This window comes from Jaculus jaculus, chromosome 2 (assembly GCF_020740685.1).
Source record: "Jaculus jaculus isolate mJacJac1 chromosome 2, mJacJac1.mat.Y.cur, whole genome shotgun sequence".
NCBI lineage: Eukaryota > Metazoa > Chordata > Mammalia > Rodentia > Dipodidae > Jaculus > Jaculus jaculus.
In genome coordinates, this window is record NC_059103.1 from 165,827,556 (window position 1) to 165,899,644 (window position 72,089).

The 72,089-nt window shown below is 40.8% G+C and overlaps 1 protein-coding gene and 1 non-coding gene across 2 annotated transcripts; both read right to left on the reverse strand.

Moving 5' to 3' along the window:
- Nucleotides 1–4,672: 4,672 nt before the first annotated feature.
- Nucleotides 4,673–28,442, reverse strand: Cfap418 (cilia and flagella associated protein 418). Its single transcript, XM_004656944.2, has 6 exons — nucleotides 28,243–28,442; nucleotides 22,945–23,032; nucleotides 18,667–18,734; nucleotides 18,101–18,166; nucleotides 10,985–11,080; nucleotides 4,673–5,666 (listed from the first exon to the last, which is right to left on the reverse strand). The coding sequence occupies exons 1-6, from the start codon at nucleotides 28,410–28,412 to the stop codon at nucleotides 5,513–5,515; spliced, it is 642 nt and encodes a 213-aa protein (XP_004657001.2). The 5' UTR covers nucleotides 28,413–28,442; the 3' UTR covers nucleotides 4,673–5,512.
- A 449-nt stretch (nucleotides 28,443–28,891) lies between these two features.
- Trnas-aga lies at nucleotides 28,892–28,973 on the reverse strand. Its single transcript has one exon. It is a non-coding gene; the product is annotated as a tRNA-Ser (tRNA).
- Nucleotides 28,974–72,089: the final 43,116 nt, after the last annotated feature.

A 72,089-nucleotide genomic window follows, 5' to 3' on the forward strand; every position in this document is an offset into this window, starting at 1 on the left:
CCTTAATCCACAGATGGCAGTGTTCTTCTGAAGGGTCATAACCTGAAGGAGGTGGAGTCTTGCTGTAGGAAGTGTGTTATTTGGGTCAGGCCCTGAGGTTTCATAGTCCAGCCATGTTTGCTGTTCTGCTTTCCCCTGCTGAGGTGACGCTGGCTTTCTGTTCCTGCCATGTGTTCTCCTCCCTGACAGACTCTGCCCTCTGGAAGTGTAAGCTGAATAAACTCTTTCTTTCCCTGAGTTGCTTCTGGTCAAGTATTATGTCCCAGTGATAACAAGATAACTGATAAGTATGTATTTATTGAGACAGAGTCTCATGTAGCCCAGGCTGGCCTGGAACAAGCCATGTAATGGAGAATGACCTTGAATTTCTCCCATTCAAGTACTAACCAGGCCCAACCCTGCTTAGCTTCCAAGGTCAGGGTACTATGGCTATACACTGACCTTGAATTTGTAATCCTTCTGCCACCACTTCTTTGGTACTGGGATTACACATTACACCTGGTCTGTTTATGTGGTGCTGGGAATTCAAGCTAGGGCTTTGTGCATAAATGGCAGGGCAGGGCTACACACCCAGCCTGGTAAGGCACTTTATTTTCATAATTACAAGGATACAAAAGCAATGCACAAAAATCGGTAGCATTTCTGTATGCAAATGACAAAGACACAGAAAAAGAAATAAAGGACATAGTCCCATTTTCAATAGCAACAAAAAAAAAAATAAAATACCTTGGAATAACATTAACCAAGGAAGTAAAAGATCTATACCATGAAAATATAAAAACTCTCAAAAAAGAAATTGAGGAGGACTTGTAAAGATAGAAAGACCTCCCATGCTCCTGGATAGGCAGAATTAACATTGTGAAGATGACAATCCTACCAAAGGCAATATATAGATTTAACGTAATTCCAATTAAAATCCCTACAGTGTTCTTCACAGAGATAGAAAAAATGATCTCAAATTTCATATGGAAAGGCAGAAGGCCTCGCATATCCAAACATATCCTCAGCAAAAGAAATACCTCTGGTGGCATCACCATACCTGATCTAAAGCTATATTACAAAGCCATAGTAATAAAAACAGCATGGTACTGGCATAAAAACAGGAGTATAGACCAATGGAATAGACTTGAGGACCCAGATTTTGGGTCAAGCAACTACAGCTACTTGATATTCGACAAAGGCCCAAACAATATAGACTGGAAAAAAGATAGCATCTTCAACAAATGGTGCTGGACAAACTGGATAACCACATGCAGGAAACTAAAACTTGATCCACACATTTCACCATGCACTACACTCAAATCCAAATGGATCAAAGACCTCAACATAAGACCAGAAACTCAAAAACTACTGGAAGAAAATTTAGGAAGTACTTTCCATGATATAGGAATGGAAAAAGACTTCCTGAACAAAACCCCAGTGGCTCAAGTTCTTAAACAGTCACTCAACCATTGGGATCACATGAAGCTGAAGAGTTTCTTTACAGACAAGCATATAATAAGCAAAGCCAGTAGAATACCCACAGAATGGGAGAAAATATTTGCAGGTTATCCAACTGATAGAGGCCTTATCTCTAGAATTTACAAAGAACTCAAAAGTCTAAACAATAAGAAGACAAATACCCCACTCACAAAATGGGGCACAGAGTTAAACAGGCAATTCACAGAGGAAGAGATACAAATGGCAAACACACACTTAAGAAAATGTTCATCATCCCTAATCATCAGAGAAATGCAAATTAAAACAACTATGAGATTCCACCTTACCCCAATGTTTTTTTTTTTTTTTTTTAAAAAAAAAACATTTATTTATGAGAGAGAGAGAGAGAAAGAGGGAGAGGGAGAGGGAGAGGGAGAGGGAGGACACATCAGGGCCTCCAGCCACTGCAAACGAACTCCAGATGCATTCATTACCTTGTGCATATGGCTTATGTGGATCCTGGGGAATTGAACTGTGGTCCTTTGACTGTGCAGGAAAGAATCTTAACCACTAAGCAATGTCTCTAGCCCTGGTCTGTTGTTCTTGAACCTGGATGTTACTTTACATATGCTTGCACATAAACTTGCTCTCAAACTTGTGGCATGTTTATTCTTAACATAAATAAAATTCTCTGTTCAAAGTGAATACTTGGAAACTTGTGTTGATATTAAAAACAGTATCAAAATTATTTCAAATTTCTATAAAATGCAAAAATAATAAATATAGAGTAAACTACTTATTATTTGCTCATTTCCAGGAAGGGTAAGGATCTTAGAGTACAATACAGTTCAAATGAACTAGATGTCTGACTTGACAATCAGTACTTGCTAAAGGTCAGGAATTATAATGATTGAAAACAGGACAAACATACTGAAAGCTTTAAAGACTGCATTTTAAAACTACAGTTGACTAGAAACTGTGCCTTACTAGTTACATTTTGGCTTATATTACAACAGGCAATTTATCTATTTATAAATGAAAATTTTCCTTCCATATTTTAGATCAAAAATAGTATAACACTCATCAAACTATAAGCTTATAAGGTACATTGGAAAAAATTAAAACTTTTTTATTAAGTTTATTACTATTTATTTATTTGAGTTGGTAGGGGAAGAGGCAGAAAGAAAGAAAATGGGTACACTAGTGCCTCCAGCCACTGCAAACTCCAGATGCATGTACCATCATGTGCATCTGGATTATGTGGGTTCTGGGGAATTGAACCTGGTTCTTTAGACTTCACTATGTAGTCTCAGGGTGGCCTTGAATTCATGGTGATCCTCCTACCTCTGCCTCCCTAGTGCTGGGATTAAAGGCATGCACCACAATTAAAAGTTTTAAAAGCCAGGCGTGGTGGAGCATGCCTTTATCCCAGCACTTCGGAGGCAGAGGTAGGAAGGTAGCCATGAGTTCAAGGCTACCCTGAGACTACATAGTGAATGAGACTACATAGTGAAATCCAGGTCAGCCTGGGCTAGAGTGAGACACTACCTCCAAAAGCCAAAAGAAAAAAAAAAAGTGTGTAAATGCATTGTGTCATGGCTTGCTTTCTTTTCCTTTCCTCTGCAGTACTGGGGAATGGTCCACCTAGGACCTTGCACAGCACATGTTATGCCAGTGCTCTAGAGTGGAGCTATAACCCTGGTCCCAAGAAAATGCTATTAATGACAAGGTATTATTATTTTAATATTTTTATTTATTTGCAAGCAGGGGAAGGAGAGGGAGAGAATGGGGTGTGTGTGTGTGTGGGGGGGGGAGAAATGGGTACACCAGAGCCTCTTAGCACTGAAAAAAAACTCCATATGCGTGTGCCACTTTGTGCATCTGGATTTACCTGGGTACTGGGGACTTGAACCCAGGTTGTCAAGACTTGGAAGTAACAATCTTTAACCACTGAACCATCTTTCTAGCACCAAGCATTATTATTAATGGCAAAATGGAATTATCATAAAACCAAGCAATCATATTAGTGCTAAAAATGACTCCTTTTCAGAGTGCCCTAGGTCAACCATTTAAACCAAATCACAGACACATGCAATGGCATTTTGACAGGTTGGAAAGTCCCTGGAATCTCTCAGTGGGGCTGGGAGTTGAAACTCCAAGCTAATTTCTTTTTAAAAATTTTTATTTATGACAGAGAGAGAGAATAAGAATGGGAGCTCTAAGGCCTCCAGCTTCTCCAAACAAATTCCAGACACATGCATCACCTTGGGCATCTGGTTTATGTGGATCCTGGGGAATTGAGCTTGGGTCCTTTGGCTTTGCAGGCAAATGCCTTAACTGCTAAGCCATCTCTCCAACCCCGAGTTAATTTCTTAAATGTATTATTATAGTGTTCCTCCAGTTTTAGTGGCACCAAGAAGGAGCCCATCAGGTTACCAGTTGATTACTCTGCCTTAGTTTTTTCTTTCTCTAATATTTTATTTATTTGAGAGAGAGAAAGGGGGGGGGGGAGAGATAGAGAGGGAAAGAAACGGGCACACCAGGGCCTCCAGCCACTGCAAACAAACTCCAGATGCATGTGCCTCCTTGAGCATATGGCTTATGTGGGTCCTGGGGAATCGAACTGGGTTCTTTGGCTTTGTAGGCGAGCACCTTAACTGCTAAGCCATCATCTCTGCCCACCCCCCTGCTCTTTTTTTGTTTGTTTTCGAGGTAGGGTCTCACTCTAGCCCAGGCTGACCTGGGATTCACTATGTACACTATGTGGTCTCAGACTGGCCTTGAACTCATGGCAATCTTCCTACCTCCACCTTCTTTTCAAAAATATTTTATTTATTTATTCATTTAGAGTCAGAAAAAGGCAGACAGAGAAAGAGTATGGGTGTACCAGGATCTCCAGCCACTACAGAGGAACTCCAGGTACATGTGTCATCTGGAAAATCTCGCAAGCAAGCGCCTTTAACCACTGAACCATCTGTCTAGCACTTTAGTTTTCTTTTTATGTAGTCATCTAGTAATGTACCAACTTGACCCTGCCTGAAAGATCCACAGGCTACCTGAAAAACTATCTTACCATTGTTTACTTGATGGAGTTAACAAATGGAACATATCTGAAAAATCAGCAATGACCTATTTGTCACAACTATTCTGCAATTTTAGGTGTATCAAAAAACCGTATAAATGGGTATTTGCTATGTTAGAAAATTAAACAACTTTTGATATCTTAATGAAAAGTAAGAGAAATAAACTAAAATTGGAAGCATATATTTATTATTATTGTACATAACACTGCTTTGAGTTGATGAGGCAAGATATAAGACAGTTTTATTATTTTTTTTCTTTAAAAATATTTTTATTTGAGAGAGTGAGAGAGACATAGATGGAAAGAGGGTTAAACAGAAAGAGTGAGTATGGGGGTGCCAGGCCCTCCTGCCGTTATAAATGAAATCAAGGTGAATGTGCTGCTCTGTGTATTTGGCTCTATGTGGGTCCTGGGGAATTGAGTCCAGACCATCAGGCATTATAAGCAATTGCCTTTAACTGCTGAGCCATCTCTCCAGCCTCATAAGGCAGTTTTGTAGTATACCTATACTTCTGAGGCCGTTACTTATCTCTTTATCCCAGGTCTAAATTATGGTCTATGGCAATAATAGACCAGCATGGAGCAAATGCCCTGAATCTTCCTATACAGTGACCTCTCAAATTCTACCAGCTTCATGACCTTTAACGGCAATGCATGAGGAATAATTCCTAGTGTATTAGCAGTCAATATTGTAATTGCTAATGAAAGGCTGTAGATGTGTATACATGAAATATCACAATTAAACTTATATTTAATAGGAGATAAGCTAAGTAAAGAATTTAGTTGTTATCCTACTAAGTGAAATGCCCACATATCAATATAAAATAATTTCCAAATATTATAATACATTTGTCTTCCCAAGTTCATTTGGCCTTCAAAAACTTGTTGACTTAAATAAAGGTTAGTGCCTTTTTTCCAGGGAACACAATACTGCCACACACCATTGCCTAAATATGAAGAGAACTGGAGACTGCTCTCATGGCTGTGTTTGAATGTGGAAAACCTGCATCCTTAATGTTTACCGCAAACCCAACGAAGCTGATGATCTGTCTGTAGGTCAGTCAGTTCTTCAACAGTTCTCCAGCTACACTGGCAGGCATATGCCCGGGCTCCTTTCTTCTTCGTCAGCTTTGCTTTTAGCCTGTGAAATTCTGGCATGTTGTTCCTATTGGCAAAACAGGGATGGTTCAGCATAGTGTCTTCCTTCAGTGCTTAAAGATGCAAAAGAAAAACTTGCTTTAACTGCTTGAGTTTCCTATTTTTTCCTGAATGAACACTAAATGACCTTGGTCCCTTTACTCTTTTCTTTTGGGTTTTCGAGGTAGAGTCTCACTCTAGCCCAGGCTGACCTGGAATTCACTATGTAGTCTCACGGTGGCTTTGAATTCATGGCGATCCTCCTACCTCTGCCTCCCAAATGCTGGGATTAAAGGCATCAACCACCACACCTGGCCCCTTTATTCTTAAAGGTGGAAACAATGCTTAGGTGTTCTCTTTCTGACAGCCTTTCTTGGACATTCAGTATATTCAGTATGTTTTTTATTTATTTTTTTTTTTGAGGTAGGGTCTCATGTTAGCCCAGGCTGACCTGGAATTCACTCTGTAGTCTCATGGTGGCCTCAAACTCATGGTGATCCTCCTACCTCGGCCTCCCAAGTGCTGGGATTAAAGGTGTGTGCCACCATGGCTGGCCTACATTTTTTAAAAACTGGAGTACTCACATATTTTACATAAATACCATTAGGAATAAGTATATTAAAAATGAGCTGGATATCTCTCTCCCTCAAATAAATAAATAAACAAACAAATAAATAAATAAATAAAAATAAAATAAGAAAAAGCTGGGTGTGATGGTGTAAGCCTTTGGTCTCAGCACTTGGGATGCTGAGGTAGGAGGGATCACCATGAGTTTAAGGCCAGCCTGAGACCACATAGTGAACTCTAGGTCAGCCTGGACTAGAATAAGTCCCTACCTTGAGAAACAAACAAAACAGAATAAAAATGAAAATTATTGGATTTGATATGGTTTTATAAAAAATAAGTTACTGTAAGTTTAATTACTAAAGAAAATCAATTGTAATTTTTATGCTAATTGATATACTAATTTATGAATGTATATTGTGGCAAGGAAAACTGGACATATAAAATGTTGAAAAACACGGAGGGGGGTGGTGGTGGCGGAGAGAGGGAGGGAGAGGGAAAGAGAGACTGTGTGAGAGAAAGAGGCGCACGCTATTTAGGAGTATCACTACAAGAGAAGCAGTTTACAAAGTGCCCTCTGGTGGCCAATGAGCACCATAGACAGTCCTGCGATGTACTCAATTCAGGCACAGTTCCAAGGTTAGAACTGAACCCAACTATCTGAGTTTAGGAGAGTAATAGGTTCAGTGACTTAGCTAATATCAGGTAAGCTAGGGAAGGTGTGAATACTTTGTTTTATTAGAAAGAAGAACCACCACATGAGTTGACTAAATTAGGGAACACATCCTTTATCGAGTCTGCAATATATTTTGCTAAACTTAGCATTTGATATTTGATCAAATAATTAGATTTCAGGATGAGAAATTATGAAGAGCCAGGGAACTCATTAGTGTTTTTCAAGTAATTTTTTTAAAAATGTATTTTAAAAGTTTAGAAATTGTTCCATTATTTTCCCTTAAAGAGAATATGTGGTTTCATAGAAAAATAAAAGCATTTTATTTAGCCATAATGGTGGGATGTTCAATAGACACAGGTTATGTTTTTTTTAGTAAGCTCTACAGCTGCGAAAACTAGGGCACACGTATTTTCCTTATCTGCAAAATAAGGGCAATAAAACAACAGCACAGCATTTCTGTAACCAACGTAGGCTTGACGCCAACACCAACAAAAGCACATGGCTCGCTGTGTGTTATGGGCACTCAGTGGCTCTCTGAGCCTGTTTAACTCACTGCTGGCTTCTGCTTTCCCAGAAGGACTAGTTCCTGTCTACCTCGCCTTTCATCTACTACAATGACTTTTGGCTGATCTCATCCTCATTCTTAATACCAGATCAGCAGGCATGAAGTGTTCAATTTCCCAGCGAGTACTTCCTGAACATACCAGCACCTTACCAACTTCCCTCCAGACAGAGGAGGTGGTCTTCCCCTTTCTAACCAAACCCCCTTTCTCCCAGCATTCAGGATACTACACTCATATCCATTCCTGCCATGTCCATCCTTCCCTCACAACATAAACTTCAAAGCACCTCCTTCCTAATAACTGCATTCAATGAGTCTCCCAAGATGCCAACCTGGGTAACGCTATCCAATCCCGTGGCTTCAACTACAATTTCCTCCCTGAGTATCAGAGACAGTTTCAATAGCTCCTGGAAGTAAACAGATATATAGCTTCTTCCTTTAAGTTTGTACTTAAATGACCTCATCAATGGACAGTATCATAGTCCCCTATGTAAACCAAAACAGAAGCTAAGGTTCACCCATGAAGATGTTTTTCTCTCATATTCCATAGCCAGGAGGATTACCTCTAAAGTATCTCTCAGTACATCTGCTGCTTTCTACCTTTCTCACTGCAGTAATTCAGATCATTTCTTTACAAAATTTTATTAAAATTTCCATAAATATAAACAATATATCATGATCAGAATCCCCTTCTACCACTTTCCCTTTACCCCCTCCAAAACCCTTCCTTCACAGAATGTCTTCTAACTAGTCTCTCTTCCATTTTGATGTCATCATCTTTTCAGATAATTTCTTTTTTTTTTTTTTTTGGTCATTTTTTATTTATTTATTTGAGAGCGACAGACAGAGAGAAAGACAGAGGAAGAGGGAGAGAATGGGCGTGCCAGGGCTTCCAGCCCCTGCAAACGAACTCCAGACACATGCGCCCCCTTGTGCATCTGGCTAACGTGGGACCTGGGGAACCGAGCCTCGAACCGGGGTCCTTAGGCTTCACAGGCAAGCGCTTAACCGCTAAGCCATCTCTCCAGCCCCAGATAATTTCTTTCACACTGTATTATTACAACATCTCTTCACTAATTCTTTTTTTAATCTTCTTTTGTTTATTTTTTATTTATTGATTTGAGAGCAACAGAGAAAGAGGCAGAGAGAGAGAGAGTGAGAGAGAGAGAATGGGTGCACCAGGTTCTCCAGCCACTGCAAACGAACTCCAGATGCGTGCAGCCCCTTGTGCATCTGGCTAACATGGGTCCTGGGGAATCGAGCCTCGAACCGGGGTCCTTAGGCTTCATAGGCAAGCGCTTAACCGCTAAGCCATCTCTCCAGCCCTCTTCACTAATTCTTAATCCTCCTGTTTTTCTGCTGGCTTGTTTCCTTCCCTATGTAGCAGACAGCTATCTCTTAAAAACACAAGTCTGAATCTGGACATGGAGGAACATACCTATAATCCCAGCACTTGGGAGGCAGGGACAGGAGGATTACCTCACAGTCAAGGCCAGCCAGGACTAGTGAGACCCTGTTTCTAAATAAATAAATAAATAAATAAAACCAAAGAAACAAACAAGGCTCTCCACCCAAAACCCCTCCCCAAAGAAAACAAGTATCCATCCTGTTTGGTAGGCAAACTCCTGCTGATTCTTTAGCCTTTCTGGATGGTGGAGGAAACTGTGTCTGCCTTGCCCTAGCTCTAGTGCCACACCTATCCCAAGATGTTAATCATGTTGTCTTCCTCTCAGAACTGCACTTAACTTGTGGGCAGAAACTGGGTCCTCTCCACTTTATGAGCTCAGTTTCCATGAGTGGCACAATTAGGTACTGAATAATGTCTGTTAGAATAAAGAAATACTAATAAATATATCATTGTCTTATATCTCGCTTGAGATAGCTTGATTATTTGTTTTGTTCCCATTTTCCAAATGTAGTCTTAGGCACCTTGAGGGCTAAGTTAGTATTTTACAATGGTTTAAATAATAACTACCAGTTTTTTTTTTTTCTAGGTAGGGTCTCATTCTAGCCCAGGTTGACTTGGACTTGGGAGTCTCAGGATGGCCTCAAACTCACAGTGATCCTCCTATCTCTGCCTCCTGAGAGCTGGGATTAAAGATGTGTGCCACCACACCCGGCTGGCTTACCAATTTATTTTTAATAGTATAGTATTTCTAGTACTATTTTATCTGAAAGTATATAGTTTCTAAAACAAGACTAGGGAGATGGCTCAATGGCTCAAGGCACTTGCTTGCAATGCCTGAAGGTCTGGGTTCAATTCCTCAGTACCCATGTAACGCCAGATGCACAAAGTGGCACATATGTCTGGAGTTTGTTTGCAGCAGCAGGAGGCCCTGATGTGTGCACGCATTCGCATATTCACTCACTCTCTCTCTCTTATCAAATAAATAAAATATTATAAAGTAAAACCAGACCCTATTGCCAAAAATCTAGAGTAACCAACTAGTATCTTTTTTTTTTTGAGACAAGGTCTTACTGTGGCTCAGGCTGGGCTTGAACTCAATGTGCTGCTTCAGCTTCTAGAGTATGCTACCAGGCCTGGCCCAAACAGATGTTCTGGATGATGGAGACACTGCGCATTCCTCATGTACAACTAACATACTTCATGCCTGTGCTTGCTGCTGTTTTGGTATTACATACTTCTTATTATCCTATGCCACTCCAACTTGGGGGCTCATGAGGATTATTAGTAATTCGTTACATTAGGCAGAAGACAGTAAGTAGTAGCAGACTTAGTGACATCAGAAAGGATGAAGGGAAACTAAACTAAAAGTTAATTCTCCAATGATGACAGTCAAAAATGGGATATACCCAAGATGAAGCTTTCTGTACCTGGGATTTGGGGGCTGTACTAGACTTTATTCAAGTATTTATATAGTTTGATTTATGCATGCCCATGTGTCATGTGAGGGGATCAGGGAGGATGTCCAATGAAATCTACTCTGAAGGACAGGAAGGGCTTGGGCAGGTGACATGGGCAGGAATGCCAGGCACAGAGCCTGCACAATCTGAGGAAAGGATGTGCATACTGAAGGACAGGGAAGACTTGGGCAGGGGACATGGGCAGGAGTGTGAGCAGGAGGAGATTTTGCACAGTCAGAGGGAAGTGAGGGTGTCAATACTGTGAGGCAGCTAAGATCGCACACATTATGGAAAGACAGAAGTTGGACCACGGAAGGTCTTGAATGCCTGCTAAGGAGTCTGGACATTATTACATGAGCAGAAGAGTCCTGAGCAGGACAATGGCCTCCTCAGTGCTATTCTTTGATTATGAGCATGTCAAGAATGGTGTGACAGAAGACAGTGCAGCCACAGAAGCTGGTGAGAGGTTATTCCCAGATTCTTATCCAGAAACAACATGTCCTTACTTAGGCTGACAGCAAACAGGTGAGATGGAGAGAAGAAGATGAGATGGCTGAGAGAAATACTGGCAAGGTGGAGAGCACATGTTTGAACAAGCAGACCAAGAGATAGTACAGTAACATGAGAAATAAAACATCCTTTGTACATTTCTATGGGATGAGGTTGTTTGGAAACATACCTGAAGAACAGATAATCACATGATTTGTTCCACATATGGTCATCATAGCTCACTACCCAGAAATCACAAGCTGTACAACGCAGACGGTCACATGCTCTGATCAGAGAGAAAGAATTGTACATTAAAGATGATTAGTATGCTTAACATGAAAATACAGTGATTTATTCACAGGACATATCACATATTATAGGTAACTGAATATGTCACAGAAAGAAATATACAAATCCAATTATAAGTGTTAATCTTAGAGAACTGTTTATATTCTCCTGGTAATTTAAAAAGTATTTTATTTATTTATTTGCAATGAGAGAGGAAATAAAAAGAGAGAGAATGGGATTGGGCACACTGGTTTCTAGCCACTGCAAATGAACTCCAGATACATGTGTCACCTTGTGCATGTGGCTTTACCTAGGTACTGGGGAATTGAACCTGGGCTTTGTAGGCAAGTGCCCTAACCTCTGAGACTTCTCTCTAACCCCTCTCCTGGTAATATTTTACACCTATTTTTATGAAGATCTTGCAGCTCAGAGCATGACTGATGCTACACAGAAACTACCCATAAACTACTACTATACTGTTTCTGGATTTGGCATCAGTGTTGTTTGCCCACTTAAAAAAAATATTGAGAACCTAGTATGTCCTAGTGGGATTCTTAGATTTTGATCACGACTTCGCAGTATAGTAAGTTAAAAGGCGAAATGTGCTTTGAATGCAATAAGAAAGACTAGGTAAAGAAAATTAGGTGTACTAGGAGCAGATGGGTTAGAATTCTGAATAGGGTGGTTTGGCTAGGCCTCACTAAGAATGTGCCTTGCATAGTTTAAAAACTAAAGGTTATCTAAGGGAGAAAAGTATGTTTGCACTGATGGCAAAAATGCAGTGAAGAGCAAAACTGTCTACATTGGAAAAAGCAGAACAGCTACATGACACTTAGCATGTAACAGATATTCTACACTAGAGGGGGCAGAACAGCTACATGATACTTAGCATGTAACAGATATTCAATAAATGTCTAGGAAGTTGAAGTGATAAGCAATTTTCCTAGGTTTACCATGTAGTAAAGCCATAGCACATATACTGCATAGTAGCTATAGGACAAAAATTATAATATGTAACAAGTTTAATAAGAATTATGAATTTTTGCTGCAGCAAGCAATTTGACTTAAATAATTCTGATTTACTTTAAAACAGAAGTCTCTTCTATTATTTGAAATGTTTATTAACCATTTACATAACCTATGTATCAATACAGATATATTTATTAAAAACTAGAAGTAAGCTGGGCATGGTGTCTCATGCCTATAATCTCAGTGCCTGGGAGGCTAATTTAGGATGACCTCTGTGTGCTCAAGGCCAGCCAGGGCTACAGAGTGAGTACTACGTCAGTCTATATTATGGTGGAACTCTGTCTCAAAAAATCAAACCAAAGCTGGGCATGGTGGTGCACGCCTTTAATCTCAGCAATCGGGAGGCAGAGGTAGGAGGATTGCCTTGAGTTTAAGGCCACCCTGAGACTTTGTAGCGAATTCCAGGTCAGCCTGGACTAGAGCAAGACTCTACCTTGAAAAACAAACAAAACAAAAAAACACCAAACCAGGGCTGGAAAGATGGCTCAGCAGTTAAGGCATTTGCTTATAAAGCCTTATTACCTAAGTCTGATTCACCCATGTAAAGCCAGATGCACAGAGGCACATGTATCTAGAGTTCATTTGCAGTGGCTAGAGATTCTGGTATACCCATTCTTTCTTTCTCTCTACCAGGTGTGGTGTGGTGGTACAAGTCTTTAATTTTAACACTTGACAAGGCCAAAGTAAGAGGACTGCTGTGAGTTTGAGTCCAGCCTGAGATTACATAGTGAATTCCAAGTCAGCCTGGCGTGGAGTGAGACCCTACCTTGACCGCCCCCCCACCCAATACCTTCCAAAACACACAAATAAAAATAAGAAGAGGTTTTAAGATATACAAAATACACAGACACACAGTCAGTAATAGGAGTATGATCAAATACTTATCCTATACACAAAGTATTTATAAATGACAACAAAGAAAAAAGGAAAAGAAAACTCAGACTCTGACAGGGTGCCTGGATTCAAGTAGTGTCTTTGTGACTCAGTTTTTTTTTTTTTTTTTTTTTTTTTTTTTTTTTTGAGGTAGGGTCTCACTCTGGTCCAGGCTGACCCGGAATTAACTCTGTAGTCTCAAGGTGGCCTCGAACTCTCGGCGATCCTCCTACCTCTGCCTCCCGAGTGCTGGGATTAAAGGCGTGCGCCACCACGCCCGGCTCTTCAATTTTTTTTTTTAATGTTTTCCAGTTTTGTTTTTACTTTTTTCAATTCTGTGTTGTTTCAGTATGTTTTACTAGTATATTTTTACCTTTTTCAATAATACTTCTGCAGCAAAAAACAATAAAATAAACCTATTATGAGATTTATCCATTGTTTTCTTTCCAAAATTCAAACACAGGCGGGATATAGAGGCACATACCTATAATACAAGCACTTGAGAGGTAGAGGCAAGAGGTTCATGAGTTCAAGATCATCTTTGGCTACATAGTAAATCCCAGGCCAGCCTGGGCAACATGTCTTAAAGAACTAAAATTCAGATATATTAACCTCAAAGCTACAAATACTGAAAGTATTTGGTTTGAATGTTTCTTTGAGAGTGCTTTATATTTCTAAAAAGATTACTAATAATAATGATAACTAAACATTTAAGATATGTCTCATAAGAAATGCATTATTTTCTTTCAAACTTACAATTTATAAAATTGTATCTGTACATATGGAATTTCAACACAACTATATCCAGATATACTTGAATAAAGATTCTGAGTGCACAAGTCAGGAAATAAAAAATAATGGTTCCCAAAGCTACCATAACTTGCTTTCTTATGCATATGCAGTTTATTATATGACTGTACAGAGTGTTAACTTTAATGCCTTAATACATATGCACACTTTGGCTGAATTATTGCTATTGAGGGAACTATAATTTTGAATTTTCTGACATTTTGTATGTGTAAAATCTCAACCATAATGTTAAATATAGTTTTTAATTTAATTTAAAATTTAGTAGTTTATTCAAATATGTTCACACAACCACATTTTATTACAAACACTGTCCTATGAGAAAAATAAAATCAACTGTGGCTAAGTAATCATTCTATGGCTATGATGTACTCTATTAGATTGTAACTTTAATCAGTCTATGGAATAATCCTGTCTTGCAAGTGCTTTAAAAATATACTAAGAAAAATTTGACTGGTTTAAAAATAATGCCATGGTTTTGTCTATACCACTTATACATATTTCCAATTACTCTTCTTTCTTCTCCTCCTCATACTTCTTCTTCTTCTTTTTTTTGGGGGGGGGGGGGGTTTCTAGGTATGGTCTCACTCTAGCTCAGGCTGACCTGGAATTCACTATATAGTCTCAGGGTGGCCTCGAACTCTCGATGATCCTACTACCTTTGTCTCCCAAGTGCTGAGGCTAAAGGTGTGTGCCACCATGCCCAACCTTTCTTCTTTTTACCAACTGAGAAATGATTTAATCTTTCTACTTTAAAATATTCAGCAGTGACTTCAAACCAGAGCTTTAAAGAGAAATCAGATCAGTAAGCATGACAATCATTTTCCTTTATGCACTGAACACATAAACTAGTGCAGATGCTCCTCAACTGGTGATAAGGTTATAGTTTGACAGCTGTCTCTTTAGTTAAATCTGCACACACCTAACCTGCCAAACACCACAGCTCAGCAACACAGCGGACTGCAGAGTACTGGCTGTCCAACCTGTGCTGAGTGAGTAACTGGGTGTGCTAGATCACTGTTCCTGCCCAGCATTGAAAGAGTAGCACACCACATACAGATTGCTAGTCAGGGGAAAGATCAAAATTCAAAACATGGATACATGGCTAACAGTGAATGCACATCATCACTTTTTGTGCCATTGTGTCAAAACTTTGCTGTATAAAGGCATATCTAATAGAAAGAAAGTCATGCTTCCAATTAAGAATAAGTTATAAGACTTTCCTCTAAAATATGGAGGGAATACAAAGAAGAAGTTGTTTTCATGCTTTTGTTCATCTAATATGTAGAACTATTTTATGGATACTTGTGATAGGATGCCCAAACTACATTTCTTTTTTTTTTTTTAAATATTTTTTTTGTTCATTTTTTACTTTATTTGAGAGCGACAGACACAGAGAGAAAGACAGATAGAGGGAGAGAGAGAGAATGGGCGCGCCAGGGCTTCCAGCCTCTGCAAACGAACTCCAGACGCGTGTACCCCCTTGTGCATCTGGCTAACGTGGGACCTGGGGAACTGAGCCTCGAACCGGGGTCCTTAGGCTTCACAGGCAAGCGCTTAACCGCTAAGCCATCTCTCCAGCCCCCAAACTACATTTCTATATAACTTTCTGCCAACTCTCTTGGATGGTTTAAAAATAACAGCAGAGGCTGGGGAGATTGTTCAGTGGTTAGAGGCACTGCTTGCAAACCTGTCAGCCTGGGTCAATTCCCCAGTGATCATGTAAAGCCAGATGCACAAGTTGGAGCATGCATCTGATGTTCATTTGTAGTGGCAAGAAGCTCTGACATGCCTATTTCCCATTCCCATTCTTTCTTTTTCTCTGTTTCTGCTTGCAAATAAATAACAATAAAAAATTAGTAGGAGGCAACAGAGGATTGTGTCACACACCTGTAATCCCAGCACAAGGATTAGGAGTTTAAGATCACCCTTTGCTACACAGTGAGGTCAAGGCTAGGCTAGGTATATCAAATTCCCAAGTTTAAAAACAAAACATCCAGGAGTGGTAGCACATGCCATTGAATCCCAGCACTCAGAAGACTGAGGTAGAAGGATCACCATGAGTTGGGAGGCCAGCCTGGGGCTACAGAGTGAGTACCAGGTCAACCTGGGCTAGAGTGAGACCTTGCCTCAAAACAAACAACCCCCCAAAATCAATAAAACAAAAAACAAAAACAAAGCAGCAGCTCCAATAGTGAAAGCAGCTAAGATTCTTCCCTCACATATCTTGTAAACAAATACACTAATAAGCGTAATGGGACAGGAATTAAGCTAACAAATTGAATCCTTGCTCTGTAATAGTGGATGTGACCCTGAGCAAGGAACATCACCCAGGGACTTTAAAGAAAAATTATTTCCGTGTGTGTGTGGGGGGTGGGGAGGGGTCTTACTCTTCACTGCAAAGCATACCAGATGCTTGTGCCACTTTTGTGTCTGGCTTTATGTGGGTGTTGGGGAATCAAACCTAGGCTGCAGGCTTCGCAAACAAGTACCTTTAACTACTTGGATCTCTCTCCAGCCCTTGGTTTCTTTTATTTATTTGAGACAGGATTTTTCTATGTAGCTGTCTGGCACTGTTTCACTATGTAGTCCATATTGCCCTTAAACTTGTGGCAATCCTCCTGCCTCACCTTCCAAATGCTAGGAGTACAGACATGAACCACCACTATGCCAGGCTACCTGGGAGTCACTCTTAAGTTCATTTCCTACCTACTATAGCTATTTGATCTCTGAATTCTGCCTATATTCAAAATCTAAAATTAGATTTGTTCCTTATAGCCAGAGCCACACTCAGGCCACAGCTACCAACCTCTTTCCTGGACCACTGTAATATTTTCCAAGTGACCAGTCTCCCTGTATCCCCTCCTGCCTTAATCCTCCAAATTTGACACCATCTTCTAGCCAGAATCCTGAAAGACAGTCCCCCCTCCCTTTGTGGGGCCAGGAAGGTCAGCATAAAATTTGTCCCATTTTTACAGGTGAGGAAATCTTTCCTTCCAGGCTTCCTAGAGTCTGAGCTCACATGACTGCAGCCCTCTAACAATGCCTTTGTAGATTCCGTTTCTAGAATCACTTTCCAGCAGCTGGTGGCTGAAGTCCAATTCTTACTGATTGTGTGATGGCTGAAAGCTCCTAGAACCCTCCTGCTTCTGTGCAGGGGTCTAACCTGGGTTAATAATTCCTATATAACTTTACCTTTTGGCAGAAAGGAGGATTGTATTTAAAAATATATTTTTTAATAATATATATATATATATGTGTGTGTGTGTGTGTGTATATATATATATATATATATATATATATATATATATATATATATATATATATATATTTGTTTTCGAGATAAGAGTCTCACTCTAGCCCAGGCTGACCTGGAATTCACTATGTAGTTTCAGGGTAGCCTCGAACTCACAGCAATCCTCCTACCTCTGCCTCCCGAGTGCTGGGATTAAAGGCGTGCACCATCATGCCTGGCTTTAAGTATTATTTTTATTTATTTTATTTGAGAGAGAGGCAGGCAGATAGAGAATAGGTATGCCAGAGCTTCTAGCTACTGCAAATGAACTCCAGATGCATGCCCCACCATGTCCATCTGGCTTATGTAGGTACTGGGGAATTGAACCTGGGTCTTTCGGCTTTGCAGGCAAGTGCCTTAACTGTTAAGCCATCCCTCTAGCCTAGGTATTGTTTTATCTTGACTCTTTTTTCTTCAGGTTTCTTTGATGACACTCCTATTCCACCATCTTAACCAGTGCCTCTATTCAGTTTTGTTATTTTCAAGCAAAGAGAGAAAGAGCGAGAATGAGTGGAGAGAGGAGAGAATGGGCATGCCAGGGCTTCTAGGTAATGCAAACTCCAGATGCATGTGCACTTTGTGCATCTGGCTTTACATGGGTACTGGGGAAATCAAATCCAAATCATTAGGTTTTATGGGCATAAATGCTGGGTTTACAACATGTATCACCATGCCTGGTTCCGCTTTTTTTAAAATTTAAATTTAATTTTTTTTTTTTGAGGCAGGGTCTCACTCTGGCCCAGGCTGACCTGGAATTCACTATGAAGTCTCAGGGTGGCCTTAAACTTCCAGTGATCCTCCTACCTCTGCCTCACTAATGCTGGGATTAAAGGTGTGTGCTACCATGCCTGGCTTGGTTCAGCTTTTTAATAACTTTCACTTAAGTGTCCTTAGACTAACTAAAATACAGGTCTTTATAAAACAGACATACCAAGATGGTAAGAACCACACTTCAACAAAACACCATCCATGTGTACCAACCTAGTAAAGAATAGTCCGCTTCTAACACCCTACCTCTGTGAAGTGTTTGTGCCAATTCCACTTGGAACAGCGCTCCCACTGAGGTATACTGGACTGCAACTAGACGTTTCAGCAGATGGAGAAAAATAAAATTATAGCAAAAAGGAAATAGGGAAAGTTAATTTGACTTCATCAACTCTATGTGCTTGTTAATTGAATGATATGTTTTCCCTAGCAAGCCAGCTATTTCAAGGCAGAGATATTTATTACAGGACCACTTAAGGAGTTAAAATGAATCACAGAAAAATGTGTTCGCCAAATAACATAAGGAATAAATACCAGAGAATATAACAGAACATTAATTTTGAGAAAATGTTCACACTTTTTTTAACATGACATAAAATTATTTACAATAGCAATAATCTCCCATTTAATTTCCTTTACACTAAGTGGCCATAGATTGTAAGAACACCGAAGATATTGCTATTGGTCTTTCTTCTGAAGCCAACCAATGCTTTGTTCTTCAATGTCACTGTCATTAAATGGAAACAAAATCCACCAGACTATCCTCATAGCGTTTCCTCTCTAGAGTGTAAGTCTCCAAAGCTATCTCAACTTACCTTTTACTGAGGCTCTGAATGGAAGCTCTCACAGATGTGATATCTGAAGATTTAGATTTAAATTTCTGCTAGCAAAAAGAAAAAAAAAACAATAAAGGCCAATGGTAGCTTAGAAAATTGCAACATAAAATGCATGTTGTTTCATAACAAGAATATTTTAAATGACTCAAATAAAAATTTTGGTGGCATCATTTTTTAGGTATCTGAAATAAAAATAGTAATCAAAACCTTTTAAAGGGAACAGGGAAGTAGATTTCCCCAAGGAACTTGCAAATTACTCTGCTTTTAGTCTAGGAAATTGATATACTACCATTATTAGCTTGCTAAGATTTAGAGTCACTTTATAATTCTTCAGTAAATACAAGAGTTCAGTGATTTAACATGAAGGACCTGATATTTAAAACTTCATCCTGGAAAAATTCAATTGAGGGGGATAAAGAACCCCTCATACTTATTTTTAAAGGCTGTGAATGGTACCCATCTGAACTAAAAATAAACTAACCAAAACTCCTGTGTAACTTCAGGAATATTAATTTTGATCCAATGGAATGTTATCAACCAATAGATGTTCAAGGAAAATGTACAGCTACCTAGTCATAATCAACCAAACAGTAGTTCCTATATGGTGTATAACATCATCATTAACAAGCATTTATTAAGTGTTAACTGGTATAAAGTATCCAACAACATAAACCGACCACATACTAGGACCACCGCCAAGGACAGGAAGTGAGACAGGGAAAAGGCAATTTAAATTATGTGGAGACATAACCAGTGAATGACAAAGTTTAACAGAGGCAAAAACATTTCATTCTACTGTTTCTTGTTTGACACTGAACAGGAAAAACGTTTGCTGTGTGTCTAAAAAAAAAACGTGTAGAAGTTTCGTGTTGTGTTGGGGAGCATGGTTCATGCTCTATCCAGGTTCACGATCGTCACTGAGCTGGCACACTGAATGTTCCTGGGCTTTCTGGTGTAGGTCCAGAAGCAGTTTAGAAACATAACAAATGAGAGCTGGGGAGATGGCTCAGTGATTAAAGGTACTTGCTTACAAAACCTATTAGCCTGATTTTGATACCCCAGTACCCACATAAAGCCAGATGCACAAGTGGAGCATGCATCTGAAGTCTGTTTGTAAAGGCAAGAGACCCTAGAATGCCCATGCTCTCCTCTATTTGCAAATAAATAAAAATTAAGAAAAAAAGAAATATAACAAATGAGAGAGTAGAGCCTGGGGTGAGAAGCAGTACTTTCAATGCATAAAATGCCCTTCAGGACGTTTACAGACACTTATTTTCTTCGTCCAATGTTTTTCACAGATTTGCTCTCTATTATAGCAAGTTGGGAAACTGGATATAGTAACTAAAAAAGGAAAACAGAAATGCATGTTTGATTGCAAGAGCTATTTTTATTTTAAATTAGAATATTATAAATCCAGACCATATGAAATGCCTCCAGCTGAAGATAATATTGCACATATATATGTGTGTGTGTATATATGTATATATATACACACATATACATACACACACACAATACACTAGCTAATCATTAATTGCTCATATGATCAATAACAAAATGTCATGTCATTTTTACTATTAATTAGCATTACTATTCAGCACTTGTTTGTCCCTTATGACATATTTTGTTTGCAGAGTATGTAATATTGTTACTATATTGATATATTAATGAACAAGGTATAAAGATTATTAATAATTTAATCTCAAATGCATTGCAAATATTAAATTTAGGTTTTAAAATCCATGTCAGTTGATTTCTGGTCCAAGAAAAATACAAGTAACCTGCATTCATAACCTAGTGCTTCTCTGTCCATTGTCTTGTTTTAATCCTCACTTTCTTAAAAAACATTTCAGGGACAATATTTTTTAGTTTCCTCTTTGTGTTCTTTATGAATTAGGTATCTATTTGTCTGATTCTTTTAAACTTAACAAATACGTTACACACACACCCCTCATGTTGATAAACACTACAGAATATAAACTCTTGTACACTGCTGATGAGAAAAATATAAGTGATGAAAGTCACTTTGGAAAGCCACTTAGAAGTAGGTAGAAAAATGAATGTTAAGTGTACTTTATGACCTAGGAATTCTTCATAAGTTTTATATAGTCTAGAAGGAATTTTCATATATGGGCAGAAGATGTCTGGTTATCTAATGAAGCATAATTTGTAACAGCAAGTAACTGGCATATTCTGAATGTCCACTGCCAGTGAAGTGAATAAAGGTGGCAGTTACAGTGGGTTACTGTAGTTAATTTGTTGTGGGAACACATGTTATAAACATTTAGATGGAGGATAGTGATTATCTCTGGGAAGGAAGGCAGTACAGTAGGATTTGGAGAGGTCTTAAACTCCTCTCTTTGCTTGTGTGTGTGGAGTACAGGCAAGTGTATGTGCCCATGCTGTGTCCCTTGTGCCTGCCTATGGTGACGAGAACAGAACTGTCAGGTGTCCTACTCCATCACTCGTCTGCCTGTTCTTATTTGAGCTATTCTCATTTAAAAATATATATTTTGTGTGCATGTGTGTGTGTGTGTGTGTGTGTGTGACAGAGAGGGGGAGAGAGGCATAGATATAGAGAATGGGCATGCCAGAGCCTCAAGCTACTGCAAATGAACTCCAGACACATGTACTACTTTGTGCATTTGGCTTACATGGGGAATTGAACGTGGGTCCTTAGGCTTCACAAGTGAGTGCCTTAACTACTAAGCCCTCTCTCCAGCCCTGAGCTATTCTTGTACTGACCCCAGAGTTTGCAGATTTTTTTTTTTTTTTTTTTTTTTTGTGAGCTCCAGTAATTCCCGGGTCTCTGTCCCCTTACAGGATGTGCATGGCCATGTTCAGCTGTTGATGTGGGTCCTGGGGATTAAACTTGAGTGATCTCTTAGGTCTTCTCAGGCCCTCATGCTTGCACAGGAAGTGCTTTATACTGCACAGCCATCTTCCCAGCCCCATATCTCTTAACTTTCATTTCTTAAAAAAAAGTCCAGTTGGGTATGATGGCATATGCCTATAATCCCATTGCTTCAGATGCTGAGACAGGAGAAACATAAATCCAAAGCCAGTCCAGGGGACACAGCGAGTTTGAGGCCAGCATGAGCTACATAATATTTGTCTTAAAAACAAAAAGAAGTCCAAGCTGGGTGTGGTGGTGCGCGCCTTTAATCCCAGCACTCAGGAGGCAGAGGTAGGAGGATTGCTGAGGGTTCATGGCCACCCTGAGACAGAGTGAATTACAGGTCAGCCTGAGCTACAGTGAGACCCTACCTTGAAAAACAAACAAAAAAGAAGTCCAAACTGAGCACAGTGACGCATACCTTTAAGCCCAGCACTTGGGAGGCAGAGGTAGAAGGATTGTCTGAGTTTGAGGGCACCCTGAGACTGGACTAAAGCAAGACCCCACCTCAAACCGCCCCCCCCAAAAAAAGTCCAAAGAAAAAAATACAGTCAAACATTAAGATACACCTAGAATGTGTAGCTGTTATGATATATTTATAGTACAAAGGTCTGGAATGGGTAGCTGTTATGATATATTCATAGTACACTGGTAGCTATAAGTTTTTGAACTTTTTATACAGTTAATATAAATAAATATTTTTTTTTAATTTTTATTAACATTTTCCATGATTATAAAATATATCCCATGGTAATTCCCTCCCTCCCCACCCCCACACTTTCCCATTTGAAATTCCGTTCTCCATCATATTACCTCCCCATTACAATCATTGTAATTACATATATACAATATCAACCTATTAAGTATCCTCCTCCCTTCCTTTCTCCACCCTTTATAAATAAATATTTTTAAAAATTAAATTATTAGCTGGGTGTGGTGGCGCACGCCTTTAATCCCAGCACTTGGGAGGCAGAGGTAAGAGGATCGCGTGAGTTCGAGGCCACCCTGAGACCACATAGTGAATTCCAGGTCAGCCTGGGCTAGAGTGAGACCCTACCTCAAAAAACCAAAAAAAAAAAAAAAAAAAAAATTAAATTAAATTACTAACAAGTTAGACAAGTCTACAAGTTCAAGTACAATAGTAATGTCCTTGTATTCTAGATATTATGAACAAAGAAACACATGATGAGTTTCTAACAGTTTGTTTCCACTACAACTCTAAGTGAAATAATTTCAAGTAACTGTGCTGCTTAGAATTAAAAGGATTACATACAGATAGTTTGTGCCTTCTTTAAGTTTTACGACTATTTTTTAAAATCTTGAAATAATGGATTATTGTACATTTATAACACTTGACTTACGAAGGACTTTTTGTCAAAGATGGGCTCTTCAAATATTTCATTAATAAGACTGTCAAGATCATCTTCTTTTTTAAGTGTTTCTGTTGATCTGAAAAGAAAAGGCACATAAAACCTCCCGCCTCAGCTCAGAAACAGTTAAAATCAGTATCAGAAGAATTTTGCTTAAATTTAACTGAGTTGATTACTCAAGTGTAAATAAAAGTGATGGTCATTACTTTTATTTGCTTATTTTGCTGTGGGCATAAGCTATGTTTGTTGAGACAGGATATAGTTTATTAGCATAAATTTATATACATATTTACCATTGCATACTTAAAGGCATTCAAACCTATACAATATATTTAGTGGAAAACTTGAGAATGTATTTTTTTTTTAAATTTTTATTAGCATTTTCCATGATTATAAAAAGAATCCTATGTTAATTCCCTCCCTCCCCCGAGAATGTATTTTTCTAATATAAATTACATTAAGCATTTACCCAGTGAATGTAAGCTCTACAAATTACAAATAAAACCTAGTATCATAGAGGGTTCCACTGCAAGTCACATAACCTTGGTGACGAGTTGTTGGGATACGGGAAAGAGCTTTGCAGTCTATTGGGGGAGAAAAGTAAGTTATCAATGGTCTTAAGCAGCAGTGGACCTTGCAAGCTTATGTCTGTACAGCCAAGCCAAATGTGCCAACTGGTACAATGGTGGCATCTGTTCTGTGATTGGACTTGCAGTCCTCTCCATGGGATGGAATCCATGCCTGGTACTGAAAGCCTAATGAAAAGCCTATAGTTGGGAAGGTCATAAGACATGGGGTGGGGTGAGACTACTGTTGTATGGCTAAAATAATATATTATGCCCACCAAATTGCTATCTAAATATTATGTTTATACCCATATATTGTTACTCTTATTTGTGTTTACAGTAGCTTCTCTTTTCAGATGGTGGTGAGCACTAGGGAGACTCAAAACTCACCAAAGTGCTGAGAAGAAATGACAGTCGTGTGATCACACTAAGAGAGACATCTCTATCACACCCTCTAAGGCTCAGGGGTCACTGTGGAAGAGGTGGTGGAAAGAATGTAACAGTCAAAGAAAAAGGGAGAACTGCTGTGCAATACTGTCTTCCAGGCACAAAGTGTTAACTGGTATAAAGTATTCATGACTTCACAGTGGCTGATGCTGACTACACAAGATCTGCATAATAGGTGGGGAAAATGATGACATTAAAATAGGAGAGACTGGTTAGAAGGAAGGGATTCAGTGGAGGGGGGCTAGGGAAAAAACTTTTTTTTTTTTTTTTTTGAGAGTGAGCGAGCCAGCACGCCAGGGCCTTCAGCCGCTGCCAACGAACTCCAGACGCATGCACGACCTTGTACATCTAGCCTACCTGGGTCCTCTAGCTTCTCAGGCAAGCGTCTTCACCACTAAGCCATCTCTCCAGCCCTCCAGTCACTTTTTATTTTTGAGACTAGGTACTACTAGGTTACGCAGGCTGCCCTTGAACTTATAATTTTCCTGTTTTACCCTCTTAAGCATTTGGGATTATAGGCCTGTCATTAGGACCAGCATGATTTGGTGAATGAATGACAGTAACAGCATTCACCTCATGGGGTGGTAGTGATTAAATAATGCATATAAAGCATGGTGTACAAAAAGGTTTCACTATAATGTCAGTTATTATCTAAGTTATTATCTTTAACTATTCTCAGCTGTATCATCATGAACCACTTTATTGCTATTATAGTTTTAACTCAACATGTCAGTCTTAAGAAAAAAAACCAACATACCATGTATTTCTTTTTATCATTTTAAACAATTCAACAAATTGTATGCATTTACCACTCAGATTAGAAGTTGTTTCTGGTATCCAGATGCAGCATGGCCATTTACTGTATTATTTGCAAAGCTGTTCATTTTAAGAGGCAATTACAGTATTTTAATTCATAAAAGATTTTCTTGCCATACAAGTGGTAAGCAATATTTTGTTACTACATTCATAACATAAATTACTTTGTATCTTTTGCTGGTGTTGTGATTATTGTTTCTCAAGGCAGAATCTCACTTTAGTCAGACTGATCTGGGACTTACTCTGTAGCTCCATGCCGGCTTTGAACTCACAGCACATCTCCTAACTCAGCCTCCTGAGGCTAGGGCTTCCTAGTTTTTAATGATCAATTTTAGCTCAAGGCAAAAGTAGCATACATTTGGCTTAGGATAGTTTTTGCTTTTTTCTGTATAACTTATAACTACTTGGACAACAAGTTTCAGTACAAATGATAATGGTACTAATTCAGTCTAACTTTAAAAAAATATATTTATTTATTTATTTGAGGGAGGGAGAGAGAGAGAGAGAGAGAGAGAGAGAGAGAGAGAGAGAGAGAGAGAGGGAGAGAATGGGGGTGCACCAGGGCCTCCAGCCACTGCAAATGGACTCCAGACGCGTGTGGCCCCTTGTGCATCTGGCTAATGTGGGACCTGGAGAATCAAACTTGGGTCCTTAGGCTTTGCAGGCATGCTCCTTAACTGCTAAGCCATCTCTCCAGCCCTCAGTCTACCTTTTATAAATGTACTATTGAAAAACTAATGCATTAAGGTGGGACAGGTTACTAGAAGCATGATGAATTTCAGTCATGCAAAATCAGGTATGACAGAATCAATGCTTGAAGTGGATCCTCTTAAATGGTAGTTATTTCCATCTTGAGCTGCCTGCCTCAAGACATCCTACCCTCTACACTCTAGTTTCCAGACAAAAAGGCTTTGGAAACCTCTGATAAATTCACTCCATCCTCTGAAGGAATAAAAGATTTTTTAAGAAATGACTAGAGCTCAGGGGAACAGTGCTTCCCATTCAAGCATGAGGACTTATGGGGGCCTAAGACCACTGGAATTTGATTCCTCAACACTCCATGAATAACTGGGTATGGGCCATGCATGTCTATAACTCCAGACCTGTGGGGAATAGAGACCAGTGAGTGAATCATGGGGAAATCATAGGGGCTTGTGAAAACAGCAGGTTCTAGAATCAATAAAAGATTCCATCTCAAGGAAACATGGAGCAATGGAGGGGGACACCTAGCATTCTCCACTGGCCTCCACACATGCTTGCACAGGGCACATGCATCTGCACATACACGAACACACACCATTATTTGCACTTACTGCATACGTAATGCAAAATAATAAAAATAATAATAAACTAAAAGGGAATAGGGCTGAGTATATAGCTCAGTCAGTTGTAGAGGACTTTTCCAGCATTTGGAAGGCCCTGAGTTCTGTCCCCATTACCAGAAAGAAAAAGAAATCAAGGCTTAAAAACTGGTCACTTGCCCCTATTGAAAAGCTTACCAGGGGACTGAAGAGATGGCTCCATAGTTAAAGGCACTTGCTTGCTAAGACTGGCATCCGGGTTCAAATCCCCAGTACTCACACAAAGCCAGTTGCACAAAGTGGCACATGCATCCAGAGTTTATTTGCAAGCAGACACAAAAAGGGTGACGGGCAAAGATTATGATCATGGAATACTGTCTGTATGTATGGAGGTTGCCAATAAAGTTAAAACCAAAAAATTGCTTTCAGTTATAATATTCTGTCTTTGGCTTCATGAGTTTATCTTGTAACTATACAGAAACTCTTCTCAAATATTACAACTGCCCATTCAGGGGTCTCAGTTCCAATTGTGGCTAATCTTTTTAAAGCACCTGATATGGTTGGGGACAAGGTTCCGGAATTTCTTGTATGGCAATAGGTTTCAAAGATGTCCTCATGGAATTCTCTCCCTTGTTTGTGTTTATTTATTTGGAAGCAGACACACACACACACACACACACACACACACACACACACACACACAGAGAGAGAGAGAGAGAGAGAGAGGGAGAGAGAGGTGGGGGGGGAGGCAGGTACACCAGGACTTCTTGCCACTGCAAGTGAACTCCAGATGCAGGAGCCACTTTGTGCATCTGGCTTTAAGTGAGTTCTTAGGGCATCTCTCCAGCCTGAGGGAAGTATTTTTATGAGCAGTCATTTTAGGTGTCTAAATTTAAAAAAATATTTTCATTTATTTATTTATTTGAGGGGGGGAGAAAGTGTGTGTGTGTGTATGTGTGTGTATGGGAGCACCGGGGTCTCCTGTCACTGTAAACAAACTCCAAACACATGCACCATGTGTATCTATCTGGCTTTACGTGGGTACCCCATGGAACTCAGGCCTGATGTCAAGCTTTGCAAGCAAGCACTACTAACAGCTGAGTTGTCTCTCTAGCTCTATTATTATTAGTTTGGTTTTTTCACCTGGAATTCACTATGTACTCTCAGGTTGGCCTCAAACTTACAGTGATCCTCCTACTTCTTCCTCTTGAGTGCTGGTACTATAGGCCTGGCTATTATTATTATTATTATTTTAATGCTGCTTGGTTACTCAAGTGACTTTTTGGAACTTCTGGTTTTGAATTCCTTTAGACTCTTTGCAATGTCTTTATCATCTAAGTGAATTTATATAAACAAATGTCATCGTAGGTTTAGTTTGATGACCTGGGTAGCAATGGAATTAGGTAATACTTCTGAGAGATTCCTCCCCACCCAATTCACAGATACAGCCATAAGGTTAACAAAAATGACATTCTAGTATTGATACAGAGTTGCCTCTGTAATTTAACAAGCCTCCCCCAAATACTCTAGGCAAAGGCCTCCCAATCCATCACCCTCAAGGACAATACACAAACTTTGTTTCTGAGGTTGCAGGGGAAATGAGGCGGTAACTGAGACAATCCCATTAATGATTACAGGAAGGACTAAAGACTGGCAAATTTGAAGGGTATTTTGTGTGTGTGTGTGGTCAAAACACAAAAGATTTAAGAAATATCTTCAAATCTCAATATGCATGGATGACATTTGCTGGGTCCCTTAACTTGGGGCCATGGGGAAGATTGGCCAGTGGGCTAATGTTTAGAGTTAACTCATCTTTTTGTCATGACTGTAATCTCACCTCCCTCCTTGGGTTTAAAAAAAAAAAATCTTGAAATATGGTAATGATAGAGTGGAACGGAATCATTTCCTCTCTCTTTTAACTAAGAAGCGGTAGGGTGTTTTCAGACAGGGCACCACAAGTGGAACCACGCTGTCCCTGGTCAGCACGGGCCCCTCGGGATGGGCAGCAGGGCTGGAAGGGCCCGGGGCGGGCGGGTTCTGACGGGATCCCCCGGGCCGAGGGTGGGCTCCGGGCAGCCGGGCCAGGCTGTCACCGGGGCTCGGGGGCCCCAGCGCAGGGCTTTACCTTTTACGGAGAACCGCCCACCCCGCCCGGTAACCTGAGATTCTCATCCTCCTGGGCTCGGTTCCGGTCGCCCCCGAGGGTGCAGCCGCCGCCGCCGCCGCCGCCGCCGCCTTTGGGCCGCTCGCCCAGGTCCAGCCTCAGTGGGTCAAGTCTGCAGAACTTGGTCTCGACTTCATCCAAGAGCTCATCCAGGTCCTTCGCCATCTTGAATCGCCGGGTCTTTCCCTCTCTGGGGCCCAGGGCGGCGGCGGCGGCGGTTTCCAGGGGTAACGCGAGTCTTGTTCCGCGCCTGCGCACACCGCGCGCGCGCGTGCGCGTGCGCAGAGCGAGCCGTGCGTGGTCCCAAGCGCTCGTAGCGCGGCCCGCGCTGGTCGGCTCGGTGGTCCCGGAAGATGCGGCCGCGCGGAGGTTCCCCCCCCTTCCCCGCGACCCCGCCGGGCCTGAGCGTCCGAGCTGTCTTCTCGTGTGTCGTCCCGTGACGTTTTTGCTTTTCGTCCCTCCATCTTCTCGGGCATACCTCCTCCCTTCTCTCCCGGTCCTGTGCTTTAACCACCGGCGCTTCGTCCACTCCTCCTTTGGCACCCCTGTACGTGTTTGAGTCTATCCCAAAGTCCTTGTTTAAGTACGGAAGGCTGTGGAAACGGCAAAAGGAAAATAACGTCCCGTGGCAAAAGTCACCATTCCGTAGTCGGCAGGATTCGAACCTGCGCGGGGAGACCCCAATGGATTTCTAGTCCATCGCCTTAACCACTCGGCCACGACTACTGCTGGTGTTAATTTTGGCAGTAACATTCTATGTAGACTCTGCACATAAGCGTCGGCTGCAGTGACAGGTACGCTTGCATGTGAGAAATGCTCCAGGCATTTCTGCAGTCCAAAGAACTCTTAGAACTATCCCGGCCACCCAAATGAAGTTCTAGTCAAGTCTCCCAAGTGAGGGGCGAGAATCAGCAAATGTACAGTGTTTTCAAACCCGTGCTTTCTTTGTCTTGAATCGTCTCCTTTCCTTTCCTCCTCCTTCCATCGCTTCCTCCGGCTCAGCTTCTCAACTGTTGAGACTACAAGCCCGCCCAGCTCAGATAGTATTTTTAAAGTTGAATTAGCGAAGAACTTAGCATCTTGGTAAACTCTAGAGATAGTATGATCCAGATGATTATTAGTTTCATCTATTCAATTTATCCAACATCTTTCGAATGTCCTGGAAGAGCACCACGCAGTGGTGTGCTAAAGTGAATGGTGCCTCCTCCTTTAAAACTATGATGTAGTCGCTGTGCCAATTGTTAAGCACAACCATTACTGAGAACTAAGACCAGGGATATAGCCTAGTGGTAGAACAGTTGCCTCACATGTAAGATCTCCTGGGTTCAATCCCCAGCACCATAAGTAGATAAATAAGAATTTGACTAGGTAGGCTTGCAGTTATATGGGAAGCAAAGGTAAAATTTGCTACATTCCATTTTATTATCACTGCTGTTGGAGTTATTTACAGCGGTTGTAGCTGGAGTTCTGTATGATAGGTAGATGTGACTCTCATCTTGCCTTCACATTCAGTGATGCTTCTTGGGGAACTTGGTGGGTATATTTACACCAGGGAAATTGCAAATACTATAAAGCTTCTTATCCCCCTCCTTGAGCACACACTAATGTCACTTTAAGGCAAATAGTCTTAGTTAATACGATCCTGGTATTGTGTATGATTTCTCACCAATTTCCCTATCTCCCATCATTTCTTTTTTTTCTTTTTGCCACACTGAGGCAAAACCAAAACAACAAGGGAGATCCTGTGCCAAACAAAGTGGAAAGAGAGCACAAGTCCCCAGAGGTTGTCCTCAAACCTCCACACATGCGCTGTGGCATGTGCATATGTGCATACCCCCATTGTACATACACGTGCACACACAATAAAAAGGTGTATTGTTCAATTTCTGTGTTTGTATAATTTCTGTATTTTTCTGTTGATTTCTAATTTTATTATTGTACTTCGTTTTTTAGTATTTTAGGTTTTGCTTTATGACCTAAAATGTGACCTTTGTGGGTTTTTTTTTTGTAGCTTTTTTTTTTTTTTTTTTTTTTTGAGGTGGGGGTCTCACTCTAGCTCAGACTGACCTGGAATTCACTATGTAGTCTCAGGGTGGCCTTGAATTCACAGCGATCCTCCTACCTCTGCCTCCTGAGTGCTGGGATTAAAGGCATGCACCACCACACCTGGCAAATGTGACCTATTTTTGAAGAAAATTCTATGTATTACAGAAAAGGATGTGTACTCTGTGGCTTTAATACCCAACTAGTGTTCAGAGTGTTATTGCTTTTGAACTGTTACCTTGTTTGTAGTGATGTTTGGTTTTTGAAATGTGGTGCACCAAAGTTTGGTGTGTATATATTTAAATTGTTATATCTTATTTTTTGTAATATTTTTGTTTATTGTTTATTTGCCATGGGGGGCGGGGAGAAAGAGAGAAAGAAATGGGCACACCGGAGCCTTCTGCCACTGCAACCAAACTCCAGATGCATGTGCCATTCTGTGTCTGACTTTACATGGGCACTGAAATTGAACCCAGGCTTTGCAACAAGTGACCTTGACCACTGGACAATCTCTTCAGCCCTGTTATGTCTTCTTAATAGATTATTATCCTTTATGTAATGATTGTCTTTATTCCTTATGATTAGTTTTTGTTTGAAGCCTTTGTCATATCTGCATGAGTATAGCTAATCCTGCTTTCTTTCAGATCTTGTTTTCTTAATATCATTTTCCATCTTTTCATTTTCAGTATGTGTCTTTACCAGTGAGATGAGTTTTGTTTTGTTTTGTTTTGTTTCTGACAGGAAATGGATTTTTAGTCCATTCAGCCAGGAGGTGTCTTTTAAGTGGGGAGTTACGGCCATTTGCATTTTAGGTTAGTTGAAAGGTATGAAAAAGGTATGCAACAATTTCTTCCTTCTTTGTCTTAGAGGTTTTCTGATGATTTGAGCTAATATTGCTTTATTTTTTAAATATTTTATTAACAGCTTCCATAATTAGAGACAATAAACCATGATAATTTCCTCCCTTCACTTCCATTCTCCCCCTCTCAAATCTGCCCTCCCCTTTCCAACTAATCTCTCTTTTATTTCTTTAATTTCTACTTTGAAGGCCTTCTGTAGGTAGTATCAGGCACTGTGAGGTCACAAATATCAAGGCCATTTTGTGTCTGGAAGATTGCATTGTAAGTAGTCTTACTCTTCCTTTGGCTCTTACATTCTTTCCCCCACCTATTCTGCAATGGACGCTGAGACTTGGAGGGTGTGATAGAGATGTCTCAGTGTTGAACACTCTAATGTTACTTCTCAGCACTATGGTGACTTTTGAGTTACCACCATCCGAAAAGAGAAATTTCTCTAGCCAAAAAGGAGAGTAGCATTAAAAAAGTGCTTATGGGGCAGTTTGGTGGGCATCATAAATGCATTTAGTTAAACAATAGCAGGTGTTACTCCCTTAGGGCTCATGACCATCCAGACATAAGTTTTTGACTAGGTTTTTAGTACCAGGCATGTATTCCCTCCCTTGGAGTGGCCTCCAGTCCAATGAGAGAGTAGTTGGTTTCCCCCATAACAGACATGCAACAATTATAGCAGTTGGCACATGCGGCCTGGCTGGTCAGTCTTAAGGCTTGCAAGGTCCACTGCAAAGGGCTGCATGAAATATAGCTTTTTCCATCTTTCTGACAGCTAGTCAACAGAGAGGAGGCTTCCACTTCAGGTCCAGCTTGATTTCTCAGTGACCTGCAGCCCAAGCATGCAGGGTCTTACTATTTATTTCTGGTGGGCATTCAAGAACCTTGGCAATGGCCTATAATATTTTGGAGAGCATCAAGGACCTCCCTGGCCAACAACTCACTGGAAGGTATCCTACCTCTAGCACTGAAAATTTTCTAGTAACAATCTATGGCTTTTGGGTGCACCATTATTCATAGAAGTAAGTTTCCATATGCAGAATTCATAACATCTTAAATTTTGGTTAACCCTTATCTTACCTTTCCTTTACTCAGTCTCTTCCCCTGATTTTACTTAGGCTTTTCTACCCCCTAATAATATAATTGACACATATTTACCTATTTTCTAGTCCAATTTATTCATTCCAGAACCCTCATGCTTTTGTTTATCTTTCTCTTCTGTGTGGATTATTCCTTTAAGTATCTTCTGCAGTGATTGCTTTAGTTTATGCTTTCCATGGAAGGTCTATGTTGTAATTACCTTCTCATTGCTGGGCTAAAGCACCTGACCGAAAGCAGCTGATGGGAGCAAGGTTTTATTTAGGGGAAGCTTCATGATGGCATGGCATGAGCAGAGGAGGGATGTCACCTCCACCACAACAGGTGGAGAATACCAGCAAGAAAGTAAGTCAATCTCTGGCAAAGGGGAACTGATTATAACACTCTTAAGCCCACCCCGAGGAACAAATCTCCAACAAGATTCCATCTTCCAAGCTGTCATCAGTGGGGGACCAAACATTCAAAATACATGATTTTATGGGGGACGTTTGCTCCAAACCACCACATTCTGCCCCTCACCTCTATAAACTTGCAACCATCTTGATATGAAATGCATTCAGTTCATCATTAAAAGTTCTTATAGTTTTTATCACCCTAACACTGTTTAAAAGTCCAAAGTCTTAGCTGAAACAGTGTCTTAACTGTAAGCCTGTGAAATTAAAGTACACATAATGGTACAGAATGAACAACCACCACCAAAAATGGCATTGGGTATAGCAAGGAAAGATTGAACTAATGCAAGATCAGAAACAAACAGGAAAAACAACAAATCCTGTAGCTCTATGTGTAGGATCTAAAATGATATCTATGTGATTCTAATTCCATCTCTCCAGCTGAGCTTCTCACAGCCCAGGGACAACTCCATTCTCAGCCAGAAGCTTTTTTGAAGCCATCCCATAGGTCTTGTATCTCTAAAATCCTGGTGTCTCCACTAGAACCCACAGTTCATCCTCAGGACTGCATTGGGTCTCCATGCAGGGACTCCAGTAACCCTGCCTCACATTGACCAGTGTTCATTTCAAAAAAGCAAACCATGTTGCACATCCAATCACCCTTTCTTTTCTGCATTTGTTATAGTTCCATAGTACCAGGTAGGTTATCAAATTTGCTAATGCAGCGGGGAATAAAGCCAACTCTGAAAAGCAGGGATGCACATGTGCCATTTTGGGCATCTGGCTTTATGTGGTGGTAAACTCTCAAACAGCTGAAGCTGAAGCAGGCTACTGTTTCTTGCCCCAGAATTTTATTTCTTTCTTGCCATATCCATCTGCTCACACCAGTCCATTTCTTCTACATGCATCCCTGTGCATGTTCTCAGGACACAGGCAGAATGTGGCTAGCCTCTCAAAGAAACTGTCTCCAGCCCAGTTCCAGTAAGTACATTCCTCATAAGCCAAGTCTCTACAGTCCACTCTTCTTTCTGCATTTAGGTAGCTCAACTCTCTGACCAGAATGGTCTATCAAGCTCTGCTTCTTATCTCCTTTCCCAATTTTAATTGAAAATCATGTATAGAAATCCCCATGGGGATGACCTGCATCCCCAATGAGGAGGGCCCCTTTGGAAAAGGGGCAGGAATGAGGATAAACTAAGTATGTCCATAACTAATAAAAAAAATCACGTGTAGATCCTCCACGTTTTGATAATTTTGAAAAATTTTTATGGCTTTATCAAGAGTCTAGTGGATATACTAGTTTTGGTTATGTTCTCTTTCTGGCTTGCCACTGGGAGAGAAAAGTTAAGTTCTGTGTGTACAAGAAGCAATTCCACATATCCTATGACTGTCCAGCAGCCCTTCTTGTTGCTGGTACAAAATACTAGCAAAAGCAGCATATGGAGGGAAAGGGTGTATTTCATCTTGTAGTCTCTAGGGAAAGTTTCCTCATGGAAAGGAAAGCATGGCAGAACAGAGACTGGACATCAAATCTTGTCATACCAGCTGGGAGATAGCAGCAAGAGTGAGCTGGCTATGGGCATACAGTGGGCTACACTAGTAAACCTCAAATCCACTGCTAGTGGCACATCTATGCCAGCAAGGCTCCACTTTTTTTAAAAAAAATTATTTATTTATTTATTTATTTATTTGAGAGCGACAGACACAGAGAGAAAGACAGATAGAGGGAGAGAGAGAGAATGGGCGCGCCAGGGCTTCCAGCCTCTGCAAACGAACTCCAGACGCGTGCGCCCCCTTTTGCATCTGGCTAACGTGGGACCTGGGGAACCGAGCCTCGAACCGGGGTCCTTAGGCTTCACAGGCAAGCGCTTAACCGCTAAGCCATCTCTCCAGCCCAGGGCTCCACCTTTTAAAGGTTCAACAACTTTCTATATTGCCATCTGCTACAAACTAAGTATTTAAAAACACAAATGAACCTATAGGGGGCATTTCATTCAAACCACCACAGTATGGCTGCATTATAAGCTGTAAAATGGTAGTAGTACACAAAATCTCCAGATGTCAGGAGTGATAGGGGGGCAGATGTACAAGATCACTGGCTTTAGAAGATTCCAGATTTGAGCAAATCATATTAGAAGAAACATTGAAAAACATGTTATATATCCTTTTGAAGTTTTACTTTGTTTTCCAATGTGGGTAATCTTCTTACTTATCTTTATAATTGTTAATGTGTTTAGACAACTTGTGAAACCTTGTCCCAAGTCTTTCCCAGTCTTGGAAAGTATTCTAAAACTTAGATGTTTCATAAAGAAGAATAGGCAAAAGTGCCTCTGGATGAAATAATTACTAAGCATGTTAAAGGGGCATGTCATGTGTGCACTTAGTATTCCAAAGAATATTTTGTGTGTGTGTGTGTGAAAAGGTGTCCAAATTAAGAAAACAAAACCCTATGGACTTTTCCAAGTAGCTAACAAAAGCTCCAGAAAGCCTGTGTTCTTATAAATGAGTCGAAGGTGGCGATGCAGCTGGTTGTGTTGTCTCCTGTAGCTCCAGGCCAGCCCCTTCAGTTACAAGGTGTTTTATAATCCTCTTGAGGATTCACATAATGAATTGCAAGGCCTCTTTGAATTCCATGTACTTGGTTTAATTTTGAGATCCTGCTGTTCTCTTCACACATCACAAGTCTTGCCAAATAAATACCCACTGGTGGGCAGTGGCAATGGCGTGAGGGAGGCATCCTTGTGGAGCTTAGCTCTAGTTCATTTAAGCAGCCCTTGAATTAGGCAGTGTCATGTAGGTAAATTCAGTCCAGAACATGCAGAATCTTTATTGGAATTTGTACACTCATCTCTCACAGCTGTAGAGAGTTTAGACTAATCACAACTCTCGCTGGGATACTATCATCTTGGTAATTTGAAAAAGGACCAGGAGCCTCCAGGCTTGGAACATCTTGAGAAAACTCTGGCTCTGAAATACATCATCACATGTGGGGGACACCACTTGTGGCATCATTGCAGAGAACTGAGGAATGCTGAAATCAAGTATTTCTCTGGAAAGATTTCAAATGGCTTGAGAAATCTGAGAAGTTTTTTTCACTGCAAAACAAATTCTTTCCTCTTCCTTCAACCCTCTTGCTGTCAATGTGTCCAGTGTTGGGTGCCAGAAATGAACCTAGTCTCTTAATGATAACAATGCCAGGGTTAACATGATTGCCAGAAGGTCTCTCAAGAATCTCTTAGGGTGTATTTTGACTCATAGTCAGATTCTGAAGGTGTGTTCCTCTTTAGTCTCTTTTAATCTCAGTGCATTTCTCTTTAGCAGCTGAGATAAAAATCCTGTCACTATTGCTAGACCTTCTCATGATTTGGGACCCTCCAGATGTGTTTTTTATTGACCCTATGTATTCATATGGTAGTGCTAGGTTCAAAGTTAGTATTTGGGGAGCATCTTCTTATAGCAGAGAGAATTAGTGACTTAGGGTCACTTGTCCAATATTCTAGCCCAGGCTGACCTGGAATTCAATGTGTAGACTCAGGTTGGCCTAGAACTCACAGTGATCCTCCTACTGAGGAGGAAGGTGGTAATGTATATGGTTCAAGCCATCAAGTCTCTGAGGAGCCAGTAGTCTAGTCTCTTTCTGAGGCTTTTGCATTAAAATGTTCTTTTCCGTTCCATAGTTCTGTGGGCACAGCTCCTTTGACCTTGCTCCATATGTTCTTTTTTTTTCCTCCCTCTCTTCTTTTTCCCCTTCCTCCCTCCTTCCTTTCCTCCTTCCTTTCTACTTTTGTGGTGCTTGGGATCCTTTCCAGCACATGCTAGGAAAGTGCTCTACCACTGAGTTATTATACCCTCAGTCTTGATAGCGGTTTTTGCTTTATGATAGTTAACCTTTTGAAAGTTAATCCTGATTCAAGAAAATGAAAGAAGGATTATTAGTTGGGGAAATTTGAGAGCAGAGTAGTATCCTTAGTGAGGTATTAAAATGAAAGCTAAGTGAGAGCAATATTGGTGGAGGTGGTTGGAAACATCTAATGGGCCTCAGCTTGGGTGTGGTGCTGCCTGTCAGCCCCCTACCCATCCCCATTTGCTCTCAGGGAGGAACCCAGGATTTTAAGCAGACCATGTTTCTCTTGTCCTCAGTCATCCTTCCATATGGTGACCAATCTTTAATGGACTTAATGAAGATACTGCTATCTACTGTACAATGAACCACTCAAGGAATATTTAGGGGCTAGGAAGGACTTTAGTGATTATGCACAAAACTTCCCCCTTACAAATGAAGCAGTCAAAGCTAGAGGGATGAAATAATCTTTCCTAGGAGTTTTCATTCTACCATGTGTTGCATTAGATTGTTTCATGACCATATTGATTGCTGTGGATAAAATGCATTTTATTTGTTTATTTATTTGAGAGAGAGAAATAGAGGGGCAGATAGAGTGAGAGAATGGGTGTACCAGGACCTCTAGCCACTAACCAAACCCCAGATGCATGCATCACTTTGTGCATCTCACTTACATGGGTAGTATGGAATTGAACCTGAGTCCTTAGGCTTCTCAGGCAAGTACCTTAACCACTAAGCCATCTTCCCAGCCCAATATTTTTTTTTAATGGCTTTAATGGTTATATTTAATGTCACATTGCCACATTTTGGAATATTTTAATGCCTGGATTAAAATATTAACAAAAAGATATTCTATCTTCTCCATTCTAATTCTGATGGTCTGTACCTCTCAGCTGTCCTCATAGTTCTGGAGATAGGAACTGTGTAGACCTCATGTTACACATGCTTCTCAAGGACAAGGACTGAATGACTCATGCTTACACGTGTCTCCTACAGCACTAAAGGAAGCGGGAGAGAAGCATGACTGCTGAGAATATCTAAACTGAAACCCCATTTAGATACTAGTTTGGCGTAGGGAATCCTTGTATGCTGCCAATCAGGCTGATTCTGAGATTAGTGAATCAGAAGCTGGTAGTGATAATCAGTGAAGGGGCAGTATGGTCTTTTCAAGCCCCAGAAGCTCTTGGCTGAAGAAGAGTCTTGCTGAGGACACAGAGGTCTTAATTCCAACAGGCCATGGGAGTTACAGGGGACAACTAGAGTGGCAGATGGGCTCCGGGGGGGCCAGGCCTGGGCTCACCTCTGCCTCCTTGTGCTGCCATGTGCCCGGTGTGTCAATGAAGGGTACTAGGGCCACGGGACAGTTTCTTTCTATAGCAGGAACTGCGTATTTTCTGATGTCTGATTCTTTGTTCCACAACCAGCATTATCTTTAGCTGTACATAGTCAAATTCTAGATGACATTTGTTGTAAAAAAGTCACTGACTGCTCTGTCCATCCCCTTTTGTCCTGCCTGGCTTGACAACTGAACTATTCCACACGGGGGATGAAACCTAGATCGGCTTAGGAGCTGCTGAGTCATGCTGCACTGTATTTTATTTGTTTTGTTAGTTATCTTGGTATTGTCTATCTTACACCTGAAAAGAACAACAACAACAACAAAACCGAGGCAAGGATAGGAATTAGCTTTGTTTGATTTTCTGAATAATTATGAAGACCTGGCAGGCAAATTTTCTCAACTAGACAACTTAGTTCTTTAATCTTGCCTGTATAGAATCTTTCCTATTTACCTAGATATGTGCATATAAGTTTATAATACACTCATAGCTTGCACTGCATACATTTATTGTAACTTTCCATTGTGTGATTCTTCTTAAGAGAGTACAGAGGAATCCATACTGTTTTAACTTTCAACTGCAGTTGCCTAATGTACACAGAGAAGATGAGACAGGGATGTAAGGAAAATGCTGGTTCAATGGGCAAGGAAAAGTTCATATTCCAAGGAAGGGTTTGTGCACTGAACTTTCACACAAGCCTCTAACAAATCAAGACCCTCATTTACTATCAATGCTGTAATATAGTTAGACTAAAATCTTAGAATCTAGAGCTATTTAGGTCCCTTGGCAAGTGCTTGGATTAAAGGTGTGTGCTGCCATGCCTGGCTTTGCCACTTCTTCAACTTTACCTAGAAATTTTTATTATTTTATTTATTTTTTTTGAGGCAAGCTCAATAGACTATCCTTCCTTTATTTTTTTTTAATGTGAGAAAACAAGACCAAAATTGAGAAGGGGGGTGTAGAGAGAGAGAATTGGTGTGCTAGGGCCTCCAGCCACTGTGATTGAATTCCAGACGTGTACGCCACCTTGAGCACATGTGCAAATTTTCACACTTGCATCACCTTGTGCGTCTGGCTACTGTGGGACCTGAAGAGTTGAACAGGGGTCCTTAGGCTTGGTAGGCAAGTGCATTAACAGCTAAGCCATCTCTCTGGCCCTATTTATTTATTTTTAAAAGCAACATACAAAGTAATAGGTTTCATTATGGCATCTTCATACATAATTTATTTTAGTTGATCTTTTTTTGTACTTTCTCCTCCCTCCTGCCCCCAACTTTATTCTTTCAACCTCCAATAGCTTCCTTTTTCCTTTCATGACACATATGTCCTATGTCCCCAATCCTCAAAACTCTTCCCTCTTTCATGGCCTCATTTTTAAGTTTCATGATCTATACTCACACTTATACCCACATATGTACACATGTTTAGAAATGAAAAGCTATGATCTACATATGAGAGAGAGCATGTGGTATTTGTCTTTCTGAGTCTGGTTACCTCACTTAATATAATAATTTCCAGATCCATCTATTTTCCTGAAAATTCATAATTTCATTTTTCTTTATGACTGACTAAAATACTGTTGTGTATATATGCCACGTTTTCATTATTTATTCATCTGTTGATGGATATCTTGGCTGATCTGTTCCTTGTTATTGATTGATTATAGGGCAGCAATACACATGCATGTATAGGTATCCCTGTAGTAGATAGCAAGTACTTTGGGTCCATGGCCAGGAGTTATAATAGGGTAGTTCTATATCTAATTTTTTAAACTTACTTATTTGCAGAGAAAGAGAAACAGAGAGAGAGAGAGAGAGGTAAAATAGGCATGCCACGGCCTAGTGCCACTGCATATGAAACTCCAGACATGTTCACAGCTTTGTGCATTTGGCTTTTCATGGGTGCTGGGGAACCAAACCCAGGCCTTCAGGCTTTGCATGCAAGCCCCTTTAGCCACTGAGCCATCGCTCCGGCCCCTATTTCTAGCTGTTTGAGAAATTTCCATGCTGATTTCCATGATGGCTATATGAATTTATACTCCCACGAGTAGGGATTAAGTTTTCCATACATCCTCGCCAGTATTTGTTGTCATTTGTGGAAACTTTTCTTCTTCTTTTTTTTTTTTTTTAACATATTTATTTGACATCTTGTTTTTGGATGTTGAATTTTGTCTTTGAACAACTTAATCCAAGATGATGATGTATAGAAAAGCCGAAATGTTGGCTCTTCCCTGTATCTGCCTTTAGGGATCACATATTGAGCAGTTCATCTTAAATACTGCAGCAGCCTACCTGATGCTTCGCCAGAGGACCAACTCTCACCATTCCAGAGATGGATGATGTGACAATTAAACCATCACTGTGTTTCACCTGATGGTTTCAGGTCTTAAGAACATCTGGTGGCAATTGGTTAGTTAATGCAACATTATTTAGCAGTTACCAGTGCTGATAATGCACTAGGTGTTGTTCAGAATACAATTCCTGCTCGGAAGCCAGGGGAGAGGATAAGTGTGTTCCAACAGGGAGAAAATGAAGCTCACAAAACTCGAGGATAATTTCTAAAACCACTTTTTATGGAGTTAGTTGAAACTTCATGATTTGTATGCTTCAGCTATACAAAATGTTTTCAAGTTGATTATCAGGTTTAATCTTCACTTCAGCTTTTCTGTGTTGCCATTTAGTCAGCTGCAAGCAATAGGCAACCTGATCCAAATGGCATCAAAGTTGTAATTGTCTCAACTCTTAATCCAGTGGTGCAGGAGTCCCAAGTTACTATGAACAGGCTGGTGAGCATTCAGGTAAGTCTTTCTGTCCTGTCATGGATGGCATCAGCTTCATCCTGGGCTACTCTCCCTCCTGGTTGTAAGAACTCTGCCAGTAGCAACTGGAGGTACCTGGCACTCATTATTTATATCTAGCTCACAACTAGGAGAATTTTCAGCTAACCATGAAGGAAAATTATCTCCTGGCTGGTTTAGTATTTTGTTCCTCCCCCAGAGTGTGACCCATAGAAAATGGCTTGTTCCTAAAGCCCTTATTGGCAAGAAAAGGTAGGAATACTGTGGTTGGCCTAAGAGATAGGTTCCATTCCAAGAGCTGGAAATGGAGCATCTTCCCCTGGGTTACACTGAGTTGGTGGGTGAATTAATAAAGCCAGAGCTTTGTCAGGAAAGAAGCAAGGGAGAACAGATACTGGGGAGCATTCAACAGGGTCCCCTCCAAGTGTATGGTGCTGATTTCCAGAGGAAAAGCTCAGAGTTTCTATGAACATTAAGCAACTACCCAAGGGCTTGCTGCTAGGCATGCTCGGTGGTAGCAGAGTAGAGAATTTTAAGTACAAACCTAACACAAGGAGTGAAACAGCATTGTCTCCAGAACCTCCCCCTCTTTTTATTCCTCCTTTTTCATCTACTTCCCTTTATAATTCCTGGAGCAATGCTCAGTGACATGAAGATATGAGCTCTACTGCCTAGGGCATAGCATTTCATTTCTTGTGCTCCTGTTCTTCAAGAAAGACAATAGAGCTGTTGTAGTATTTGTTAATAGTTTTACAGCCATTTCTTTTCTGCTCTCTTCTCCCTGGAGGTTCCTCTTATTAGTGGTTTCAAGTGTTCTTGTCTGCTTTAAAATGTGTAGTTTATCCAGGAGTGTTGACACACACCTGTAAATCTAGCCCTTAGGAGGTTGAGGTAGGAGGACCATGAGAGGAGCTAGTCTAGACTATGCAGTGAGGCCTTCTTTCCTCCCCCACCCCCTTTCTCTTCCACTAACTGCAATTCAGTAAATTTTCAGTTTTGAATTTCATCTTCTGGAAATTCTTAGCACCTAACTTCTCTTCCGACCTTTAGATACGCTGCCGTTTAATTCACCAGGGAGCTTCCCGTCTTGGTGCTGTTCAGCACGCTCTCGTGTAAGTGATTTTGAACCCCGCCGGTTCCATGCTGTTGGGCTCTCACAGAGCTTTAGTCACAGTTGAGACTCTTTTGACCATCAAGTCATCAATGAAAACAGAAATTATTTTTCTCTAAATCAATGTTTAAAGTCTAGACCAGCAGATGTGTCCCACCTGTTGACATGACATAACATTGTTATCTCAAAGTTCATGTTTGAGAACTATGCAATTGTGTTTCAGAAAATGTTGCAAGAAATCTCAACTGTGTCAATAAGTCTATGATTTTGTGTTTGGCTGTATTTGTAGCTATTCTGGGCCAGATTTGGCTACAGGTTGAGCATCCCCGATAGATCACTGCAAAAAATGAGCCACCTTTCTCTTCAAATTTCTCCTTTCTGCTCTTCCTTTCTTTCCCCTTTCCCTTTTTATTTCACTTAAATACCGAATCTCATCACCACAAATACCAGTTGTCTCTACCTATAAAAATGCAGATTTGCCCAGAACTCCTGCAGAAACGATTCATTCATGCAGGTTCAGCAGCAACCTTCACCCACAAAAATTAAGTTCAGTCTAGCTCTTTATAAGTCCATCAATCATTTTAGGGAAGGTGAAAGTTCACCTGGCCCAATATTTCTCCTCTGTTTTGGGTTAGCTTAATCCCATTTTGCTATTTTTCACCACGCCCTCAATCTTCTCTGTACCATACCCCTCAGCTTTCACAAACCCTGATAGCACCATTTTCTTGAACAAACTTGTTCCATATGTTGCATACATGAGCTCCACCAGGACCCTGACCCCTCTGCTTCCTCACTGTTGTATGGCAACCATCAGTGTTTGAATCATTGTAAGTGAAAAGGGAAAATGCCCTTCAACCCCACCTCCATGGAATGTGGGGTTCAGCATGTTCCATCATTTAAAAAGTTCTGTGAAGGTTTTCTTATGCGGGGAGAAACAGCTAGTCTGCCTGTCTTCGCAATGCTCACCTTTCCTCTGAACGATCATATGGCTGGGATGATGCCCTTCCAAGCTCAGGACCCTGCCACATGGGAGGAGTTAGAACATGCCACTGTGATTCTTGTGATTCTTAGAGCTTAGAGAGCCCCCCCATCAAACCCTCTAAGCAAACAGCTGGCACTTCTCTAATTTTCCTCTCAATTTCCTCTGCATCTCACCTGCTTTTAATTGATATTTTAAAATATTTTTCATTTTTTAAAAAAATTTTTGTTTATTTTTACTTATTTGAGAGTGACAGAGAGAAAGAGGGAGAGACAGAGGGAGAATGGGCGCGCCAGGGCCTCCAGCCACTGCAAACGAACTCCAGATACGTGCACCCCCTTGTGCATCTGGCTAACGTGGGTCCTGGGGAAACGAGCCTCGAACCAGGGTCCTTAGGCTTCATAGGCAACTGCTTAACTGCTAAGCCATCTCTTCAGCCCATATTTTTCATTTTTATTATTGGTGGGTTTGGGGTGTGTGCACACGGGCCATGTTTCACTGTGGCAAGCATTATCTGAGCTATCTCCCTAGCCTTCATTTTTCCTTTTTCTAAACAACTCTGCTTATGTCTACTCTAATTCTTTTTTAAAGGTCGTGCATTTATTTAATGAGAGAGAGTTGGCATGCCAGGGCCTCTAGCCACTGCAGTTGAACTCCAGATGCATGTGCCACCTTGTGTGCATGCCTGATCTTGTGTTCATGTGTCACCTTGTACATCTGACTTATGTGGGTTCTGGGCAGTAGAACCTGGGTCCTTAGGCTTCACAGGCAAGTGCCTTAACTGCTAAGCCATCTCTCCAGACCTACTCCAGTTCTTTATCTGATCTTGATCCATATTTGCCTGTTCCACAAGACACACACTCCATTCTCATTCTCTAGTACCAGATTAATTCATTCACTTCTCACTAATAATGATCATGTTACCTTCTAGGTAGCTGGCCTTTCCTTGTGATGAGATGTTTTATTTTTTGGATTTCGGCAGACTTTATCTCTTTGTAATGCCATTTACCTCCTTCCACATTTTGAAAACAGGAGATGTGGTTTCTACTCACCCCATTTATTTGGAGGCTGGAGATGCTCAGAGCTCTCCGGTAGTTAATAGTGTCCAGCACAGGGAGTTGCACTTCATTATCATAGATTTGTGAGTCTGATTTTTTTTTTTTTTTTTTGAGTCTGACCATTTTTGCACCACTTCTAAGAAGCTGCTTTTGGGTGTTTGATGGGCCTCCCAGGTACAGAACCTTATGGAAGTCAGCTTACAGGCTGTGTGTCAAGGGTGAGTACTTTTTCACAGCATTCCTCCCTCCCTCCCTCCCTCCCTCCCTCCCTCCCTCCCTCCCTCCCTCCCTTCTTTCTTTCTTTCTCTTTCTTTCCAGTCTTATGAGGATGCTACTGGAGAAGTATCTACTTAAATCATGAGCTCATTTTTGAACAGGCTTTTATTTTTTTAACTTTATTTTATTTTTGACACATGGTTTTAGGTATCCTAAGCATTCTTAAAGGATGACCTTGAACTTCTGATCATCCTGCCTCTACATTCCACATACTGGAATTATAAGTGTGTGCCACCATGCCTTGTTTATGTGGTGCTAGAGTTTGTTTTGTTTTTTGAGGTAGGGTTTCACTCTAGTCCAGGCTGACCTGGAATTCACTATGTAGTCTCAGGGTGGCCTTGAACTTATAGTGATCCTCCTACTTCTGCCTCCTGAGTGCTGGGACTTAAAGGTGTGCAGTGCCATGTCTGGCTCTTGGTACTAGAGTTCAAACATAGCACTTCATGCATACTATGCAAGCATTCTACACACTGAGCTATGTCCTTGTGTTTATTTCATTTATTATTTTATTTATTTATTTTTTCAAGGTAGGGTTCACTGTATATCAGGCTGATCTGGAATTTGCTGGGTAGTCTCAGGGTGGCCTTGAACTCATGACAATCCTCCATTTATTTTTTTTTTTTGAGATAGGGTCTCACTCTAGGTCAAGCTGATCTAGAACTAACTCTAGCCCAGGATGGTCTTGAACTCATGGCAATCCTACTATATCAGGCTTCTGAGTTCTGGGATTATAGACTTGAGTCATATTTTTAAACTAGTATATTTTAAGAGTTGATTCTATATTTTGGAGATTAATCTCATAGAACCTAAATGTTTTGCAAATGTTTTCCTCTATTCCTTAGTTTGCTATTTCACTCTGGGTTGCTTTCCTTTCTGTCTAGAAGATTTTCAGTCTTATGTAATCCCATTTGTTTACTTTTGGGTCTATTGTCTTGCTTTTGGTTATCAATCACCTCCATAAAATCATTGTCAAGACCAATTCCATGTAGCTTTCAAAGCCCATGCTTTCTTCCAGGTATTTTCATTTCAGGCTCCAGGTTTATGTCTTTAATCATTTAGAGTTGATATTTTTGTCTAGCATAAATGTCTAATCTCTAAAGAAGACATACAAGTTGCCAATAGGTGTATTAAAAAGATGCAAAACATCCCAAACCATCAAGAAAATGAACACCAAAGCCAAGATGAGTGAGCAGGGCCAGAGGGAGAGAAGATGATTCAGACAGAGACAAGAGGGGAGCAAAAACCAACTGAAACTGGTGAGACAATTCTAGCTCTGCCCATCATTATCAGGACCTCACATCCTCCCTTGAATAATGTTGATTATTTTAATTTTTTAAAAATGTTATTTATTTATTTATTTATTAGAGACAGAGAGTGGGCGGGGCGGGGGGATGAGAATGAGTGCACCAGGGCCTCTAGCGACTGCAAATGAACTCCAGATGCATGTGCCACCAGGTGTGTCTGGCTTATGTGAGACCTAGAGAATCAAACCTGGGTTCTTAGGCTTCACAGGCAAGCACCTTAACTGCTAAGCCATCTCTCTATTTTTTTTTTAAATTTATTTAAGAGAAAGAGAAAGAGGCAGCTAGAGAGAGAGAATAGGCTTTCTTAGTTTGTACTTGTCTTGAAATGTCCTTACTTTTCTGTCAATTTAGTACTATGGTTTAAGGGGATCAATGGGGGCAGCTTGAGGAGAGGTGGGTATAGAAGGAGGGTTGATGAAGATGAAGGATGTTGTGATTAAGCCATATGGAAACCTACTTTTTCTATAGCTAAATAATATACACATTCCCTAGGGTGACGACTATTACTGTTGTCTGGATAAATGGATACAATATTCCCACAAACCACCCTCTAAATGCTTATGTTTATGCCTGTATGTTAATGCTACTCTCATTTTTGATTAGAGAAGCTTCTCTTTGCAGATGGCATTGACCACTTGGGAGACTCAAGACTCATGAAAATGCTGAGAAAAATTGACTGCAGTGTTTGGCACTAAGTGAGACATCTCATTACACTCTTCAAGGCTTGGGGATCACTGCAGATGTGGTGGGAAGAAGTTACAAGTAAAAGGAAGGAAAGAAGTGCTTTGCAATATGGTTTTCCAGACACAAAATGGCCATGTTATTCATGTTCTCATGGTGATTAATGTTACCTACACAAGGTCTGCATAACAGGAAGAAAAATATGATGATATCAAAATACAAGAGAGACTAACTGGAAAGAAGGGATCCAGTTGAGTGGGCATAGGGAAGGGAGAAAAGGGAGGCTGGTGGGAGGTAAATTATGATCAAGGCATATTGTGTATGTATAAATGTATGTATATTGTCTATTAAAAATAAAAAAGAACAAATAATCCAGCCAAGGAAAACAACCAAAAATTATATGGAGATTAGTAAACATTTTCTTTTAAGAAATACATTTTATTTATTTATTTAAGACAGGGAAAGAGGGAGATGGAAAGGGGGAGAGAGAAAGAGAGAGAGGAGACAGAGACAGAGACAGACAGACAGACAGAATGGCATACCAGGGCCTCTAGCTACTACAAATGAATTCCAGATGCATGCGTCCCCTTGTGCATTTGTCTTACTTGGGTCCTAGAGATTTGAACCGGGATCCTTTTGCTTTGCAGGTAAACACCTTAACCGTTAAGCCATCTCTCCAGCACTAGTAAACATTTTCTATAATAACCTTAAATTTACATGGTCTCAACTTACCAGTAAAGAGATATACACTATTTTAGTGTATTAAAAAACTTGATTCAACTTTATGTTTTCTTTGGAAAAAATACCTGACTGGTGAAGACACCCATAGACTGAGAGTCAAAAGATGGAAAATGATCTATCAAGCAAACACAAACCAAAAAGAAATTGACATACCTATTCTTATATCTGATAAAGTAGACATTAAACCAAAGTTAGAAGAGATAGGCTAATCACTACATATTAATATCTCATCAACAAGAATAACAGTTATAAATATGTATACATCATATATTTGTGCTTTAAATTTCATAAAATGAATGCTAATGGACATAAGAGGTCAGTTAGGTCCTCATACAATAATAGTGGTGGAGCCGGGCGTGGTGGCGCATGTCTTTAATCCCAGCACTCGGAGGCAGAGGTAGGAGGATTGCCATGAGCTTGAGGCCACCCTGAGACTCCATAGTGAATTCCAGGTCAGCCTGGGCTAGAGTGACCCTACCTCAAAAAACAAAACAAAACAAAAATAATAGTGGTGGTTTGAATATCCCACTTTCATCTCGATATTGGTTATTCAAAGTAAATATAAACCAAGAAATCTCAGAGTTAAATTATACTGTAGATCAAATAGACCTAACAAATGTCCACATCATATTACATACAAGAGAATTAGAATACTCATTCTTTTAAAAAATTTCTTAAAATTTTATTTATTTATTTATTTTTACAAGCAGAGAGAGATAGAAAGAAGAGTTATAGTCAGAGAGAAGGCACATGCCAGGGTCCCCAGTTGCTGCAAATGAACTCCAGATGCATGCACCATTTTGTGCACTTGGCTTTCTGTGGGTACTTGGGAATCAAACCTGAGTCATTGGGCTTTGCAGGCAAATGCCTTAACTGCTGAGCCATCTGTATTGCTCCCAGAATACTCATTCTTTTCAGCAGCATATGGAACCTTCTATAAAAATACCATATTCTAGGCCAATAAATTAAGTCTTACCAAACACAAATGAATCAAAATAATTTGTTATATTTTATTAGAAATCAAACAAAACTATAGTTCAATTTCCCTGATGAATATATATACAGAAATTATCAATAAAATTGTTTCAAGTCAAATTCAAGGACACATAAAAATATCATATACCATGATCAAGTTGGTTTAATTTCAAGGATGCAAGGTTCATTTAAAATATGTAAGTTAAGTATAATTCATCACATAAGTAGACTTAAAGAAAGAAACCACATGATCATCTCAATTGGTGAAGAAAAGGCCTTCAACATCCCTTCATGATGAAAGTCTGAATGAACATAATATGTTAAAGGCTATATACAACAAGCCTATAGCCAATATTATACTAAATGAAGACAAACAGAGCATTTCCTTTAAAATCTGGAATGAGACAAGGAGCCTATTCTCTCCACTTCTATTCAACATAGTGCTTGAAGTCTTAGCCAGAACAAAAAGACAAGAGAAAGAAAGAAAGAAATGAAAACTTTAAGACACTGAAGAAAGAAATTGAAGAAGACACTAGAAGATGGAATGTTCATGAATAGGCCAAAGTAGTTTTGTGCAAAAGTTATCTTACCAAAAATGTACAGATTCAAGGCAATCCCTATCCAAATTCCAATGACATTCTTCATGGAACTAGAAAATAACCCTAAAATTCATATGGAAGTACAAAAGGCCCCCATGTGTCTTTACAAAAAGCAATCATGTTCTATGCTATGATGCTTCTAAAATAAAGTGGGCTAAATGGGTTCCATCGCCTATCCTTTTGTTCCACAGTGCATTATTTGAGGAAGGATTGGCCTGTTCATGCACATTCAAGTAAAGAAGCTCTGGTGTCTGAATAAATATCTCAACTCCACCACATGCTAACTGTAGGTCTTGGGGCAGTTCCTTAACTTCCACATTTCAGATTTCTCACCTGTTGCCACCAGTCCCCCTAGAGTTAAGTGAATGAAGACACTGGAGTGCTTAGAAGTGTACCTGGTGCATAGTAAGTGCCCAACAAATTTACCATTATTACTTGGCACTTCTATACCCCCAACTTAGGAACACTTCCATGAATAAGAGTTTGGAGAATTCTATTATGCCATACTAGTCCTCAATTTGTATTTTTTTTCCAATTCTGGTTATATTTTGCCATCTTCTGAGAGCTATGTATGTATGATTCTGCATTTTGAACTCCTCCAAGGGTACTGAGATTTGGGGTAAGACAGTAAGAGATCTTCAGTAAAAGAAGCAGTTATAACACTTCCTGGCTGATTTAAGTACACCAGTAGGAATTCGTGCCATCTAGATGTCACTGCCAAATCACCCCATCACTTACTCTAACTCAGCTATTATTTTGGTGTTTATTAATCGTACTGAGGTCAGTGCTCAACCTTTTGTTCATGTAACAGCCAGACTCACATTTTGCAGCAAATTACAATGGCATTGGATGGTGCAGCAGACAGCTTCAGGTTCACTGAGATGAACTTCCAGACCAGCCACAGTGGTGGAGGAAAGAATTTATTGAAGCTTACAGATCCAGGGGAAATTCCATAATGGCTGAAGAAGCTGGCCTGCTTTCACAGGACCAAACACACACACACACACACACACACACACACACACACACACACACACACACAGAGAGAGAGAGAGAGAGAGAGAGAGAGAGAGAGAGAGAGAGAGAGAGAGAGAGAGAGAGAGCAAGTGAGAGAAACAAAGAGAAAGCCACAGCACACTTCAGGAACTCCAGCTATGCACACTTGGCATATCTTTTGTTTTTAATATTTTTTTGTTTATTTTTATTTATTTATTTGACAGTGACAGACAGAGAAAGAGGCAGAGAGTGAGAGAGAGAGAGAGAGAGAGAGAGAGAGAGAGAATGGGCATGGCAGGGCTTCCAGCCACTGCAAATGAACTCCAGACACGTGCGCCCCCTTGTGTATCTGGCTAATGTGGGTCATGGGGAACTGAGCCTCGAACCAGGGTCCTTAGGCTTCACAGGCAAGCGCTTAACTGCTAAGCCATCTCTCCAGCCCAACTTTGCATATCTTTATATTGGAATTTCAATTTTAAACCCACCACCGAACCTTAGGGCTGGACCCTAAGATCCGCCCAGTGACACTGCCTCCAGCCTGGTGGCTGCAGATGCAAACTACAAACTAATAAAACACTGAATATATTGGGGGCCATTTATTCAAACTACCACAGATGGTAATATGGTTTTATTTATTTATTTATTTTTTGTGCTAGGGTCTTGCTCTATCCCAGGTTGACCAGGATTCACTGTGTATACTCAGGCTGGGCTCAAACCCTTAGAAATCCTCCTACCTCTGCCTCCTGAGTGCTAAAATTAAAGGCATGCACCACTATGCCTGGCTTGGTTTGACTTTTTTTTTTTTTTTTGAGGTAGGGTCTCACTGTAGCCCAGGCTGACCTGGAATTCACTATGGAGTCTCAGGATGGCTTTGAACTCATGGCAACCCTCCTACCTCACCTCCCAAGGGCTGGGATTAAAGGTGTGCACCACCACGCCCACCTGGTTTGACTTTTTAAAAAGCTCTTTCTATACAAGTCTGTTTTGATTTATATCTTTCCCTGGGTCAAGTATTGTTGCAGTCTGGTTCGCATTGCTGGTAGAAATCACCCAACCAAGAGTGGCTTCTGGGAAAAAGATTTATTTTGGCTTACAGGCTCGAGGGGAAGCTCCACGATGGCAGGGGAAATCGATGGCATGAGCAGAGGGTGGACATCACCCCCTGGCCAACATAAGGTGGACCACAGCAACAGGAGGGTGTGCCAAACACTGGCATGGGGAAACTGGCTATAACACCCATAAGCCCGCCCCCAACAATACACTCCCTCCAGGAGGCATTAATTCCAAAATCTCCATCAGCTGGGAACCTAGCATTCAGAACACCTAAGTTTATGGGGGACACCTGACTCAAACCACCACAAGTACCATGTTTATTTTTGGACAAATAAACAATTCATGGAGGCTGTGATTGTAGTAAAACATGTTTAACCTTTTTTTTTTTTTTGGATCCAGGCATATCTATATAGAGGCAGGCCTAGAACTCTGTATGTAGCCTGGGCTGGTCTGAAAATCAACATGCTCTTGCCTCAACCTCCCAAGTACTGGGAATACACACTTGTGCCCCTACACTTGACTATTTAACACTTTAAAAACTTGGGCTGCAGAGATGGCTTAGCAGTTAAGGTGCTTGCCTGCAAAGCCAAGGGACCCAAGTTTGACTCCCTAGGACCTACATAAGCCAGATGCACAAGGGAGCACATGCATCTGGAGTTTGTTTGCAGTGACTAAAGGCCCTGGCATGCCCATTCTCTCTCTCTTTCTACCTGCCTATTCCTGTATCTCTCTCTCAAATAAATAAATTATAAAATAAAAAAATAGAAAAAAATTTTTTATTGGCAATGTCCATAAATACAACTAATGTGCCATGATCATAATTTCCCTATTCCTCCCTTCTATCCTCCCTGAATTCTTTTTTCTTTCCAAAGAGTCTCTCTTCTATTCTGATGTCAGCATTTTTTCCTCCTATTATGCAGGCCTTGCGTAGGTAGTGTCAGCCACTGTGAGGTCATGAATGTTAAGGGGACTTTGTTTCTGGAAGACAGTATTGTAAGCAGTACTCTCCTTTGGCTCTTATGTTCTTTCCGCCACCTCTTCTGCAATGGTCCCTGAGCCTTGGAAGGTGTGATGGAGGTGTGTCACTTAGCACTGAAAACTCCATCATCACTTCTTTGGTGAGTTTTGCTTCACCCCAATGGGCACCACCATCTAAAAAGAGAAGCTTCTCTAACCAAAAGTGAGAGTAGCATTAACATATGGGCATAAATGTATGAATTTAGAGGGCACTTTGGTGGGCATAATATATCCAGTTATCTGGAAAAGAATAATAGTTTCCCCTCTAGGACTCATGACCTCTGAAGCCTTAGGTTTTTTTTTCCATTAAATATTTTATTTTTATTTATTATTTATTTGATAGAGAAGGAGGGGGAGAGAGAGAGAGAAAGAGAAAGAGATAGAGAATGAGAATGGGTGCGCCAGGGCCTGAAGCCATTGCAAACGAACTCCAGACACGTGTGCCCCTTGTGCATCTGGCCAACGTGGGTCCTAAGGAATCAAACTTGGATCCTTTGGCTTTGCAAGCAAACATCTTAACTGATAAGCCATCCCTCCACCCCCTAAGCCTTAGGTTTTTGATTAGGTTTTCAGGTAGGAATTTCCTTCCAGGGAGCAGGCCTCCACAGTCCAATCAGAGAGCAGTTGATTTTCCTCATAACAGATATGCCACCATTGTACCAATTGGTACATTTGGCTTGGCTGGCTAGACATAAAGCTTGCTCAGACTATTGATGACTTTTTAACCTCAACAGGCCAAATAGGTCTTCCCAGCATCCTGACAGCTAGTCAACAGGGTGAAGGCTCCCAGCTCAGTTCTAGCTTGACTTCTCAGTGACCTGCAGCCCAAACATGTGGAGTCTTCAACAATAGGGTCTTACCATCTAGTTCTTCTGGGCAACCAAGAACCTTGGCAAGAGCTTGTGACATTTTGGGGTCATCAGGGTATTTAACAATTGATTGTGGACAAAGTTAACTGAATCTTTTACTAAATTTGCCAGTTAACTGAAGGAAATGATTGGCATGTTTGTTTCTTCAGAAAGCTGTTTTGCTTAACTGACTGATCAACTGTTAGTGAGGAGATGAGCCTGGAAGTCACTTCTTCCAACCTTATGTGAAGCCGTCATTATCTGCAGTTTTTTCCTATGCAGTTCATAGTCTCAAAACTCTGCTATCTGGGATAGTACAAGGTCCCTGTACATGGATACTCTCTGTAACATTTCTCATTCCATTTGTGAATTGGAACAGCAGAAAGAATTGTCTGACCCAGTAGGTTGCTTCTCTGCCTTGAGAAGCTTGTGAGCTATTTTAAAAAAAATTTTAGTTTAGTTTATTTATGTACTTACAACCAGAGAGAGGGATAGAGAAAGAAGACAGACAGACAGTGAGAATGGGCATGCCAGGGCCTCCAACTGCTGAAAACGAACTCCAGATGCATGTGCCACTTTGTGTATCTGGTTTTACATGGGTACTGGGGAGTTGAACTCCTGGTCTTTAGGCTTTGCAGGGAAGTGCCTTAACTCTGAGTCATTTCTTTATCCCTGCTAGATGGTTTTGAGCTTGAAGGTCAACACTTGACATTGGTATATATTCTTCCCTTATCATCAAGCTCTATAGAGAGTTGGGGTTAAGAGAAGTCTCTGACACTGCTTTGTTTCTCAATTTAGATCTACTAATGAAGCAGTTCTCAAGGTTAACTCAGTTCCTAGAGACACAAGGTCTTGTCTAATAGACCTCAAAATTTATTTCAATGTCTAGGCAGTGATAGCAACTATGACACAATTCTTACTGGGTGTAGGTGCTGCTCTGTGTTCTTAAGACGTATAATTTTATTCAGTGCTCCAAGACCTGTAAACGCTAGACTTCTTACTATACTTACCTTAAAAATGAGGAAGCAGAAATGGCCCAAGATTCAGAGAAATTATCCCAAGTCCCAGAGCTGGTGAGGGTTGAGCAAAGAGTTAAAAACCTAGGCAGACTGCCTCTGGAGTTGTAACTTACGTTTGACAAAGGGTTTAATTTATTCTGAAATAGGAGTTGAACTCTTCCAATACCACAAAAATACATGAATTCCTTTTAAGATGGAAAAGTGTGCTTCTGAAAGTCATATTAGTTCATGCTGTTGCCAGACAATTGAGGTTAGAGTTTCCTTTATGTCCTTTACATTTCATGCCTGTTTGGTATGAATACTGCCCAAATACAGCCCATTCACCTCTAAGAGCACAATACCATTTTGATCTTTTCTACCACATTGGGAAGTTCTGTTGCTCCCATTTTTCAACATACCCTTAGGTAAGCCATGGCGGGGGAGGGGAGGAGATGCTGAATTGTCTTGTTTACCACTACTGGCATGCCAGGACAGCAGATACCCAGTAAACATGCCATGAACTATTGCTTTATAATTTTATTCTTAATACTTATGCTCTTGGTGATTGTATTTTTTCTCATCCCCATATACTTCTGTCTTAGCCTACTGATATTGATTTTGGGTCTGATTCAATACTAAAACTTTGACTGTATTGTTATCTTAATGGATCATTGAACATAATCGACTCCTATGTGCTTTTAACAAAACTGTAGTAAAAATTGTCTAGACTGTGATAAATGCATTTGATATGGTACTCTCATACCTGTCCTTCAACTCTTTATCTGCATTTTAGCATATTTTTTATGTGTGTGTAAAGGATTTCTGTAAAATAGTTTTTAATCACAAATTTCTAATGTTATTAAAATCAATCATTTTAAATTACATGTAGGGCTGGAGAGATGGCTCAGCAGCTAAAGGTACTTGCTTGCAAATCCTGACAGCTTGGGTTCAAGTCTTCAGTAACCACGTAAAGCCAGATGTACAAAGTGGCACATGTGCCTGGAGTTTGTTTGCAGTAGCAGAAGGCTCTGGTGCACCCATACTCAGTCTTTTTTTTTTTTTCTGCCTTTTCCTCTTTATCTGTCTGTCTCTTAAATAAATAAAAGCATAAGGTATTTGAATCATATACAAATGAGGGTAAGTCTCTGACATTCATGCACTGCATATATATTGCAAAGTAAACAGTTCAACATCCGTGTCTTACCAGGGCATTCTGAGAGTGCTGCGAGAGTTGCTATTAGAAGCTGTTGGTTGAACAAATCAGTAATTCAGCTCTTTCAGGGGGACTCAGTTCCAGATATGGACTCTTGCATCCTTTCTCAGGTGTGAATTCTTATGTGAAAGCAAATGAAACTATTCTAATAATTGAGTCACTCTGCTTACCTTGGAGGAATATGGACTATACTCAATTCATATCCACTATCTCTTAGGAAGGGGCTGTGTGATCTACATATTGTTGAAGAGCTTCACAAAGAAAACTCCTTTGTCCAGAAGGTGTGAGTACTAACTGAGGTACAGCCCTTGAGGATGTTTCCATTACCGGGACATATGTAAGAATCTGAGGTTTCAGCCAAGGTAGTTATAATGAGGTTTTCATACATCTGTATCTTTTTGGGCAGCCTGGGAATTAGAAGTCCTTATGAAACTTTTCAGGTTGAAGCAAAACCTTTCCTGATCATTTCTTCTTCTGGGTTTTGCATGCTAACATGCTTACTGAGTTGTCTCATGCTGAGTAGTTTGACAGCCAGCCAAGTATATATATATAACAACTGTCTGGTCTCTGATATCTTAGCCTCTTCACTGCAGATAAAGCACAAATACTTTATTTTAAGGGACCATTTCTCTAGTTTTGCATTTACCTTATTTATTTTTTTAAATTTATTTTTATCTACTAGAGACAAAGGGCGGGGGGAGAATGAGAATGGGTACGCTGAGCCTCCATCCACTGCAAATGAACTCCAGATGTATGTGCCACCTTGTGCATCTGGCTTACGTGGGACCTGGAGAATCAAACCTGAGTCCTTAGTCTTTGCAGGAAAGTACCTAAACTGCTAAGCCATCTCTCCAGCCCTTACCTTCCTTTCAAAATTTTTTTGTATTTTATTTTTATTTATTTGAGAGAGAGAGGGAGGAAGGGAGGGAGAATTGGGTGCACCAGGGCCTCCAGCTGCTGCAAATGAATTCCAGACACATGTGCCACCTTGTGTATCTGGCTTATGTGGGTCCTGGGGAATTGAATCTGGGTCCTTTAGCTTTGCAGGAAAGTGACTTACCCACTAAGCCATCTCTCTAGCCCTGAATTTACTTTCTTGTTGCTGGGACAAACATCTTACCAGAAACAGTTTATGGGAGGAAAGGGTTTATTTTAAAGGTTTACAATTTCTAGCGGAAGTGCCATCATGGAAGAAGATTCTGGTTCACTTCAGTATTTATCGCGGGGCAGGGAGAGAGGGGCTAAGGTATGCAGAGTAGTTGAGCTCTGCCTGGGTTCCCAGAATGTGCTTGCATTTTCCTCTCTGTATGGATCTGTGTAAAGAGGGCCAGCTTCTTTGGCCATCTGGAACTTCCCCTGGATCTGTAAGCTTCAAATAAATCCCTTCCTCCCATAAATTGTGTCTGGTTGGAGGTTCATCCCAGCAGTATGGAGCTCACTATGACACCCTCTAAGGCTCAGGGAACATTCTATAACTGGGGACTGAAGAATGTAAGAGCCACAGGATGGGGAGATGTACTCAGAGGCATTATGCATCTCCCCCGCAAGACTGACTGGTGCATGAACCACTCCACAGTGACTCGATAATCCCACTGAGGAGGGGCCCTCATTGGAATGGAGGCATGGGAGCAGGGACGTAAGAATATAGAATATGACCAGTTTGCAATATGTTCATATAGTAAAGTCCTCAATTTTAATTTTTTTATTATTTAAAAATTTTTTTTGTTTATTTTTATTTGTTTATTTGAGAGTGACAGACAGAGAGAAAGAGGGAGGGAGGGAGGGGGAGAGAGAGAGAGAGAGAGAAAATGGGTGCACCAGGGCTTCCAGCCACTGCAATTGAGCTCCAGATGCCTGCACCCCCTTGTGCATCTGGCTAATGTGGGACCTGGGGAATAAAGCCTAAGGCTGGTGGTATCACCATACCTGATTTTAACCTATACTACAGAGCCATAGTAACAAAAACAGCGTGGTACTGGCACAAAAACAGACATGTAGATCAGTGGAACAGAATAGAGGACCAAGATGTAAGTCCAGGTAGCTATAGCCACCTGATATTCGATAAAAATGCCAAAAATACTCATTGGAGAAAAGACAGCCTCTTCAGCAAATGGTGTTGGGAAAACTGGAAATATATCTGTAGAAGGATGAAAATAGATTCTTCTCTCTCTCCATGCACAAGAATTAAGTCCAAATGGATTAAAGACCTTAACATCAGACCTGAAACTCTAAAACTGCTAGAGGAAAAAGTAGGAGAAACCCTTCAACATATTGGTCTTGGCAAAGACTTTCTGAATACAACCCCAATTGCTCAGGCAATAAAACCACAGATTAATCACTGGGACCTCATGAAATTACAAAGATTTTGCACTGCAAAGGACACAGTGAAAAAAGCAAAGAGGCAACCTGCAGAATGGGAAAAAATCTTTGCCAGCTATATATCTGATAGGGGATTAATATCTAGGATATACAAAGAACTCAAAAAGATAAATAAGGAAGTAAACAAGCCAATCAAAAAATGGGCTATGGGGCTGGAGAGATGGCTTAGCGGTTAAGTGCTTGCCTGTGAAGCCTAAGGACCCCGGTTCGAGGCTCAGTTCCCCAGGACCCACGTTAGCCAGATGCACAAGGAGGCGCATGCATCTGGAGTTCGTTTGCAGTGGCTGGAAGCCCTGGCACGCCCATTCTCAATCTCTCTCTCTCTCTCTCTGTCTCTTTCTCTCTCTTTGTGTCACTCTCAAATAAATAAATTTAAAAAAAATTTTAAAAAATGGGCTATGGAGCTAAATAGAGCATTCTCAAAGGAAGAAATACAAATGGCATATAAGCATCTAAAAAAGTGTTCTACATCACTAGTCATCAGGGAAATTCAGATTAAAACTACATTGAGATTCCATCTCACTTCTGTCAGATCGGCTACCATCATGAAAACAAATGATCATAAATGTTGGCGGGGATGTGGAAAAAGAGGAACCCTCCTATACTGCTGGTTGGAATGTAATCTGGTCCAGCCATTGTGGAAATCAGTGTGGAGGTTCCTAAAACAGCTAAAGATTGATCTACCATATGACCCAGCTATAGCACTCCTAGGCATATATCCGAAGGACTCATCTCTTTTTCCTTAGAAGTAAGTGCTCAACCATGTTTATTGCTGCTCAATTTATAATAGCTGGGAAATGGAACCAGCCTAGATGTCCCTCAACTGATGAGTGGATAATGAAGAGGTGGCACATTTATACAATGGAGTTCTACTCAGTGGTAAAGAAAAATGAAGTTATGAACTTTGCAGAAAAATGGATGGATCTGGAAAGGATTGTACTAAGTGAGGTAACCCAGGCCCAGAAAGCCAAGCGCCACATGTTCTCTCTCATATGTGGATCCTAGCTACAGATGATTGGTCTTCTGCGCAAGTAGGAAAATACTTAGTAGCAGAGGCCAGTAAGTTAAAATGGAGATATAAAGGGAAGAGAAAGGAAGGGAGGAGGGTACTTAATAGGTTGGTATTGTATATATGTAAGTACAATGATTGAGATGGGGAGGTAATATGATGGAGAATGGAATTTCAAAGGGGCAAGTGTGGGGGGGTGAGGGAGGGTATTACCATGGGATATTTTTTATGATCATGGAAAATGTTAATAAAAATTGTGAAAAGAAAAAAATATATATAATTTTTTTATTTATTTTTATTTGTTTATTTGAGAGTGACAGACAGAGAGAAGGAGGGGGAGAGAGAGAGACAGAGAGAGAGAGAGAGAGAGAGAGAGAGGGAGAAATTGGGTGCACCAGGGCTTCCAGCCACTGCAATTGAGCTCCAGATGCCTGCACCCCCTTGTGCATCTGGCTAATGTGGGACCTGGGGAATCAAGCCTCAAATCAGGGTCCTTAGGCTTCACAGGCAAGCGCTTAACCACTAAGCCATCCCTCTAGCCCTTCATTTTTATTTAAAAAATATATATGTATTAGAGATAGAAAGAGGGAGAGAGAAATAGTGAGTGAGAATGGGCAGCCCGGGCCTCTAGCCACTGCAAATGAACTCCAGGCACATGCGCCGCCATGTGCATCTGGCTTATGTGGGACCTGGAGAATCAAACCTGGCCCTTAGGCTTTGCAGGCATGTGCCTTAACTGCTAAGCCATCTCCGCAGCCCAAATTCTCAATTTTTTTCTTTTTGTTTGGTTTTTTGAGGTAGGGTCTCACTCTAGTCCAGGCTGACCTGGAACTCACTGTGTAGTCTTAGGGTGGCCTCGAACTCAGGGCAATTGTCCTACCTCTGCCTCCTGAGTGCTGGGATTAAAGGTGTGGGCTACCACACCCTGCTAAATTCTCAATTTTTAAAGAAAAGAACAAATGATCTAGGAAAAAAAGATTTCTCAGTTTTCTTTGTTGTGGAATGATTATTATTTTCTTCCTTTTTGAGTTGAGTTGTTGATTAGAATCTGTGTTCATACATTCTTCTTGGGAGTGATATGCATTCAAATCCCAAATTAGTGCAACAAAGTCAACTTTAAAACACTGTTTCCTGTTTCTTGTGGACTCCACTGTCAGGGTAGAAGCTTCACTAAAGAATGAGACTGCACTTGTCCTTCCAAGTGTCCTCAAAGGCTGCCAGCTGCCATTGGAACTGGCTGTCTTCAGCTGGGAGGACTGTGGCATGCAATGCTTTCTGGGAGGCATGCTACCTTGGCAGTTTTTTAACTTTTTAATTTTTCGAGGTAGGGTTTTACTCTAGCTTGGCTGACCTGGAATTCACTGTGTAGTCTCAGGGTGGCTTCGAACTCATGGTGATTCTCCTATCTCTGCCTCCCAAGAGCTGGATTAAAGGTGTTTTTTCTTACATTTCTCTATTTTTTTTTTTTTGCTAAAATTAAAATATCTCCCAGTATTCATGGTAGATATTTATGGCTTCTTTTCTCAAAAATATAAGTTCACATGCAAGACTCATTCATAGTAGCAAGATAGTGTAACTTACATATTTTGGTATCTTAACCATTGAATTTTATTTGTTTGTTGGTTGGCTTTTGTTAAGGGATACTTGCCACATGACTCAGAGCTTATTTTCATGACTGGAGTAGAGTTACTTCATGAGTAGTGAATGTCCAAGCCAGAGTGACTGATAATTGTTAGGAAAACCTGCAGGAGAAAGGTGGAAAGGTATGATGGAGGCGGGAAAGGTCAGCATGGATAATACCACTGAGCAAAAAGGCATGGATTTTCTTTGACTACTGAGATATATACTGGACTATCTTCACTGATGAAAATTGAGGCAATCTGTTCATAAACGATGTACCACTATGGATATAGTCAAATGTTCAAGTAGGCACTGGTTAAGCTGTCACTGGAATTAATTTTTATTTCCAGTATTTTGAGTCTGGACAAAGGTGATACCTTTTACCTGCTTTCATGTTTAACATCTGGTTGTCATCTTGAAATTCTCTGTCTAGTTTTCCAGTTCTCATAGATTCTCCCTTCAACACAGCCTTAACCTATTGTCTGGATGCCTCAGAGGCTATTTTTTCCTTGTCTGCATTTCTAACCATAATACCTAGTATTTCCAGCTTAACCTTAAAAATAAAACCAACCTTAATCAAACACCCACTGGATTAAGTCAAGCTAAAGTATAGGAGTGGCAGGAATCAAGTAGTAGTCATACATACAGTATTAGTTTTCATGGCTGCTGTAACAAGTAATCATAAATTGTATGGTTTGGAACAATAAAAAAAAACATTTTAATTTATAGTTCTGGAAGCTAGATGTTGGAAATTAAGGTGCCATCAGGATGGAGCTTCATCTGAAGACTCTAGAAGAGAAAACTTTCTTGCTTTTCCTAGCTTTTAGTGGCTCCTGCTATTCCTAGACTTGTGGTTGTGTGACTCCTATCTCTGTCTCTGGATACTTCTAGGTGTCTATTAGAAGACACTGGCTAAGTGATACAGGGTGATCTCATCACCACATTCTTAAATTAATTATATCTGAATAGACCCTTTTCCAGTTAGGGTCACATTCACAGTTTACAGCTCCCCTTTTTGGGGGAGGCATCATTCAACCTATTATAGTAATTAAGCAGCCAAAACCAAAGAGGATTGATTCTGAAGTGCCAATCAATACCATTAAAATATAAGTAACAAATTTAGACAAAATTATAAGACATGCATATTAAATTAGCTGTTTAGGTATGGCTGAGTTGGATAATTATTCACTAAAAAACAAAAGCAAAAATTGATATTGTGATAGTTTGAATGTATGTCCCCTATAGACTCATGCATTTTACTAAAGTTTATAACTTGGATCTCCAGCTGCCTGGCTGGTGGATGTATGTATCACTGCTAGTAGATCCTGGGGTCTAGTCCTAAGGTGTACTTGGGGGCAGATCTGATTTCTAGCCCAAAGGTATGAAGAGCAGTCTGAGCTCTGGCAGGGTCCCTGCGCTTGCTGTCCATTCATGCTTGTTGCTTCTGGTTTTTAACGGGGTGTTTGGGTGTTTCTCTCTGCTTGGATTTATGGAAGCAGATTCTTATGACATTTGATGGCACTTCTCCTGGAACTGTAAGCTTTAAATAAATCCCTTCCTTCACTAAACTGTGTCTGGTTTGGATGTTTATCCCAGCAATGTGCATCTGTCTACAACAGGTATGAACAAAAATTGTCAAACTGGAATTATACTTTGTACTTATCTCTGTTACTTTAAATTTTGCCTAGTTTTGCTCTCCTACTTGACTGAGGGTTTGTTGGCTGTGTTTTCTACAGAGCTAGCATATTTGTTGTATATAAATAAAGGAAGAATTATGGCTTCCAAGTTTGTTGCAAACAACCAGAGACATACCAAATGGTGGTGTGATGGTTAATATTGATTGTTAACTTGACAGGATCTAGACTCACTGTTGTAATTTCCTTCCCATTGCTGAGACAAAAACACCTGCCCCAAACCACCTCATAGGAGAAAAGGGTTTATTTTGGCTTAAAGTCTTGAGGGGAAGCTTCGTGATGGCAGGTGACAGCATGTTATGAGAAGAAGATTCTGGACATTACCTCTGTCACAGCAGATGGAAAATAGCAAGAGAGTGAGCTAGACTCTGGCAATGGAGAGTTGGTTACAATACCCCCAAGCTTGCCTCCAGGAACATACCTCCTCCAGCAAGCCTTCACCTCCCAAATTCCCATCATCTGGGGACCAAGCATACAAAACACATGAGTTTATAGATGATATCTGATTCAAACCATCACAATTGCCCACTATACAAACCTCTGGGAATGTTTGTGAGGACTTTTCTAGACTGGTGATGTACACCTTTAATCCAAGCACTTGGGAAGCTGAGGTAGGAGGATTGTCATGACTCTGAGGCCAGCCTGGGTGTGTGTTCTAGGACAGCCTGAGGCAGAGTGAGACCATGCTCCAAAAAACAAAACAAAAAAACCCCAGAAAGAAAAAAGTACCCCCTCAAACAACCCACTGGATGAATATGGGAACTAAAGAACTTTATTTTTAAAAGTTTTATTATTACTCTTTAACTTTGATACATGTACATAATGCATTTTGATTACAACCCCTTCCCATTACCTTCTTTTGTCTCCCCTCCCCGTTCACCTTCCAAAAAAAAAAAAACCCTTCTTCTTTCCAACTAATCTCTCTTCTAAGTTAATGCTGCTTTTGCCCTCTTCCATCAGCCATGACAAAATGCTGATGGGCCCAATATTGTATGGGTCTTAGAGTTAAAGACAGCTGCTGTCAGGTCATGAATGTAATAGTAATACAGTGTCTGGAAGACGCTGTAATAAAGCACTCTTCCTCTGGCTCTTACATTCTTTCCACTTCCTTCCTCCATAATGTTTCCTGAGCCTTGAAGGGCATGGGAGAGATGTCTCATTTAGTGATGAGCACTCCATCTCAGCACTTTGAGGAGTTCTGAGTCTCCCCCAGTAGTTGCTGCCATCTGCAAAATAGAAGCTTATCTGACCAAAAGTGAGAGCAGCACTATTCGATGGGCATAAAAATGAACATTTTATGGACAATTTTATGGGCACAACATATACACTTAGCCAAACTACAGTTGTAACTTCCCCTTTAGGACCTATGGCCTTCATAGGCATAAGCTTTTGATTAAGTTTTCAGTACCAGTGCCTCCTGTGAAATGAGCCTCAAATCCTGAAACAGTCACACCACTATTGTGCCAATGGGCACATCTTATCTGGTCAGTTGTGCAGCTTGCAGAGTCCACTGCTGGTTAAGATGACTTTTCTCCCCTGTACTTTCCAGCACTGTGGCAGCTAGCCAGCTCAGGTGCTACTCTTATTGTTCATGAGGTGATAGCTCCTTTTAGAAAGTCTTTGTTCCCTAATTACTATGGTCATGTATGAGTATGTAGGGGAAGGGAGTCCAGTGTTGAAAGCAGAGGAAAGTGGAGATAGTCACTTGTCACTAACAGACTCAATATGTATAGGTAAATGGTGATCTATTTGCTTTGGTTGATCACAGAAGAAAAGCAGCTCAACTGTGAGCCCTGTTCCTAAACTAGACACCATGGTGGCTGTGATGACCAGCACTGTCTATCAGCATGAGTGGGTAAGTCTTTAGCTACTCTGTACTTCCTGTAGGTTATGGACAGACACACACTGGACATTACCTGTGAAGTCAACGGGACTAGATGGCAGTGCTGACAGGTGAAATTATTGAAGGTCCAGAGCTTCCCAAGAGATTCCCAGCAGGGATCTTCTGTTGTTGAGGATGGTTAATTCTCAAGAAGGGTATTTTTTAAATTTAATTTTTATTAACGTTTTCCATGATAATAAAAAAATCCCATGGTAATACCCTCCCCCCCCCCACTTTCCCCTTTGACATTCCATTCTCCATCATATTACCTCTCCATCTCAATCATTGTACTTACATATATACAATACCAACCTATTAAGTACCCTCCTCCCTTCCTTTCTCTTCCCTTTATATCTCCTTTTGAACTTACTGGCCTCTGCTACTAAGTATTTTCCTTCTCATGCAGAAGCCCAATCATCTGTAGCTAGGATCCACATATGAGGGAGAACATGTGGCGCTTGGCTTTCTGGGCCTGGGTTACCTCACTTAGTATAATCCTTTCCAGATCCATCCATTTTTCTGCAAATTTCGTAACTTCATTTTTCTTTACCGCTGAGTAGAACTCCATTGTATAAATGTGCCACCTCTTCATTATCCACTCATCAGTTGAGGGACATCTAGTCTGGTTCCATTTCCCAGCTATTATAAACTGAGCAGCAATAAAGATGGTTGAGCACCTACTTCTAAGGAAATGAGATGAGTCCTTCGGATATATGCCTAGGAGTGCTATAGCTGGGTCATATGGTAGATCAATCTTTAGCTGTTTTAGGAACCTCCACACTGATTTCCACAATGGCTGGACCAGATTGCATTCCCACCAGCAGTGTAGAAGGGTTCCTTTTTTTCCACATCCCCACCAACATTTATGAACATTTGTTTTCATGATGGTGGCCAATCTGACAGGAGTGAGATGGAATCTCAATGTAGTTTTCATCTGCATTTCCCTGATGGCTAGTGATGTAGAACATTTTTTTTAGGTGCTTATATGCCATTCATATTTCTTCCTTTGAGAAAGCTCTATTTAGCTCCAAAGCCCATTTTTAAAAAAAATTTTTATTAACATTTTCCATGATTACAAAATATATCCCATGGTAATTCCCTCCCTCCCCACCCCCACACATTTCCGTTTGAAATTCCATTCTCCATCATATTACCTCCCCATTACAATCATTGTAATTACATATATACAATATCAACCTATTAAGTATCCTCCTCCCTTCCTTTCTCTACCCTTTATGTCTCCTTTTTACCTTACTGGCCTCTGCTACTAAGTATTTTCATTCTCACGCAGAAGCCCAGTCATCTGTAGCTAGGATCCACATATGAGAGAGAACATGTGGCACTTGCAAAGCCCATTTTTTGATTGGCTTGTTTGATTCCTTATTATTTCAAGAAGGGTATTTTAAGGTATGAGTAAAGAGCATTTCAGGTTCATCTTAAAGGATCATTTACTGGCTGGTAGGTCAGGTTTCTAGTGTTTAGATCATATTCTACACAGATGGATTAGTATTCATGAAATAGAGCACCACATCCTTTGTGTCTTAGGCCATTTGGGCTTTTATAACAAGCTATCACAAACTGGGTAGCTTATAGAGAACAAAATTTTTATCCTCACAGTTCTGAAAACTAAGAAGTCCAAGGCCAAGGCAATCATTGGGGTCTGGTGAGGAACCCATCCTAGGTCCTATGTACCTCTCCTTATTGTCTCCATATGGCTGAGGGATAGGGGACTTCTTGGGTCTCTTTTAAAACGGAATAACTTCCATTACAAGGCATCTAGACTCCTAAAGTATGTACTTCCTAATACTGTCACTTTAGAGAGCAGGATTTCAACCTGTGAATTTTGGGGAACATAAACATTCTGTACATTGCACTGTGTAGCCACTGAAATATTTAGACTTTCCCAAGAAAGCTAGAAGGTGAGCTTTACAAATGATTTCCACAGTAGATATCTTGGAGTAAGGCTAGGTTCAGGTTCATTACTAGCATGCTTGGTCCTGGACCAGATGACTGTATCTCAATATTTTTCATCTTTAAGTGAGTATAATTACAGAATTACATGTGATAAGGAACCCCTTGTGGTCTCCTCCCATCCAGGGGTGGGGGGTTTAAGCTGTCCTGCTTTTCTCCTTAATCAACTTGCTTTCTTTTTTTCCCCACAAGAAAAACTTCTCCTTTCTAAAGACTCAAAAAATGTGGCAATTATGTACATAAATGTGTTTTGTAGCGTGCTATGTTATTATTTATTTATTTTGTTTTTTTGAGGTAGGGTCTCCTCTGTTCCAGACTGACCTGGAATTCACTATGTAGTCTCTGGGTAGCCTTGAACTCACAGCAATCCTCCTACCTCTGCCTCCTGAGTGCTGGGATTAAAGGCGTGCGCCACCACAGCCAGCTCTATGCTAATATTATTTATTGCTCATCTGAAGTCTTGTTTCTGAGAAGCTTGTGGGGGGGAGGTCAGGAGTTTTTTTTGACACAGGTTGGCCCTGAACTCATGATTCTACTGCTTCAGCCTTCTTTCTGAGTTCTGGTATTCCAGGTGTGTGTCACCATGCTGGGTTTGTCTTTTTTTTAAAATTTTTATTTATTTATTTGAAAGTGACAGACAGAGAGAGAAAGAGGCAGATAGAGAGAGACAGAGAGAGAATGGGTGCACCAAGGCTTCCAAGCCACTGCAAATGAACTCCAGATGCGTGTGCCCCCTTGTGCATCTGGCTTATGTGGATCCTGGAGAATTGAACTGAGGTCCTTTGGCTTTGTAGGCAAATGCCTTAACCACTAAGCCATCTCTCCAGCCCTCTCTAGTATCTTTTTTTGTGGACTGGGGTTCTATGTATGTTTGGCTATGTCCAACTGTTTGTATAGGTGCTGGAGAACTGAACTCAGGTGGTCTCAAGGTCATCATGCTTGTGGCAAGCTGAGTCATCTCCTTAGCCTTTATTTTGGTTTTCAATCTACTTGCAGGCATATGCAAAACATAATTTTATTTTTTTAGAGAGAGAGAGAGAGAGACAGACAGACAGACAGAAGGAGAGAGAATTGGTGTGCCAGGACCACTGCAATCAAACTCCAGACGCTGTACCACCTACTGAGTTGTGCGACCTTGCGCTTGCCTCACCTTTGTGCATCTGGCTTACATGGGATCTGGAGAGAGATTGAACATGGGTCTTTGTAGGCAAGTGCCTTAACCACTAAGCCATCTTTCCAGCTCTACAAAAAGTATTTTAAGTGTCAGTCCTGCTGGTTAGCTGCCATCCTGTTGGAAGGTATTATACAAGCTACTGTGGGAGAAAAGTTATCAATAATTTTAACCATTGGTGGACCCTGTGAGCTCCACCACTGGCCGCCCAGTCAAGTTATGCCCACGGGTGCAGTAGTGGCGTGACTGTTATGAGGGTAACCAGCTGCTCTCTGATTGGATTTGAGGCCTGTTCCATAGGAGAGACTGGTCCTGAAAACCTAATCAAAAGTCTATGTGTGGGAAGGCCATTATAGGCTCTGCAGGGGGGAGCCACTACTGTTGTTTGGCTAAATGGATATTCTGTGCCCATGAAATTTCTCTCTAAATACTCATGTTTATGCCCATAGAGTAGTGCTGCTCTCACTGTTGATCAGAAAAGCTTTTCCAGACTAGTGACTAGTAGGGAAACTCAAAACTCATCAGCATGCTGAGGAAAAGTTAAATGCTCAGCATTAAATGAACATACTTCTCATACCTGTCAAGATTCAAGGAACACTGGAGAAGAGGAAGCAGAAAGAGTGGAAGAGCCAGAGGATGGGAAGGAGGGCTTTGGAATATTGTCTGGAAAAGAGGTAGCAGTAACATTCAGGACCTCACAGCAGCTGACATTACCTGCACAATACTATGCCCATCCACATGTTATCATGGATGATGAAGGAAGGCAAAAGCAAAAAACCAGGAAGACATCAAATTAGAAAGGTGATTGGTTAGAGGGAGGAAGGGGTTCAGTGGAAGAGGAAGGGAGAAAGGAAGACAAGCGATAGTGATGGGAGGGGATTATGATCAAAATATATTATGTACATATATAAAAAATTGTAAATAAAAAGTACCCTAGCCGGGTGTGGTGGCACATGCCTTTTATCACAGCACTCAGGAAGCAGAGGTAGGAGGATCGCTGTGTTTGAGGACACCCTGAGACTACATAGTGAATTCCAGGTCAGCCTGGACTAGAGTGAAACCCTACCTTGAAAAACCAAAAAAAAAACCAAACCAAAACAAAACAAAAAACCAAAAAAATGTACCCTAGAATGTTGTTTATGATGTGGTAGTGAAATCTGAACTTACGTCTCTCTTCCTCCACTATTAATCATAAGTACACAAGTAATTACAACAATTTTCAACTCTAGCGTTAATCTTTTCCCTTTTCCCAGTGCAGGCTCTGTGGGCTGGTAGCCTGCATGAAGAAGGGGAAGGCATGGTGGGTGCCCATTTCCTATCTTGTTTCCTCATTTATTCAATGCTTATTCTGCAGCTGGGCAGGGGTGGGAGGCAGAGGAAGGGCTGAGAGGTCTTACTTGACAGCGGGTGGTCTTCTGGCTGGAGGGTGGCTGGGTTAGTTGGATGTGATGGTTGTATGCTTGGCTGGGTTATGGAGTTCTCAGTGAGTTTTTAGAAATTCTTACCCTAGAACTTTACCAGCTGTAGACCTTTTAATGCAGGCAGTGGTTGCTGAAGCTGAGTTTCTTAGTTCATTGGTTTGACAGGCTGTCCCTCTGTTGGGTCACCTCGTTACTCCATGGCATCCCCTAAAGATAACCCAAGCCTCTTTGTCTTCCTTAGGGTTTATAGCCATCCAATATGAATGTCTTTGCCTCATCAAACTCAGGACAGGCTGTTCTATCTCTTGGCTACTAGCTAGGTGGTTTCAGCCAGCCTCTCATCTTTATTACTTGGAGGGACGAGTCATGTGTCATTCTGAAGTTCCAGAGACAAACAACAAACAGTTCCTGTTGCCCATTAAAGGTATCTCAATTGGCCTACATATGAGTGTCAATTTTCCCTTGTCTTTGGTGGGACAACTCTTGGGATACTAGCAGCTCCCTTTAAGGAAAATCTCAACTGCTTGCTGGTTTCTTGCTCTCCGCATGAATTCTTCATTTATTTAATGTTGTCTCCAGGTGGGTGATGAGCTCCCATTAGAACAATGGTCTTGCAGGAATGGCCTTGGTATTTGTTGTTTCAGCTTTAGGCCATTGGAATGCTGGAAAGGGAAGAAGATCTTCAGAGCATTTTGATTCACAAGGCCTAGTAGGTTAAGTATTCACAGGGATGGGACTAGGGCCAGATTCCTTCAAGATACCTGGATATCCTGAGGCCTCTCGAGTCCTTATGCGTATAAAAATTCCTTAGAAATCTTAATTCTTAGTCTTTACTGACCCAATCCAAGGCCTTTCCCACTAGCTGTTAGGCAAAATCAATGTGGTTGAAGAAATCACATTAAAGCAAATGCAAAATCAATGCAGTTGGGCTGGAGGAGGAATGGCTTAGTGGTGAAGGCACTTGCCTGCAAAGCCAAAGGACCCAGGTTTGATTCCCCAGGGCCCACATTAGCCAGATGCACAAGGGGGCACATGCGTCTGGAGCTAATTTGCGGTGGCTGGAGGCCCTGGCATGCCCTCTCTCTCCCTCCCCTCTTTCTCTGTCAAATAAATAAATAAATAAAAATTAATGCACTTAACAGATGTTGAAAAAGGAAAATTTATAAGAGGAAAGAAAACCCCAAGAATGCATTTCAGCACCAAGTTTTTTTTCGCAGATGAACACCATATTATTGCTGTTGTGGCTGAGGTGAGGCAAAACCTGGGAACCCAGGAAGATGTGAGGCATGCTGCTTCTCTCTCTCTGGGTTTCTTCCACCGCCACTGAGTTTGAAGTACTTCTTCCTGTTGTGAATGCTGGGTTGTCACCCATGTGACTCAAGGACATTCTCTGTAAGCTTACAACTGCCAAGGCATTTACGCAAAAATGATACCCAATATGAACGGTGAGAACAATACAAAACGAAATAATACCATGCTGATTATTCCCTCAGCACCATTTAGAAAGGCAAACTTAATGTACCTCTTAGGCTCTTCTTAAAATGACCAGTAGGGGACACTGCAGGGCGAGATTCCCAGCACTGTCCTGCTCTCCAACCCATAAAAAAAGAACCATTGGAACACGAAGTATAGAATATAAGGCATCTATGTGAGCCACAATAATGCTTGCTGGGAGATTATCTATGAATTTAAGATCTGTTATTATTGGGATGTGATTAGGTAAAGAAGTTTTAGCTTACATTCTCACTGGGTGTTAAAAGGCTATCAAGTTCTCAGCTCTGATGACTACTCCTAGAAAAATGGTTCAAACATGACCACTGTGTGGCTGATACATTTGGATAGGACACAGAAAGAAGGATCTGGCAGCCTGACATTGAAGGATGTGAGTGAAGCCAGCAACGTGAGAGTGGAGTGCTTTAAAACATTGGGAAGCAGCTATCTGCTGGACTGCCTTGGATATTTTATTGGATGTCAGGCAGTTGAACTTAAAGCAAGCAGCAAGTTTATTACAAAATCAAAGAAGGGACAAACAGTTCTTTTTGTCAAAGAATGGAAATTGAGGTGCCCATGGAAAATAAAGAGAAAACAAATTATAGACTTTTAAATCCAAGGCAGATTTTGAAGCTGAAGGTATTATATTTAAAAAACTGAAAATAGAGCTCAGTGGCTCTGAGCACTTACTGTGCAAGCATGAGGGCCCGAGGAGGCCCAGGATACATTGAATTTGGTCCCCAGGATCCATATAAACAGCTGAGCATGGCCATGCACATTGCTAGAGTCCTATAAAGGAAGTAGACACCTGGGACGTGCTGGAGCTCATGAGAGGTGTGTGTGAGGGAATTGCAGTAAGAGACTCCTGCTCAAATAAGAACAGGCAGAAGAGCATTGGAGTGGAAGACTTGACTTTCTGCTCTGGTAACCACAGTCCAGTGCACCCCACAGCAGGCATGTGTATGGTGCCTGCACGTGGACATCTACATGAATACCTCCTAATGTATCATGCACAATACCACATTATACACACAGTCCAAAAAATAATCCCAATGGAAAATATAGTCATGTAATATATATCTAGAGGTCCAATAGGCTTACGATAAGAAGTCTCCTACCCCTTTCTGCCTACCACCAGTTTGCCCTCCTCACAGCTTTCTAGAGATAGTTTATGCTCCTATACACACATGAGTTATAAATCATTCTGATTTTGTTTATATATGAGCACAACATGGGGAAAATTCTATTTTAATCTTGAAGTGTTCCTTTGTTCTTTCCTATCATCATAAAACATTCCATTGTCCATAGTTAGGCTTCTGGGCTATTTCCTTACTGCTGCTGCTGCTGCGGTTTTGGATATGCTGTGGACATTGTAAGGTTCCTCATAGCAGTCAATTTAGTGTCGGGATAATTCCTGGGGGTTTCATGGAGAAGTGCATTGACAGGGGTCCCCAAGGTAGTAGAAGTATATGAATATATGACCTCAGCTCAATTACAGTTATGGTTGTATAATTCTATGTTTTCTTTATTATTATTATTTTTTATATTTTGTTTTTTCAAGGTAGGGTCTCACTCTGGCTCTAGTGACCTGGAATTCACTCTGTAGTCTCAGGGTGGCCTTGAACTCTTGGTGATCCTCCTACCTATGCCTCCCAAGTGCTGGGATTAAAGGTGTGCACCATGGCTCCGGTTTAAATTTTTTTTTTTATTAATAGTTTCCATACTTAAAGACAATAAACCATGATACTTCCCTCCCCTCCTCTACTTTCCCCTTCACAAATCCATGCTCCATCATATCCCCTCCCTCTCTCCACTAGTCTTTCTTTTATTTTGATGTCATCATCTTCTCCTAGATGAGGGTCTTGTGAAGGTAGTGCTAGGCATTGCTAGGTTGTGGATATCGAGGCCAACTTCTGTCTGGAAAGTTGCATTGGAAGCAGTACTACCCTTCCTTTGGATCTTACATTCTTTCCACCACCTCTTCTGCAATGTACCCTGAGGCTTGGAGGGTGTGATAGAGATGTTTTAGTGCTGGACACTCCTCTGCCACTTTGCAGCACCATGGTGTCTTTTAGGTCATCCCAGTGGTACTGTCATCTGAAAAGAGAAGCTTCTCTAACCAAAAGTGAGAGTAATGTTAATACATGGATATGAATGTTAAGTGAATTGCTTACAGGGCAGTTTGCTGAGCATCATATGTGCATTTAGCCAGACAAAAGCAGGCATTCCACTCCTAAGACTCGTGACCTCCCCCACCTCTATTTTTTTTTTTCCAACTTTTTCTCATATCACAGTCTGGCTGTATAGATGCTGAAGAACTTTCTACTGGTTTCCCAGGCTTCATCATAGTTATTTAGAAGCCCAAAATACAAGCTGTGTTCACATTTATTACTAAGCCAAGGTACTTTTTCTTTAAATAAGAAATTTAGAAGGCACAGCAATAAAGGCAAGGGTGTGATTTGTTTTTAGTATCTTCATTCTTATTTGACAAATACTTTTCTGTGGAACCTCTGAAGTGTCCCAGTAAGCTATAGGACCCCTGGAGAGTTGTACGCAAAAAGACAGACATCAGCTGGAAGGCTTTTTGACTAGTTCTGTAACATTATAATGATGGCTGGATATTATCACTCATAGAGGTATGGGGTCATGTTGAGATTATATCATCTCCTAGCTACTTAAGGAATTCACTCTACCCAGAAGGGGTGACAGAGTAGAAGTGAAGGAAAGAAAGGAAGGTAAGAACTAATGAGATAAAGGAGGGAAGGCATTTCTATGACTTAATTTTTTGCCTGGACACCACCTCTGTGAGCTGATTCCTGAAAATGAGAGGCCCAAGTGGATAGGGCCACATCTAGTGCTATAGTGTGAATGTGTTTTGCTTGCCAAAGGCTCATGTCTTTGAGGACAGGGCCTTGGTGTGGTGATGTAGGAAGTGGTGAGACCCTTCAGAGGTAGAGCCTAGTAGAAAGTACACAGGCCACTGGGATCTGTCATTAGAA

What these genes read in the sequence shown, in the direction of transcription:
- Cfap418 (XM_004656944.2), bottom strand. Translation starts at nt 28,412, where the DNA reads ATGGCGAAGGACCTGGATGAGCTCTTGGATGAAGTCGAGACCAAGTTC. An exon ending in CAGGAGGATGAGAATCTCAG is followed by an intron (nt 23,033 to 28,242) that starts GTTACCGGGCGG and finishes TTTTCTTTTCAG; the next exon opens with ATCAACAGAAACACTTAAAA. An exon ending in ATTCAGAGCCTCAGTAAAAG is followed by an intron (nt 18,167 to 18,666) that starts GTAAGTTGAGAT and finishes TGAAACGTCTAG; the next exon opens with TTGCAGTCCAGTATACCTCA.